Source organism: Hypomesus nipponensis, chromosome 12 (genome assembly GCF_054491055.1).
Source record: "Hypomesus nipponensis isolate SF chromosome 12, ASM5449105v1, whole genome shotgun sequence".
NCBI lineage: Eukaryota > Metazoa > Chordata > Actinopteri > Osmeriformes > Osmeridae > Hypomesus > Hypomesus nipponensis.
The window spans coordinates 11,075,098-11,145,024 of NC_140372.1; the positions used below are offsets into that span (position 1 = coordinate 11,075,098).

General features: G+C 49.8%; 3 protein-coding genes and 1 long non-coding RNA gene across 7 annotated transcripts; 2 read left to right on the plus strand and 2 right to left on the minus strand.

The window, feature by feature from the left end:
- Positions 1 to 22,107: 22,107 nt before the first annotated feature.
- On the minus strand, positions 22,108 to 25,514 carry LOC146261074 (uncharacterized). Its single transcript, XR_014724769.1, has 4 exons — positions 25,237 to 25,514; positions 24,735 to 25,052; positions 24,353 to 24,501; positions 22,108 to 22,413 (listed from the first exon to the last, which is right to left on the minus strand). It is a non-coding gene; the product is annotated as an uncharacterized LOC146261074 (long non-coding RNA).
- Positions 25,515 to 25,885: 371 nt separating this feature from the next.
- LOC146261075 (uncharacterized) lies at positions 25,886 to 27,978 on the plus strand. 2 transcript variants are annotated; one of them, XM_084668152.1, is made up of 5 exons: positions 25,886 to 26,042; positions 26,234 to 26,562; positions 26,753 to 27,019; positions 27,121 to 27,273; positions 27,461 to 27,978. In XM_084668152.1, the coding sequence occupies exons 2-5, from the start codon at positions 26,268 to 26,270 to the stop codon at positions 27,625 to 27,627; spliced, it is 882 nt and encodes a 293-aa protein (XP_084524278.1). In that variant the 5' UTR covers positions 25,886 to 26,042; positions 26,234 to 26,267; the 3' UTR covers positions 27,628 to 27,978. The 2 variants fall into 2 exon arrangements, with proteins under 2 accessions (XP_084524278.1, XP_084524279.1); XM_084668153.1 differs by having other exon boundaries at positions 27,121 to 27,295; positions 27,461 to 27,624.
- A 264-nt stretch (positions 27,979 to 28,242) lies between these two features.
- gart (phosphoribosylglycinamide formyltransferase) lies at positions 28,243 to 37,890 on the plus strand. The gene is made up of 22 exons (XM_084667936.1): positions 28,243 to 28,381; positions 29,579 to 29,728; positions 29,906 to 30,001; positions 30,193 to 30,367; positions 30,608 to 30,719; positions 31,150 to 31,218; positions 31,546 to 31,671; positions 31,791 to 31,878; positions 32,044 to 32,129; positions 32,201 to 32,369; positions 32,661 to 32,892; positions 33,623 to 33,717; positions 34,086 to 34,195; positions 34,384 to 34,582; positions 34,688 to 34,939; positions 35,100 to 35,252; positions 35,353 to 35,556; positions 35,787 to 35,945; positions 36,108 to 36,238; positions 36,363 to 36,504; positions 36,621 to 36,736; positions 37,134 to 37,890. Exons 2-22 carry the CDS (start codon positions 29,584 to 29,586, stop codon positions 37,329 to 37,331), a joined length of 3,057 nt encoding a protein of 1,018 aa, XP_084524062.1. The 5' UTR covers positions 28,243 to 28,381; positions 29,579 to 29,583; the 3' UTR covers positions 37,332 to 37,890.
- An 86-nt stretch (positions 37,891 to 37,976) lies between these two features.
- Positions 37,977 to 39,496, minus strand: hemk2 (HemK methyltransferase 2, ETF1 glutamine and histone H4 lysine). 3 transcript variants are annotated; one of them, XM_084667938.1, is made up of 7 exons: positions 39,429 to 39,496; positions 39,133 to 39,260; positions 38,958 to 39,044; positions 38,749 to 38,839; positions 38,591 to 38,674; positions 38,350 to 38,491; positions 37,977 to 38,254 (listed from the first exon to the last, which is right to left on the minus strand). In XM_084667938.1, exons 1-7 carry the CDS (start codon positions 39,462 to 39,464, stop codon positions 38,151 to 38,153), a joined length of 672 nt encoding a protein of 223 aa, XP_084524064.1. In that variant the 5' UTR covers positions 39,465 to 39,496; the 3' UTR covers positions 37,977 to 38,150. The 3 variants fall into 3 exon arrangements, with proteins under 3 accessions (XP_084524064.1, XP_084524065.1, XP_084524063.1); XM_084667939.1 differs by having other exon boundaries at positions 39,416 to 39,464; XM_084667937.1 differs by having other exon boundaries at positions 39,133 to 39,489.
- Between the last annotated feature and the right edge of the window lie 30,431 nt (positions 39,497 to 69,927).

Here is a 69,927-nt window from a genome sequence, read left to right on the forward strand (position 1 = left end):
ATCATGGCCTTTCAAAGGTTTGCTTTCACTCTGAGATGAATTCTCACCAGGTGACTTTTCTTCAAAGGTACCTTCCCTTCATTTAAAAGCAGACAACTTTCCTTACTGGCCATGGAGCGATGGTGTTTCTTACCTTTCTCCAGGCGTTCTGGGTTCCCGCCTTTTTCTCTCTCTCTCTCTCTCTCTCTCTCTCTCTCTCTCTCTCTCTCTCTCTCTCTCTCTCTCTCTCTCTCTCTCTGTCTCTCTCTCTCTCTCTCTCTCTCTCTCTCTCTCTCTCTCTCTCTCTCTCTCTCTCTCTCTCTCTCTCTGTCTCTATCTCTGTCTCTCTGTCTCTCTCTGTCAGTCTGTTAGAGACCAGCATCAAATACCTCTATCTGTGGGATGCAATTCACTGAAGAAGTCTTCGTATGCAGCTAACGCTGAGGTTGCACTTTCCTTCTGGTTGGTAAGAGATAGGGAGGCTGAGGGTATTGGCTTAGATCTGACTCAAGCAGGGAATCATCTCCTTTGCATAGCTTCCCTCACACCATGTTTGAACAGGGTTTGTTGTCTCCTATTGATGGTTTGGCATCGGTGGTGTCAGTGTCTCCTCCACGTATTCAGATGACTAAAGCCCCCTTATGGCCAAAATGTAACGAGGTGATCATCTGCATGAAAGCAAGACTTCACATGAGACAACATTGTTTTTGTTGCTATTCCTCAAATGTTGTTTTCGAGGCCTGAGAATGTGGCGAGGCATCTGCGCTGGATTTAGTTTTTGTTGGTTCCTGAAAAGAGGGCAAAAGCACCATTGCCCTTAACTATCATGGCGGAGCCATTATGTCTTCCTTTGTCCTCAGGCGGTGCCTCGATGAGCTCAGAGTCTCACACCCTAACCCTTCACTCCCACCCCCCCCCCCGTAGAACTTTACCAAGGCCTGTTACGGAGATGAAGAGCCGTTACCATGGCAACTGTGCAGGTGGGTTATGGCTGGTCGAAGTGAGTTTAACCTTGAGTAGCCTTCTTAAGGGTGAGGAGGAGTCGAGCTGGGAAACCGAGAGACTATCCATCTCTCTCTCACACAAACGTTACTCCTCCTCTTCCCCCTCTTCAAACTCAATGACTCAATCAATACATCTTTTCAAATAGAATTGCTTCTGAGCACAGCCCACCCGAAAGCAAAACAGCTAATATTGAAAATACAAAATACAAAGGGCGCTGCAGGAGAGCCTTTGAAGGTTTCTCCATGAGGTTCTCTGGAGAATTCTTGCAGAATATAGACTTTTTGTGTAGTTGAAATGGAAACGCTGGATCACAGGAGACCAAATTAATGATATTGCCTGACACAGATTGTGCTCGGACTTTATGCAAAACATCAGCAAAACCCTTTTACAAGATCAGTGCGTTACATTGTAACTTTGTCCTTTAATCTCGAAGCAGGTTTCTGGATGCCTTCCACCTGTATCTGCACAGTGCTGTGTGGACCCTTCCATAGATATGACGAGCCCTGTGGACATGCACGTTCAACCTGGAAACACGTCGCGCGGGTTTATCTCAAGAAAAACAGATGACCAAGGTGTAACAGAGGTGTAATAGCCGTTAGCGCAAATTTGCCACATTTAATTCTCATTTAGTCATATTGCCCGAGTTGACAGCAGTTGTATGGTGGGACTTTCCAATTGGATCACGTGAATCCACTGAACCGGTTTCTTTACTGAAAACCAATTCCGCCAAATCCTCCTTTATTGCTATCCATTCGGTTTTCATTATGGCTCGGTTGGGATTTTTACGACATGGAAGCAGTGGACTCCATTTTGTGGTGTAAAGCAGTCCCCTGTGCATCCTCTCTCATGTCTAAAGACAGCTAATCTCCCCTTCCTGGGAGGAGAGAGACAGTATTACTGAAGCCTCTCTCGGCCTGTGTTGCGATGGCGGGGCCAGAGAGAGACCCGTGTGGATGCTAAGCCGCTCTGTGTTCTATTAGCAAAAATGGCCGATCCTATTACAGGCGGTGGTAATCTGGCCAGGGCCAGACAGGGGCGTGAGGACACCCCCTCCACCCCCGGCAGAACCATCTTGACTGGGCCAGAGGCTGGTAAAGGACTGCTTAGGATCCATCCCCGGTCTGAAAAGTGCCTCGGACTACGACGGTCCACACCTTCGGTCCAGCTCTGACCTGACGATGAACGAGGGGGCGTGCCGCGTCCATCTGTGGTTTGGATTTTCTTTTCTTTTTTGGTTCCAGAAAAGGAAAACACGTCAGTAAGCTCTGTCCTGTCCCAGCCTGTTGCTTTCATTCAACCATTGAAGCCTATCAATTAGCCACGCACTAGGCCAGTCCGGGAAAGGTAGATGAATGCTCCAGACAAGCTCTTCCCAGATGTGTTCTGTGTTCTCTCCCGTGAACGACCAAAGCCGGAGCCGTGGACCTGTGTAACGCAGTGTGAAAGGCAGCCCCGCACCATCCTGCACCGCTATCAGCCTGATGGGCTCCCCCTCCAGACCAGAGTCCAAATGACACATGAAACAGGGAAGTGAAATGTGATGCAAATGAGATCCGATGTGGCCGCTTGAGCAGATCACTGTCATCGTCGGATGAAAGTCGGCGAATGAACAAGACAGCAGTGGATGGGATTGAATGTGAAGCTGAAAGAGGCGCGAAAAACCTTGCCGGATCTAGATTGTTTAGCCTCCTGTAAAACTCATATTAGTCAGCTCAACAAACTGGTTAATGAAATAGAGGTCCAATACACACATATCTGTAAACAGCACCACATGTAACTGCTGCCAGAGACCTGCCCATCACCACTAAAGGCACTGTGGTCCCAACCCGCTGCAGGGACTATTTCTGTCATGCTTGCATTGGAGACTGGAGATCACACTGGGGAGCTGAAACTAACTCTGTCTTGGCTTCACAGAACATGAATTAGGGAGATTTATTATTTCATTTACGCTGAATTAGATGAACAGTCTGTGGAATTCTGACATGTGACGTACCCCGAAAGAAACGCAGCATTCCAAATTGTTCACACTGTGATGACAACACCCACATGCACCCACCTACACGCACGTACAGTACTAACACACACACACACACATCTCTCTAAAAGCTCATGGCGCCATATCAAAGCCATAGAGACTAATGTGGAAGGTTTCGCTCCTTTGTTTGGGCGACGTGTGGAAAGGACTGATCCTTCAAGTCACAGCCACGGCCGCAGTGTGACGATCCAATATGATGGCAGACTGAGCCCCAGCCTTCCAGCCCTCTGGAAGCAGCTACCTATATATTGGCCTATGACACAGAGGGTAATGCGAAGCAGTCATACGCCATGATGCCTTTGACACCATAGCACTGCCACTCTATCAAATTAGCCGAGTCCATTAATCCAGATTAAACCCATGATAAGGAACAAAAGCCTCCTCGTCATTGTGTTACTGTAAAAGGCAATATCCCCTGTATTGGTTTTGAGCTCACTTTTCGAGGGCATGTGTTCGTTAGCGATAACGACGGTAGACAAAACCGCCCTGCGACAACCACAGGTCTGCCGCGGCGCCGGGTGCGCGGCGAGTGCCATGTGGGTCTGTTCGACACGATTCCTTTCACGGGGACAGGGGCGAACACAACGGCGCCCTCCGCCCATCCGCATTCACCGATCGCTGACACGTCAGTCAGAACGACTTGGTGTCCGCGGAGAGGGGCGTCGGGAGAACGCTTGAGAGGGAGGGGGAGAGAGAGGGAGAGGGGGAGGGAGGGAAATGACTGGAGAGAGAGGGAGGGAGAGAGAGGGCAGGGAGAAAGTACAGAGGAGAGAGGGGGAGGAAGAGGGGACGACGAGGGAGGGAGGAAGAGAGAGGTAGAGAAAGAACGGGAGAGAGAGGATGAGAGAGATGGAGACAGAGAAGGTGGGAGAGAGAGAGACATAGACAGAGACAGAGAGAGAGAGAGAGAGAGAGAGAGAGAGAGAGAGAGAGAGAGAGAGAAAGAGAGAGAGAGAGAGAGAGAGAGAGAGAGAGAGAGAGAGAGAGGGGGAGAGGGAGGGCTGAAGAGAGACAGAATGAGGGCTGGAAAGAGAGGGATGCCGAGGGCTGGAGAGACAGACAGCCAGAGGCAGAGAGATAGAGACCCAAATCCAGAAGGAAGACAGACGGCTATCACACAACAGGCCTCTCTCAGCGAGACGAGATGATGAGTATCGTGCACGGACGGGCGTCTGTTCGGTGTGGGTGAGAGATCGCTACCATGCAGCAGAGACCATGTGTAAACCCATCACCCACTGAAGGATGGGTGGCCAACCACACAGAACCCGAAATCCCAGGGTTTCACGCCTCACTTCCTGAAAGATGGCCGCCACAGCGGTAGAACGCCAGACTCAGGGTACGGTCAGGGGATAAATCCTTTTTAAAGGGGAGTTTGACTTTCACATTGTGGAGTTGTTGAACCACATCCTGTGCAACTGTAAATATATTCCTCAAAGCATTCTCATATGATGAGATTGAGGCTATGACATTCCTGATTTCCTTGAAATGTTTACAAAATGACAAAATCTCCCGCTTGCACTTCAGCGGGTCTGTTATCTGCGATTCGACTCCTAACCTTGTCGCAAAAGATTTCCGAGATGACACGGTGCTTCACTCAAACGCCTTCTGAGGAAATGGAGTCGTAGCCTTCGCCTTAATGGCAACCCAAATGTTCCTCCGGCTGTTTAGCGGAGCTGATCAAATTCACTCAAACCCCAATCAGAGGGTGAAGGTACGTGTGTGTGGGCCCCTCACAGCCACCTGTACATACGTATCCATGTGTTCCCCCAGGCTAATGAAGATCCAGATGTCCTGTAATGAAAGCGGACGGTGCTAATGAATGGTGCTGCAGGCAAGGCATCACAGTTGGCAGTGCCACATGTGCCAGTTTTGATCAGCCCGGCCAGGTCTATTGACTTTACTCTGAGGCATGCTGCAGAGGCCCCTCCGCTTGCCACAGTCCTTTCAGAGAGAGGCTCTTTCATTGAGCTGGAAGGCGGCAACGTGGGCTAGCGAAGGCCTGCCCGTGGGGAAGCTTTTCAGCTACCTCCACCCTGCTCAGGATTGGGAACACTGCCCAGCCCCTTGTAGATTAATGAGGAGTTATTTTACTGTGGAGGGAAACAGTCTCCCCACAGACAACCAAACACACTCACACACCCAAACACTCACACACCCACAAACACACCCACAAACACACTCACACACCCACAAACACACGCGCGCACACAGACAAACAAACCCACTGAATTACATTAACAAGCATGGATGCTAGCAGCCTACGCATAATGGGCACTGAAAACAGACAAACTGTTCACACAATAAAAAGCATGCACGCAGACACACACACTCCTTCAAACATAGCACACAGCACCTCCTGTTGGGAAAAGGCATACTGTAACTAATCCACCGCCCTCATAAGTATGTGCCCGGCCTCAGAACTGCATCTGTCGCTCTGACGTCCACTAGCCTGGCCTGCCATCGTCAGCCCTAATCCATCTGTGGTCTTCAGGGAAGCCTTGCTTGCCAGCTGGAACCTTCCTGAGCCCCAGCAGAAGCTACTGGAACACGAGCTCCAGCCAATATACAGTTGTCGCAAGTCTTTTTTTGGTTGTAATACATTAGTTTACACTTACACATTCTCTCATTGGTGGGTTGTTTCCCTGTCCTTTTCTCTCTCCCTTCACTGCAGTCTCTCGGGGCCGGTTAAGAGCGCATGTTGACGAATGTTTTCTCCGATGAATCGGATGTCTGGGCGACTGCTCTTTGATGTAGTTGGGTGAGCGGTGCTCCATGGAGAGAGGCTAACTTTAATCCCAGACACCAAAGGCAGAAAAGGCCCCCCCCCCCCCCCGACTTTGATCTCCCTCATGCGAGAATTCAGTAATTTTCCACCGCTATGCCACCGCGGTGGTAATATTGGATTTAAAGAAATCACTCTTATTTTCCTCCTGTCCACTCGTGTACGGCCCGGGGTGTTGTTGCGAGCCACCGGAGCGACCTCACACGGCAGACCCCTGGAGAGAGAGAGAGAGAGAGAGAGAGAGAGAGAGAGAGAGAGAGAGAGAGAGAGAGAGAGATAGGCAAACAGAGAGAGAGAGAGGTACACATCCGTAGGTGTCGAATCTCCTTTTTGCGCCATAAAGATGATAACTGAGAAGCGCACAGGGGCGTTTACTCACTGTGGGGGGTCATCAGACTGCGTGGGTTTACACGGTTTGACACTCAACACCTAGTTGTTGATACCAATTCCTTCTCAACATTGTTGTGAGCGTGTCTAAAGGTGTATTATCACTCCAAGGCAAGCCCTTGGATTACCCTGCACTAGATCCTTTCAGATCATTTGGTAATGTAATGAAAAAGCTCTTCACCGCCAGCTCTAAACATCTTCTTGCTCTTTCTCTGTTTGACGGTATACCGGCCATGTGATGTGTTGATTCACCAAAGTTTGCTTTGTGTTTACTGGAACTTTTCCATCAATCCCAGCAGCCTCTGGGCTTTAAGTGTCTCCAGTCTGCTGAAGGCTTGATTAGCTCTCTGGCAGCCCGGTCTGCCGGTAAGTACAGTCACAAGGACGAGGGAGCCGGCTGCTTCGCTGACTCCCCTCCGAAAGGAGAGGCCGCTCGCCTCGGCACCTCAAGGTAACCCCGCTGATGCACACGCTCATCCTTGAGCATCCCACGCTTCTATTATCGGATGCCTCGGCCCCTACGGCTGCGGCCTCGAGGCGGGACCCGCCTCGCGGACAGAGAGCCTTCACCAGTGCGGGCGTCCACTCGGACGCTCGGCTTGGTAAAGAGCCAAGGCTGCCACCTGCAGCTCCTGTGTCGGGTGATGACTTTTATCCCTCTCTCTCTGAAACGAATCGCTCCCGAATGCCCGAGGCTACCAGACACGCGTTACATCGCGAAGGCCGCCTCGGCCCCCAACCGCTGCTCACGGCGACGGTTGGCGAGGATCGTTTGAGACGCGACGGTCTGACCTAACCCCGCCGGGTGTTTGTGTGTATGTTTGTGACGGTCTCAACCCGCCGCGCGGGTGCATGTGTGTGTGTGTGTGTGTGTGACGGTCGGACCGAACCCGGCCTGAAGCGTGGAGCCGGGTTATCCTTCGGGAGAGAGCAGGTCTCCGGGTCAGGGCGTGGTCGTCCCTCACCAGGAGGGGTGGGGGGGTTAATAGGGTTTTGACACAGAGTCGACGTGCCGTGCTGCTCCTCTGGCTCCGGCTCCTGTAATGTTCCTGTTCGCGCTCGCTCACCGGGCGTGACGCCGTTTGTCAGCGGGGTCAAGGACGAGGCGTGGGGGCTGGGGGCTGGGGGGAGGGAACAGGAGGCGTTAAGATGGATGGGGGGGGGATTGAGAAGGGAAGGGGGATCGGTCGAGAGGAAGAGAGAGGAAAGGAGACGCGCGGAAAGGGAGAGAGGACAGGCGTGAACGAGGTCAGGAGAGAGGCGAAGGAGATTCATTTTCCTGCGCCGGAATCCGGATTAGAGCAGTCAGTAGGTGTTAAGGCTTTTTTTTAAAGGCTGCCACGCAACATTGACCTGAGATCTGTGTACCCAACAGAAAGCCTGTGGCGCTTTTAAACCAAACGGACAAATCTCCTCATTCCAGAGGAGAGATGGAGAAAAACACACGAGACGCTCCAAATATTTACCATACATCCCGAATCCTTAGTGATTGCAAATATATTGAACACTGCATCCGTTTGTGTCCCTGCTTTCCAGAACCATCTAATCTGAAGAGAACAGGTAACGAAACCTAAGCCCGACATGAGAAATCATTCTGGAACACACGACCCAAGAGGACAGGTAAGATCAGGTCAGATGCCCTCCAAGGTGGGTTGTGGGCAGGGAGGGAGGGAGGGAGACCCAGTGGGGTCCACCTCTCTGAGCAGGAAAGCCCATGGGCAGGGTCTCTCTGAGTTCAGGCAGCCTTTGTCTATTGTGATGTGATTCTCCACAGAAATGACACATGGCTGCCTTTCCCATTGGCTGCGCGTCCTAGACTCGCCGTCCCTGGTTGTTGATCATGTTGTCAATGGAACGTTTGTTTTGTTTCATCGGGACCCCCGGTGGATAGGACGGGCCACGCTTTGTGCACGGACAAACCAAAAGTGACAGCTTTTGAGATTGTTTTGGACTAAGTTGGGGGATAACATATCTGGTCTGTGTTTCAGTGGGCTGCGCACGTTCCCACCCTGCCTGGTAATTGTTGAGCTGCGCTGGTTCCTCGGAGCACCTTACTCTTCCTCATCCATCATAGCGGAGGGTTAGATCCAGGCCGCGCTCCGAAAGATGGATGAGTCCGCTTCCATAGTACCTTCTGAGACAGTAAGGTACAGTCCTGCTCTGTGGATTTTTTTTTTGCTAGACAAATATGGCTTACACACACACACACACACATGCGGGGTCACGCAGGCATGCACACACATGCACGCGTGTGGGAGCACGTATGACCACACACACAGGCACACAAACGGGAACTCTGCATGCACACGCACACAAGCACTAACGAGCTGACGCCAATCCCCCCCCCTACGCTGACACACACGCACACGTGGCGCGGAAACCTCTCAACCCTAACTCATTAGGCAAACAACTCCCTAAATTAAACATGTTTACTACAGATGTACAGTACATGTTGTGAATTTACACTCATTAAAACCCCCCTCGAGTCACAACGCTATTTCGAGCATAGAAATACGTACACGGCAAGCACAAGACAATCTATAGTAATTGAGCTTGTGTTTCGGGTTTCCCGTTCTCCAAATCCAGTCATTTGTCATGACTGGATTGAAGGGGAATAAGAGCCAATTGGTTTGTGTGCAGCAGGTGGTTGAGTTAATTTCCCTCTCTGTCAGTTGGAGAGAGGTCTCCTGCAGGGAGCAGAGCACAGCCTCTGACAGAAGTCAGCGAGGAGCGGCCGGATGCACCGTGTCGTCCCTCTCCCCCCCATACTAATCAGTCGTGCTTTTGCACTCGCATTGTTAGGATGAGCTGGCCCACGTCCCAAAGGAGCGTGCTCTCTTTCCCTTTCTCTCTCTCTCTCCCCCCGTTCTCTCCGTCGCCCTCTTTCTCTCTGTGACTCCGTCTCCTTGTCTCTCTCTCTCTCTCTCTCTCTCTCTCTCTCTCTCTCTCTCTCTCTCTCCGTGTCTCTGTCTCTCGTTCTTCTCTCTCTTTGCAGCCCGCCCGCCCACTCCCCAATTCCCTAATCTTTTCAATTATTTTCACCGCCAAATGTTCTCTTCCCCTCTCCTACTTTGACTCTGTGGCAGTACTCCATCTTGGCCCCTCTCTCCGCCCCCGTCTTTCTCGGGGATCCCTTGCTCTCTCTCTCTCCTTGGATCTGGATCTCTATGGATCCATCTCTCTCTTTCTTTCTCTCTCTCTCCCTCTTGCTCCATCTCTGGCGGCCCGTGATCGCCATCTTTCTCTCTCTCTCTCTCTCACCCACTCTCACTCACGGACTCCTCCTCTCCCTCGCCCTCCCTTCCTCGCTTTCAAAACCTTTTAATTCACATCCCTCCCCCCGCTCCTCTCCTCCTCTCCTCCTCCTCCTCTCTCCTGTTAGTGGAGGAGGCGGCGCTGATGTAAACACACAGAGAGTCCGACAGGTTCCTTTATGACCACCCTCCTCGGGGGCCCCACCCCCTTTTCGGCTTCCCGTCGCTCCCTGACGACAGCGGAAGCACACTTCACTCCCCATAAGGCTGCTGGCAGCCTGCCTGCCCACCAGTTCTCCTCCCACCGTCATGTCAATGGGAAGCCGGTGAGCGGTGATGAGAGTGCTGGGAGCGGGCGGGCCAGCCCTATCGTCCCCCTCTGTTGTGGAAGTAGAAGGGGATGCGCCTGCAAACGGCGGGGAGGCTCTGTGGAACCTGAGCACGTGACGGCGGGCCGGGAAGACGGGAATAAACAACACACGTCTGGTACTGGCCCGTCAGGCATACAGGGGTGCGAGGTGATGTGAAAGTGTCATTTGAGGATGTCTCCCCCCCCCCCACAACTCTGTCCCCTGGGATGGCAGGCGACTGTCAGAGCCGAGCTCGTCGCCCTGGAGTGTGTCTGCATTCCTCTGCAGGTGACAGCACAGATCCACCGCTCGTTATCCAATCTGTTACATCTCATTTCTGCCCATCTCCAGGGATGATGGGCATTCTTACCTTCTCTCTATTTCCGTTTCTCTGTTCGCGCGCGAGCCTGCTGTTTGTGTGCGCGCGTGTGTGCGCACGTGTGTGTTTGTGTGTTTGTGTCGCGGTGTGATGGTATGTCTGTGCTTGTTTGTTTGTTTGTGTGCGCGCGCGCGCGTGTGTGTGCGCGTGGGAATGCGTCTATGTGTGTTCATACGTGCAGGCGTGTGTACCCCGCGTGCGTGTGCGTTGCAAGCTTGTTTCAAACGGCGTCTGCACAATGACATTTTCTTTCATGCCAGAAGGTCTACGTTGGTGTTGATATTGTTGATTCGTTTGTAGCGCACGCCGGCTCTCTCCTTCCTGATTTCGAGCGACCTTTCTCTTCAAAGTGTACGTTCCGCGTCCTGATCAAAGTGTTCCGACCCCGTGCGCATGGCCTCCAACGCACACCCGTGTCACTTTCTCAACTTAGACAGACACGGGACCTTCAAAACTTCGCTCTATTCTTGGAATCTTCGCGAGGCGAAGACAATCGACGTGGACTTTGTTGGTGTCGATCTCGACAGCTGCACGGTGTAGTGTTGCCCCCGCGCTGGATTTTTGCTCTTATTTGATGTGTTAAGTCGGACCATGTTCCAAGCAGAGCACCAACGGATACATTAGTGCAGAGACGCGTTGATGCTCGCTGTCCGTGGTGCTGAACAGTCTTGCCTTGACGTCTAGCTATGCAAAACTGTGTGTGAACACCTGTTTGGAAATCCGGCTTCATTCCACAGCAAACACGAGACGAGGCAGTCTGAGAGGAGTAAGCCCAGTAAGGGTTTAACGGCACATCAACTAAACCAGACTGTCAACATGTCATCATCTCCAAAACACTGAGTTTGATCTCCAAAAATCTCATCACCGATCATCGTGATAAAAAAAACATTCTCTGTTTGGCTACTTGGTAGCATGGGGCCAGTTCCATTCCAGCCTGCGTCATTTCGCCATCTGGATTGTTTGCGGTGATTAAGGCTGTCTGTGGTCAATGTCAGGAGGTATAGATTTTCTCTGTAGGAATGGGCGACCCCATCACAGGAGGCGACGTGCCAGAGAGGCATCAGAGAGGCATTGTGTAAGCCTGAAGGAAGACACGGAGGATAGAGATGAGCTTGAAAGGTTGAGGTATTGAATCTGTATCCTGACAGATGAATGACCTTTCTTGCTCTTGTTGTTGGTGTGTGTGGGGGAGGGGGGGGGGAGAGAAGGGGAAAAGGTGGTGGTGGTGGGGGGGCACTGAGATGGATTCAGCCCACCCAAGTCCCTCTCACGCACACACACGCTCACACACACGCGTCTCATGCACGGGGGATTCAAGTCCTGTTCACGGCACACCACCGTGAGTGCTCTCCGATGATTTACTTTTGTTTAAAGACAAAACAAATCTGTGATTCATACACTACACACGTGGTATTCTTGCCATATATATATACCTATAAATATGTAGGATATATGTACACAGGATATATATATATATAAACAAATATAAATGATCCAAGGGGCTGAGTGATCATGAGAGGGCTAATGTGATGGGAATACCAATGACTTTTCTTTCATGATCTTCCCCTCACCTTGGTCTCTTTCTTTCAAAGAATGACGCTCTCTCTCTCTCTCTCTCTCTCTCTCTCTCTCTCTCTCTCTCTCTCTCTCTCTCTCTCTCTCTCTCTCCCCCCCCAGCCCTCCCCTGCCTCCTTCTCAGCCTCACAAGGTGAGACTCACAAATCACCTCTTCACATGTCGGCTTCTCCAGCCGACGAGAGGAGCCTGTGGAACGTGGAGGCGGGGGGGGGGGTCTGTGTGTGAGCACATCTCTGTCCCCCATCTCTTCTCACCGATGACATTTCTTTCGGCGGGGGGACTGGGAAAGGAATCTGTTTCCCGTGTGCGTTCCAGGTGTGTGGGTATTTGAGCGTGGAATAAGGGGTTCAGAGAGACGGCATGCATTGGGTTACAGTTGCAGTCTACATGGCCTTTTTTGTTTGCTGCTGTCGCCCAAGTGGTGAAGATCATGGAGTCAAAACGACGGCAGCTAAGTAACTCGGCTCTCCATTCGTCATTCTGCGCATTGACGGTTACAGAGGGAATGACGCCGGGCCTATCTGCGCTCCATTACTCCACCTGAGCAATGAGCCTTATTGGGCAGCTTCCATTGATTTCTCTTTAGTCATGCTTTGGGATGACTCATGGTGTCACACATCCAGCTCAATATATTCAAAGCCATCTGTCCAAAACTAGTCCCGGACTTATTCTTTTCAATAGAGGAGCTCCATTAAATGTGTTTTTTGGTCTAGAGCTCTCTGTCTGGGTCACAGTTTCAGAATTCTTCCGGTCGGATACTCTTGCAGGACGAAGGCACGTCCCTGATTGTTTATAAAGGAACACACCGAGGTGTCTGGTGTCCCTGGAACGACCCGACACCCTCACGGTGACCCGTTCCACTCTGCCTTCTCAGCTCTCGCTCTCCACTCACACCTCCACTGCTCTCAGTCTTGCCGGTTCACGGAAAGCAGAGGGGCCAAACGCGAAGGGAAGGTTAAAATACAGGGGGCAGGCAGATTGACAAATTGTCTCGCAGGGGAAAGAAGGGAAGACGGATCGAGGAGGAGAGAGCGGGTCAAAGGGGGTAAGGAGACGGGCGGGTGAGAAAGCAGGCCCTGTCTCCTCCTCCTCATCCCCCCTCCCGTCTGTGTCAGACTCGAGCCCTTCCTGTGACCTGGAATGATTTCACCTTCCCATGATCCTCTAGGCCCCTCCAGCTGCATCGCCCTGCTGATTCTTCTCGCCTGTCTCTTTCAACCCTTCTGTCTCTATCTTTCCCACACACACACACACACACACGCACACATGCACACAACCCCCCCAGCTCCCCTCTGTCCATCCTTGGCTCCCAGCCCAGCAGAGAGTTCTCACCTATCTCTGCCCTGCTGTTTTCACCCCAGTCCAGGATAAAGGACACAGAAAGAAAAAGACAAAAGTTGAACTTGTAAAGGCTATTTGTAGCAAGGGGACGAAATGTGTATTATAGAAGCCTGACATGTCAAAGGGGTTTCAGTATATCATTTCAAGTAATGCTTTCCACAGAGAAATCTATTATTTAAATATCTATTACTTTTGATGAATCTTCAAATGTAGATTACCCATTGGGATATTCAAAAGCTAAGTCATAACATAATAGGTAGGTAAATAACAACCTGAAGAATACAAATTTCATTCTTCCTGGCTATCATCTTGCATGACTGATGATGTTGTCATGGTTTCTTGAACCTTCCTTTTGTGGCGAGTATTTTCGGCGCCCCGCAACATCCGTAATTGCATTCCCCATCTGTCCAGACCGGGAACGCTCCATACATCATCATCATAGAAATTTCATTCATTCCCGCTGTGTTAAAAAAGGGCTGCATTCATAAGCAGCAGTAGAGAGATAATGCCATTGCATTGTTGGGACCAAACACTGGACAAGGTTAATCACTCAAACCCATTTGTTTTGAAATGTTTTGGGGTACAAAGGATCAGGGAGAGAGAGAAAGAGAGAGAGAGAGATTGAGAGAGAGAGAGAGATGGAAATCTCTTGTGTACTTTACCCTCAGCAGGGGGTGAAGGGAGTGGGAAGAATATGCTGCGTCTCTCTCCCCCTCTCTCTCTCTCTCTCTCTCTCTCTCTCTCTCTCTCTCTCTCTCTCTCTCCTCTCTCTCTCCTTCCCTTCATGTGTGTGTCCGCGTGCCCTTGGCATTTGGAAAGCACTTGCGTCACTAGAGACTGAACTCCAGAGCAGGGATCGCAGGGGAAGTAATTACCACAAGCTTTGAACAAGACAGTGTCAAAAGTTTCAAAAGCTGATTGAACAACAAAGCTTCTAATGTTCCGAACATGGATTGGTATCCTTGAGAGAATGTGTTATTGATGTGTTTAGGCATACTGTGCATTTACACAGACACACACACACACGCACACACACACACACACACACACACACACACAGACACACACAATATCAGACTAACACAGTACTAGCCCAGCACATAACTATCAGACTGGATGCTCACATGCTGCCTGCTATACCCTACAGGTGACAAAGCTACTCCAGGACAGGTTGGCACTAGCGAGAACATATAATCAAAGGGCTCCTGTGAATTGAAGGAAAAAAAAAAAGTCAATTGGAGATTGATCATAGACGGATGTACAGTCTGAGCCAAAATCAATAATAAAGAGTTTTATTTCCAAACAAGACGACCAGCTGTCCGGAGTGATGCATGGATTCAGCTCCTCCACGTCCATCAGACAGACAGGAAAGCTGATCTGCTTCTGCAGGACATAAACAAATAGCCGGAGAAAATATAATTTCTCATATTGATAATAACATCATGAGAAGGGTAAACAACAAATCCTCTCCAGGAGTCGGAATCCGTTTTCTCTCGCTGCCTTCCCCTGACGTTTCCTCCAGGATCCATTACAAGACAGATGACCTGAGGGATATTTTTACCTTGATTTTCCCAGGCAGGTTACTCTCATTTACAATAATGACTTGGCAACAGACCAAATGGGTAGGAACACACCAACTGGGATTCAAATAAAATGGAGGACAGAAGAATCAGAGACACAATGGCAAGTGCAGACACCGGCGATGTAAACCCAACCCACAAAACGCACCATAGCACCTTGAAGAACACCTCACTCGAATGATGTTGAGAATACAATGCCTTGCATTGGGATTGGGTACACTTCTGTTTGTCCATTTTTGGTGACTATTAAATAGTTAAATAGTATGTGTAATTCGAATTGGTGGCAGTGGGCTACTCTATGAGGGACATCACGTAAGTTGACGAGGCAGTCATACCTTTTTCATACAGCCTATTTCGAGCTACTGTGATAAGTGTGCTTCCACAGTCTCCTGAGTTGGAGTCTATTTAAATCATCTTTATAGAGCAGCGCCAACCTTTACCTACAGAAGGCTCCTATATCTGTCATCATCAAGAGATACCTCATTATTCAACTGTATCTTTATCAGACAAGAAAATGATTAAAGTATAAATGCAAATTTCCTGTCAAGGTTTTTTTTTGGGCCTCTCTCTCTCTCTTTCTTGCTCAATTTTGAACACGGAGCCAAAAGGCTTTTTGAAAGGCAATTTTCTCTGCATGTATAATATGATAAAATACAAAACTGGGAACATGAGGAAATGAAAAGGACTGAGCGTTGTGAAAACGATAGCATAACGTGATTACCTTGAGAATATTAAGCATAGCTTTATTTGATCATCTTTCATTTATGGCACATTAGAATGTAATGGAAGTCCTGCCATCTGTTGCCGTGAAGGGGGGGGGGGGGGGGCTTTGTTGGGGCTTAATGGGGGAAGGGACTTAAAACGAACAGAGGGTGAAGATAACGTTGATGGAAGCACACGGGATCAGCGGGAACCAATGTGTCTCACCACAGGAGCTAACACGCTACCTGGGTAATGGCTTCATGACGCCACGCTCCCAGACTTAGACAACACAGGCACGTTTGAAAGCACTGTGAGTTGGGGGTCAGGTCTCTCGTTGTGGTCTACGACCCCCCTCTCCCCCCCCCCGCTCTCTTTCCTCCTCTCTCTCTCTCTCTCTCTCTCTCTCCCTCTCTTTACTCCTCTATGCCTCGTTCCAGGGCGTTCTACCTTGCAATCCCTATCACCCCAGTCCATATCACATAAGCCCCTTATCCCTCATCCTAAAGCACCACCTCTGTGCTCCCTTTCTATTTCTATCTGTGCTCAGCTGTAATAGAGTTTGCTCACCCCCTCTCCCGACGGGCGGACTCATTCAGCGTTGTCTCCCAGCCAATCTCTCTTAGCCGTGTGTTTTCATACCGTCCCCCTGGTGGTAACGCCATGAGTCACAGGTCACAGCGGCAGCCGCTCGCCCCGCTCTCCCTCTCCCCCTCTCCCCCGCCAGACCCCAGCTGGTTATGGAGCGTGGGCCGCCTCGCGTCGGGACTGCCGCGAAGTCAACAACCTCTCTGGGCTCCGCGCGAGGGCAAATGACTATAGCGCTCTCCAGCTGAGTCTTCAATTACCCAGAGCGCGCCCGGCTCCTGAGCCGCCTTTTCTGCGGCGGCAGCACACGGCGCCTAGGCCAAAGAGCTGTCTAGTGATCGTGCGGCTGGCAACAACCACTGTGGAGTGGCTCACATCGAGACGATCCACGGGGTTCTTGTTAAATCCCGAACGCTTTGCCAGGCGAGAGGTTCGAAATGAGTCACGTTGCGGCCCTGTTTCTTGTTTATTTTACGCAAAATATCGTCATTTTCCTCTCTTAACTCCAGACGTGTTTGTGTCGCTATTAGAAAAGAGCAGATTAGTTGCTCTGCCTGTAAAGTAAGCCATGATATCTGTTAGTCGCCAGGCGTCATCACTGTTTAGAGCTGTGTTCAGAAGTCCGGAGTTCAACATCTCCTGGAGTACCCTCTGTTCTCACCAGTTTAGACTCCATTACAATCCATTCTTCAGGATCGCGTCCTTTGGAAACCAGCCAGTGAGTTTCCCCCTTTGCAGTGCCCTGTTTCCACACACACAGTCCCCTGGCATCAGACGCCTTATTCAATTCTATTAGCCGCTTCAGGATTAATAATAATGGTGCTTAATCTGAAACATGGCCAGTGCCCAGCCTTGTACCCCAAGCACTGCTGCATGAACGCTTCTCAACGCATCCCCCCCACCCCCATCGCCCCAGATGCCTCTGGCCCCCAGGTCTTCATTGTACAGTCGGCTTGCTTTATATCTGTGGAGAGAAAAAAAGGGCAAAATGGGAGAAGAAGAGAGGGGAGGTTCCTGCTGAGGTTCCAAATAAAACAATTTACACACGGCGAGGGACGTAGGCTCGATCCTTTTCGGAGCTGATTAAAAATGTGACCTCGCGCTGAGGGACAACTGGGACGAGTGTCATCCCCCTTATCCCCCTCCTTCATCCCTCTCCAGGGGCTCTCCCTACTCTCTCTCCATGTCTCTCTCCGTCTCTCTGCCTCCTTCTCTGTCTCTGTCTCTTTCCCTCTCTCTCTCTCTCTCTCTCTCTCTCTCTCTCTCGCTCTTTCCCTGTCTCTCTCTCTTTCCCCCCCTCTCCCTTTCGGGATCGACAGTCAGGAAGTGAGTCACAGATTTCTTTTTTTCAAAAGACGTTGGTGTCTTAAACAGTGGAACGCAAGGTAATGAGGTGAGGTCACGTGAGAGGCCGCGTGATGGCTGTCACATGACAAACCGTCTGAGAACCCCTTTGAAGGTATGGATTCTATAAAGTCAAGGGTTGCTTTTCCTGGAGCCAGTTCAATGGGAAATGAAACCCCCCCCAGAGCTGACGGATTCTGTTTCCTCCTCTTTGGTCTCTCTCACAACCTCCGACCAGATCGTTTGGAAAGCCAAACATGGAAACTCCGAGCGATTCCTTGTATTCCCTTAGCAACATGAAAGGTAGTTTAAATGTTGTTTTTATCAGCTGCCAAACACATTCTGCCATCGAGCATGAAGCTTGGTTTTCCCCTTCATTTGTCTCTCACAGATCAAAATATGACAGCCTGTGGTGTTTGAATCACTTACGTGAGTACCTATCTGGCCCTTAATATGCTCCTGTCTTTGTTGGCTAGATAACTAGGGGTGTAATAAATCTGCTTGTACAGAGGACTTCACTGGAGGTTCGAGGTTGACTTCTCCGCAGTCGGGGAACTGTGGTTTTCTCAATCTCTTGATCAAAGCGAATGCATGCATGAAAGTATACGGATACTGCTGTGGGCAAGATCACACCCGCACTCGTCATCTAAGCAGCTATCCACAAAAAATATGAACGAAATCAAGGTCGCCAACGTAACGTCTGACTGTGTTTGAGCTCTTGTGTGTGGGAATGACACTGTGTTCTTCCCCCCCCCGAAACCACAATAGTTTATTAAACACGATTCCCTTTTTCTTTTCCGCAGCAAAGCGTCAGCAGCGAGCACCATCAACCTCCAAGACGTGACCCAAGGCACTACATGATGGAGGCTGTTCCACCGTCCCTGGTTAGAATCATTGCTACAACCGGACACCATATTCCTTCTTTCCTCAAGGATCCTTCAGGTTCTCAGCATGGGCCGGAGACAAATGGACGCACAGGGTTCTGCACCATTAGCCGAGAGGAACATTTCCTCCAGGCCCTCCATTACTCTGGCATCCACTCCCCCACGAGGGGTGACTCTTCCCCCAAGCCGTTTGTCATACCTGTACCAGCGAGAAGCATTGCCCCTCAGACTGGAGCTCCTCCGCTGCCCTGCAGCAAAATGCATCACATGGACAGTTTACCTATAACCCTGCATCCTCGCGGAAAGAACCGGCCAACACGCTCCACTCTGAGATGGAAAACTGTGACAGCTCATGTCAGCACTGCAGCCTCGTGGACTAGGCTAGATTTCCGGAAGCACTTTGGGCCATTAGCATAGAAATGAGTTGTGGAGATGGACTCTGAAGACACACATATCACACACACACACACACACACACACAAACACTATCATCCTGTGACAGAGATTGTCTTTAAGGTCCAATCACTCTGATTCCGAAACAATAAACACTTAACAAGAAAGTCATTGGAAAGACACAATGACAAATAGATCATGGTGACACTACAACCTCGACCTATTTCCTGTTTACCAAAGAGCATGTACCAACAAGAGTTAAAGGTCTGGTCAATCATCAGGTAGGAAACAATCAGTGAGGTTCCATTTATGGACACCAAAAGAATTTCACGAGTTGAAGGGTTCCCGTTTATACACAGGCGCACAAGCAAAGACAGTACCAAAGACAGTCAGCCAGGGCCACAACGAGAACTTTCACCCACATCTTTCCTGTCCTGTTTCCTGTGTGTCTCCGGTGCCTCACAGCAGCGTGACAAACACCCCCGTGGCCCCCCCCCCCCAAACAGAGGGCCGTCTCATCCACTCACATGCAACGCTCTGTTTCAAACACCCGGGGTTTGATCTCCCCTCCATGCCACGCAGTTAGAGTGAGTGTGTGTGTGTGTGGGGGGAACCAGGGTTGCAGAAAATCTGCTAAATGTCAGAGGTTGACGGCTAAATTGGCACAGCGGTGTTGTGCGGCAGGAGCCGGGAAATGTAGCGAAGGAAAATGGCATTTGGTGTCAAAACCGGGAAGCAGTCATCTGTGGTGACAGCTACTGCTGTGGGAATCATGAGCTAATGCACGGGTGCCTGGCTGATGCAGGTGTTTGAAATGGCCGTCTATCTCCAGGACTCTCATTCACTCACATTCACTCTCACCACGTGCACACATGGAGGCTGAATCCAGATGCCAATTCTACATTTTTAGGCAAAATTGCAATGGGCTATTTACAGCAGACTGTAACTACCTTTAAAGCAGTGTTACGTGGAATCAATCAATTTGAGATCTGTTAGTTACCATAGGGTGGAGCATTTTTGTTTCTTCAATAAATACACATTTTTGTATTTTGTTAGTGCTGCTCGATAAAAATCTGTCAGCCTGAACAGCTTTCAGCATCAGAGTCAATAGAAATAAGTATATACGTTATTCCTCACTGAATGTACATTTCATCAGGGTAACTCTTCTTATATACAGTATCTTGTTTTTATTTGACGTTGTTTCGGTGTTAAACACACAGGGTGTCCTGTAAACCTTGGTCTGTACTGGTAAACAGATAAACATGTCAGATAAACTCTGTATGAGCTCATGAAACTGTCCGATAGCACTTAAAGCATTCAACTTTAGTGTACATGTAGACTAAAAGGAGGCCCTTTGGATTTGCTGATGTGAGAAAAATGAAGAGAGGACTAATTGTCACATACGTGATGAAAAGATATCATCGGAGAGAAATCCATAGCTGCTTATTTGTTTGAGCTGTTTATTGATTTTTTCGTTGACTCAATAACCCATTGAGAGACTGGTAATTACATGAGAGAGAGAAGAATGATCATGAACTGAATTGAAACACAACTTTAAGGTTGTCTACACTCCCGGTACCGAGTTAGAGTCATGTGTAATGCAGATTATGCGGATGCAGAGTGGTTGTGAACCAGTAGACCATTTTTGGATTCCCTTTAAATACCCTGATGCAGATTGCATTAAATGCAATTAAATACTCGAACTCAAAGAGGACATTCAAAGATTTAGTCACTGCAGAGGGCAGACTACTGCGGCTTTAAGGCTCCAGCTGTGTGTAGGCACGGTAAGTAATGCTGAGAACCAGATTTCTTCCTTCCCATCATCTGTTCCCGTTTTAGAGAGCTTCCAAATCCCTCTGCCTTTCTCTCCCAGTAGAATCACTCAATGCCTTTCAAAAACCAGATCATCGAGGGTGGCGCATGAAAACGCCTTATCATCTCCGGGCCGTTTCTGGGTAGCCTGTGATAGTGAATGAGAATTTTTATATCAATGGCACACGCTGAGATGGAGGGAGGAGAAGGAGGGGTTGCGGGGGGAGGGAGGGGGTCGTGGGAACAACCCGCGTGCGTGTTGAATTCCCCCTGGCGCGCTTTGGACGCGTGAGCCTCTCTGACTCGGAGTCGCCAAACGACAAAGGGGAACCTCATCATCTCAATACTAATGCGCCGTTGTGGGCATTTGAGAAAAAAAAAAAGTGTTACTCGATTTATTATGAGTCAGCTTACCTCAGAGGCAGTGGTTAATCCTGCCACTCCCTGCTGAGCAGCTGCTCACCGAGAGGTCATGCAGATAGTGTTTAAATAGACTCCGCTTCCGCCATTATTCAAAATGGATGTCCACGGGGGCTACGGGATTGTCAGATTTATTCTTTGCATACAAGGCAAGGCGGGTGAAGACAAATGTGGCCGACTGTGCCTCCTTTTCAGCTGAGGCAAGGTCTTCTAATGAACCAATGCTGTGGAATCATCCCGCTTTCGGGACATCCTGATCTTTGAATACACCATTTCCGCTCATTACCTACTCATCCGAGAGTTCTTTTTTTTTCGACCTGTGGTGACTGGATGGGTTCCAACCAAAATGGCTTCCGTCTGACACTCATGAAGGTATTGCCGACACTCCCCTTAGCTGTGCTTCCATTAAAACGCTCACACATGAACGGGGCGGTTAGCGCCCCGACTAGGAGGCCAGGCTTGTCAGACAGCCAGAGTCTCCTCCTGGTCCCTCTTCGGATCCTGGAGATCACACAGGTGTCAGGTCCCCCCTGCCCCCCTCTTCAACCCGTCTGACAGGCATGTGTTGGCGGTGTGCTTAGCAAAGTCATCCGTGGCCTCTGTCAGAATGCAGGCCTCCTTGTCGCACTTTGGAGGACACCGATACACCCTGGGAGAGGAATGATGCAAGCCTGTAGGGGTGGAGCTGCGTAGGGTAGGGATCAGGCACTGGTCTGCACGCTAATGTGGGACTACTTTATCCACGATGCTTTGCTGTAGACAGCACGGGTCTCCCTACCAGCATGGCTAAGATGTGTAGACCAGGACTGTATGAGTCTGGTGGGGGTTTGGGGACCATGTGGATATATATTTTTTTACAGCTTTAACAATGAAGACACGGCATCTTAGTGGTTTTGGGTGGAGCGATACTGACCTCTGCAGGATGAATAGTTCTCCCCATAATAAGAAATTGCATTTTACAAGGAAATCCCCTCAGGCTTTAACCTGCCTTGAGTCTGGAAACATTTTTGTGCGGTGTGACATACCTTTGACTTACTCTTAAAAAAAAAAACAGTTGCAATAGTATTACCCAACACCATTCTGAAACTACTGTGAATCTTTATCTATGCCTGCTCCCAGATGCACACCAAACTGTATAGTGTAGACTTTCTAAATACTTGAGGACTTATCAAATAGAGGTCACAGTTTCAGTAATTCAAGTACTGCTCATGGATATATAAGTAATTCATAAATCATATTGATATAAAACACATGATTTATTATGTCTTTTAAACCCCTTTAGGGATTACAGTTATAGTGTACAGATTGAACTAAATCACAGTTTGGAAATGCAATGTATATAAAAGAGAAATGAACATCACCGTGCATATTGATATTGAATTATGACAGTTATGTTATAAAAAAGATGATTTCTCAGGGATTTCACATCTTTCATGAAGATCAATATTTGTTTCTGTGTGAGTTTGTGTGTGTGTGCATGCATATGTGCGTGTGTGTGCATGCATGAGTGTGTGCAAATGTGTTTCAGGATCTAGACGTGATGACCAGCCATGTTGTCTTGGTTCTGGTCGGTTGGTTGGAGTGGCACAGGCTGCATCCTTATCTGCTCCGAGACCGGTTCATTCAAATAAACAACAAAGAGCAGCACAACTCAAAACAGGAGAGCAAACCTGATCAAAAGTTTTAATGGCCACTATCTCCTACTTGGGGAGATAGAGTACATGTAGTGTCCTGTGTGCTCTCACAGAAGGGTTGCATGAATCATACGAAAGATATGGTACTGACTTGACAATTCTTGTGCTATCAACACACAATTATTTCTACATAAACATTAGATCTGATTTGATGATTCGATTGAACTCACTGGTGGACAGTACTGTACTGTAACAGAGATAAATGAACCCTATCATAAACTCCTCAAAAAGTTTAGAAACGTTACTTCTGTCATTTATTCCTCCCCTTCAATAATACCAAATGGTATTGTATTTTATATCGTTGGAAAGCCTGATTAGTCACCTTTACAACGAGGTACAACTTGTAAGGATCGTGCATTCGTGGAATGAGCAACACAGCTAACCGTGTGGGTAGCGGCCCAAATAAATGTGCCAAAATCCCCTGCAATATTCTTCTGTTGGTATTCACTCTCGTTTTGAGTTGCTTGGTAGATTGGATAATTGCACTCTCCCATAGAACATATACATTTATGCATTTAGCAGACGCTTTATTCCAAAGCGACTTCCAACCGAGAACTTTACAAAAGAGCATAGGTCACTGATCATAACAACAAGGTAGTCCCAAACACTACAAGCAGCCAAAACATGAAGCATACATTGTGAAATACTAAACAAGTGCCAAAGGGAAGACCCATAAGAGCATGCAGTTATACAAGGTACAAATGAAAACAACATGAACCCCAAAAAGTGCAAGACTGTACCTGTAGAAGAACAATCAACAGTAAAATATTTCACAGCAAGTACAAGAGTTCAAGAGTTAACTTTGTTATAACTGACCTACAAGAGCAACAAGTCTCTCAATAAGAGTCGTTGTGATCCTGGAGGAAACTAACATCAGGTCCAATCAAGCAAGCATTCCTAAGTGCCGTTGTACTCCCGGAACAAGTGCGTCTTGAGCCTTTTCATGAAGGTGGGAGACAGTCAGTGTCCCTGATGGAGGTGGGGAGCTGGTTCCACCATTGGGGGGCCAGACAGGAGAAGAGTTTGTGTTGGGACCGGGCGGTCTTGAGCGGTGGGACCACCAGGCAGTTGTCTGAAGGAGACCGTAGGTGACGGGTGGGGGTGTAAGGCTGCAGGAGAGACTTGATGTAGTCGGGTGCAGTCCCGTTCACTGCTCGGAAGGTCAGTACCAGGGTCTTGAATCTGATGCGAGCCGTGATGGGTAGCCAGTGGAGGGAGATGAGGAGCAGGGTAACATGGGAGCATCTGGGTAGATTGTAGACCAGGCGGGCCGCTGCGTTCTGAATCCTCTGAAGAGGGCGGGTTGCACATGCTGGGAGACCAGCGAGCAGCAAGTCGCAGTAGTCCAACTTGGAGAGGACCAGTGCTTGGACTAGCAGCTGGGTGCAGTGCTCAGACAGGTATATCCTGATCTTTCGGATGTTATAGAGGGTGAATCTACACGACCGGGAGACTGCAGCAATGTGGGCCGTGAGGGAGAGCTCGTCATCCATGGTAACCCCAAGGTTCCTGGCAGAGGATGAAGGGGTCACCGTTGCAGATCCCAGGGTGATTGACAGATCGTGGGTAGTAATAAGGAAAAAACAACACATATTGGCAATTTTTACACATTATTCATTTTACACTGTCAGGGACCTCAGTAGCACGGTTAGCTGTGTTGCTCATTCCACGAATGCACGATCCTCACAAGTTGTACCTCGTTGTAAAGGTGACTAATCAGGCTTTCCACAATATAAAATACAATACCAATTGGTATTATTAAAGGGGAGGAATAATCGACCGAAATCACGTTTCCGAACTTTTTTTGAGGAGTTTATAATTAAAATTGTTTGTCAAATATGCTTTTACCATTTGCTGGTGGTGACACCTCCTTCGTGTTAACAGTAATACCATTGCCAATCCTAGCAGAGTGGCCATGGCACCAACAACAGGACCAATGATGGGCGCTGCTTCAGGAGGAAGCGTCTTCTGATTATTATTACTGGTGACTGCTGAGGCTAGAAACCACATACAGTCCTGTGACTATTAATGTTCCCATCAAATCCTAATCAAGGGTGGTCCCTTAACACAAATAGCTCGAAACTAGGTTCAACGGTCTCCCACTTTGGCAACAAAAACAGTTTTATGAATGTTGCGAAATGTTAAGAGTGTAGTTTAAAGGCTTCTCATCATTATATATTTGATTAGGGTGTTTTCAAGAGAGAGAGATAAGCTTTTAATCAGAACTTACCAGGAGACAGAACCTTGAGACCAAATTCAGGGCTGATCATGTAATCTGCCTCAGTACGTTTGTAATATAATTTGTATTTTCCTTCATCTGAAAGCAATATGTTAGTTATGACCAGGGAGCAATTTTGTTTATGCTTTTCCAGAAACATCTGAGTCCTGTCATTGCAATGGGGATCAGGAAATGCTTTGGATCCGAAGTTATAGACAACAGTTCCATCCCTCTGCCAGACAGAGATGTATGGTTGTTCACTTGGAGAGCAGGACACATTGAAGAGCACTGATTCACCAATGTAGGCAGTCATAGTTGTGGTCAGACATTCTGTGGGTGTACATTAAAATCACATTAAATGAAATAAATGTTATCCGAGCACTAAAACCTAGTCTACAGGAATCTAGTCATGTCACCCCTGAAAGCATTCAACACCCTTGTGTGGACACACGGTTGAGATAAAACCAATTATATTTATAGAATTTTAGCTTTCATAATCAAGTTAAGGACTTACCAGCTGGAGACACCGAGAGACACAACAGGCTTGTCCAAAAGACAGTGCTTTTGGAAAGCATGAGAGGTGTAAAGTCAAAATAACACATTCGTTAAAAGTGAATGGATTTTCTCCACTAAAACATTACGGTAAAAATGTTGCCTAATTTAAAAAAAATCAATAAATCTGTCGACTCCACCCGAAACTAGTTGTAGGTGACCATCGTGTTGGAAGATAAAAAATTGTCTTCAAATTGACGTACTCGAAAGCTTTCTCCTGCTCAACTGCAAAAATGAAAGTTACACGGCAGAAAGTTATTAGTGTTGCTGAAACGTCACGCGGATATACGGTTGGTCGTAAAACGTTCAGTTCACGTTGTCAGTTCTGATTAGACATTAATCAAAACATGTTTAATTAATCTGAGATCTTGATCACTGTAATGGATATGTAAAATCATACTATTATCACATTAAACATTTTCGAGTGTGTTTCTTATACCTTTCATCTGTCTTTCACTTTTAAAGAGAAGTGATGAAAAATCTCAATGCTTTTAGTCTTATCATTGAAACTTGGTAGATTATTTTGCTGTAACTACCCCTTTAAATGCTGTGTATGTTGTGTTTCTATTGGCTGCAGAGCCAATTTCCCTCGTCCAATCGAATATGGTGTGCATTACAACCGGAATTATCGTCTGTTCGTTCACTGTGAGCTATAAATAAATATATTTTCATGTTTCCAACAGTGTCGCAACAGTGTTAACATGTAGAACATTGGACGAACTAAAGAAAGCAAATTAGCTAACACGTTAATGCGTGCAAGTATTCACGGTGAGTGTCAGTACGCCATGCTAATAACAAACGTGACTGTTTATTTCCAACCCACCGCCCGTCTGAATTACTCTCATAGTAAATAGCCAGACCGACATGCACCCTCACAGGTCTCACTGTAGCAAATATCTGTCACAACCCTTTTAATTACGAACTTAAAGTGTGCCTGTTTTGCCAACTGTCTGTCTCAGTACTCTACATGACTGGGTTCTGACCTGCCAATAAATGGAAGACGCGCTAGCTCGTAGAGAGTGTGGAGACGCTGGTGTGTCCCCGTCTCCGGGTAGACATGAGGAGGGAAACGAGGAGATGGGGGCCATGTTGTGGTCAGTCCAGGAGGCTGTTGAGAGGCAGACCCTGCAGATCGGAGCGTCGGCATGCGGAGCCACTGCTGTGGTAGATGTGCTACAGGCCCTGGGCTGCACTGTGCCGCCTGAGACAGCTGACCGGTGTGTGAGGACGTGTCTGAGAAGGAACGAGGCCCCGCTGCCAGACTACCTGCACTCCAGGAGCCAAGCGGGTACTGCCTCTATCAACTTCTCTGCACACACACACACACACACACCCACTACAAACTCACTCACACACTCTGGATATTGAATTGACACAGGAGGAGGTTTGTGTGTGTGTGTGCGCCCCTTGTGTTAGTGCATTCAAATCGGACTTTAGCGTAGGCCGTAGACGCATCCATTTCTTCACATCCGTCCCAGGGGCTACGCATTCCCAGCTGATCGAGGGGGCAGAGGAAGCCAGCGGAGGCTGTGTCATGGGTAGGTTCTACCACCTCCACCCCCGCCGGAGGGTGAGGCTCGTGCCCTGGCTGGCACAGTGGATCCGCAGGGGAGCTGTCCCTGTGGCCACCATGAACATGCAGAAGGCCGTGCCTGAGGGGGAAGAGATCCCAGACGCCTGGCATCACCAGCTCATATTTGGGGTTGGACCCAATGCTGTCTACATGACCAATCCATTAGATGTGGGTGAGTCCATGTCCGTACGCGTCCTCGCTCTGTCGTTACTCACTGCCGTTTCCCGATGCAGTTTTTCTTTGCTTGAAGCCCGCTTCCGTGTTCTCTGTTAGTGAGTGAGAGGGAGGTGCATCAGCGAATCTGCAGTGAATCGGTGTTGCTGATTCGTCGGGAGGACGTCATGCAGAGACTGACAGCTGACACCCTCCTGTCCAGCATATCAGAAGGCCAGTGTGACCCACGCTGGAGAACGATGGACGTGGAGGGTGAGATTTTGTGCAGCGGCAGGTGCTTCCATTGGTACAGATTGTTCTGTGTAGCCTTGGGCCATTTTGAGTTTGTTTGTTTGTTTGTGTGTGTTACATTACCAGTATATCTCATAGTCAAACAGACAGTCACAGTGTCTTTGGCGTACAAGTGCATTGTCACCTGCCACATTTCCTTCCACCGTAGGCCAGGTGAAGCAGATGACCTGTGAGGAAGACCACTGTGACACTCAGCCCAGGATGACCCACGTCAGCATCCCTGCAGCGTACAGCTCAGGGGTCACCTTGTTCGCCCTCCGAAGTTCCGCCCTTGGACAGGAGCTTCTCCACACCCCCGATCTCCCTTTGTTGTGACTGGAAAGCCGTTCCACCTAAGGCACTTGAAGATTAGACGCAGCTGTTTTAGTGTGTGGTCTGTTTTAAAGCGTTTGTTTTCAAGCGGGCCACGTTTCCAATCATCCTTGTGGTGCAGTCTGCGCTACTGTGGCTTCTGACTGCTGTCATGTTAGCTAAATGATGATGGCATCATTGCAATGATGATCAACTAGCTGGAATACTGTAGGTACTGTATACACTGTAACCAGAGTACGATTATCAGTTGTCAATATGACAGTGGTCTGTTGTAGAAACACCTTTTTATGTGGTTTTTAATAAAAGAACATTGTTTTATGGATTTAAATAAAATACCACGTGTGCTTTCATAAACCTTCTAATTAGTATTTCAATGAAAAGTCCAGTAAAACACCAACATTAAATTTGTCTTGGCTACACTTTCATTACAATTTCATAAATCTAACGGGTAATGTTATCTAACATCTCATTAAGTATTTGCATTAGTTATGGGTCATTGCCATGGGTATGGCATGCATGGGTTCTTAATTTGGCAAACTAGGCAGATGAGATATGTGGCGCAAAGTTCGGGCCGCCCGACGAAACAAATCGAAGTGCCCTAATTCAGATGAGTTCCACGTGGTTTTGGGAGTTGAGACCAGGGATCTTGTGAAGATAGATAGTACAGTCTCCCCCAGCTGTGGATGAAGGAAACATCTGTACAGGGCCTGACAACATTCAACTTTGTGACTTCATTTTGTTACATTAACAGCCACAGGTAAGTTTGGAATACTTGTATTAAGTTTTGTTTTTAAGCAACTGCATTTCCCCAAGAATATCAGTTCAGAAGGTTGTAGCTATCGAGCGTGCATCAAGTTGGCTAGCCTCAAGTGAACTTCAATTCAAGTTGTGTGCATGAGAATGATAACTATTTCTCCATAAGTAACATTGTTAACATGGGTTATTCTTAGCTAACCATTCCCGCATCTTAATTAAATTCGCAACAACGTTTTTTTGTATAGTTGGCTCCGTGAACATTTCCCCAAATTCGACTTTTAGCCATCTGAATACTGACAGCTCGCATAGCAACAGTTGACTAATTAATTTAGCCAGTTAGCTATGTAGCTTCATAATAAATCATTAGTGCCCAAGAAACCGCGGCTTTTAGTTTATACATAATCTAGCGTGACTGTTAAGGTTTAGTCCGAATTGGGTTTCCTTATCCCGTCACATGTCAAGTGAGTGATTCTAATCACAGCAAAAGGTTCTGGTAATTAGAAACCACGCGTATCGTTCTTCAGATGCATTCCTCCGCATTATCGATCTGCGTTTGTCTATTCTTTTGTATTGATGAGGCCAGCGCGATTCTGCTGAAGCAGCTTGACTTTTTAGTCATTAATCATAGATAGCCACTAATCCAGTTTTTGGTTTCCACCTATCTTCATTTTGGTGTTCTAGGGGAAAAGCCGATAAAGTCAGTCTTTCTACATCTGGTCAAATCAATCAAACAGTCCCCCAGACACATTTTGTCCTTGTTTCCCATACATGTTAATACATAGCAGTCGTACCTCACAATTGTTTTATGCTAATTTAACACCTTTGACTAAGACCACTATGGCCTTGCAACAATGACAACTAATTGGCGACCATGTTTTTTGTATGGGTGGACAAGTTCCTAATGTGACATTTATATGACCAGATAGGCCTAATTTAAGTGCAAGCTGGGCTCAGTGGCTCTGGTAAAGGTCACCAATTCTTCACAACTAAGCAGACTCCCTGCACCACTGTGGAAACTGTGTAGGTCACATTTTCCATGCAATTAAATTGCTTCCTTATGAATAATTAATTCAAGTAATTTAAAAGCCATTTCATCCCGTCTCTATATTACATTTGGGCCTGGAGGGCCTTGTCTGTGTGAGATGTGTTGTTGGGGTGGAGTGCGTCTGATTGGTGCCTCCTCCTGACCCTCACACAGTTGCCATGGCGGAGCGGGTGTTGGTGATAGGCAGTGGTGGGCGGGAGCATGCCCTGGCGTGGAAACTGGCTCAGTCCCCACACATCCAGCAGGTGCTGGTGGCTCCGGGGAACGCAGGCACCGCCAACAGTGGGAAGATCTCCAACTCGGGTGAGTGAGCACTCTCATACGGACCCTCCAATTGACATGAGCACAGAATTGTTGCATGACTCATTTCTCTCTCCCCCCCCCCCCCCCTCTCTCTCTCTCTCTCTCTCTTTCTCCCCCTCTCTTTCTCTCCCTCCCCCTCTCTGTCTTTCTCTCTCTTTGACTTCCTCTCGACTCCAGAGGTGTCTGTGAGCAACCACTCCATTCTGGCCCAGTTCTGTAAGGATCATAATGTTGGCTTGGTAGTGGTCGGACCCGAGGTGCCCTTGGCTGCAGGTTGGTGCTTGTTTTCTCCATCCTTCTATTTCCATTATTCAGTGGTCTTATTCAAGTTTGGAAAAAAACTGTTGCCGAACCAACAGCAATTTTAATTATGGTAAACCTATCTGCTTGTATTTCGCTCTCTCTCTACATCACTCTCTCTCTACCTCGCTCTCCTCCCCTCCTTCCCTCCCTCCCTCCCTCAGGTGTAGTGGATGACCTGGTGGCTGCGGGGGTTCCTTGTTTCGGCCCCTCTGCGCGGGCTGCCCAGCTAGAGGCCAGTAAGAGTTTCTCCAAGGCCTTCATGGACCGCCACAACATCCCCACAGCCCGCTGGAGCTCCTTCTCAGACGCCCAGGAGGCATGCAGCTACATCCGCCAGTCAGTACCACAATGGGGGGCGGGGGCTTCCACGTGAAAAGCTTTGGGGGTAGAGGACTTTAATTGTGGTGGTTGTGGTAAAAAAAAAGTTGTTTTGTTTTGCAGTTGAAAGGTTTTGAGAATGCTTCTGCCCATTTTCCCTCTCTGAAAAATGATTTCAATTAATATTATGGATTTAAACTCTGTATTAAAACTGCTGCCAGCCATGCCCTTTGACCCCCCACCTGTCATGTGCCCCAGGGCCACTTTCCCAGCTCTGGTTGTGAAGGCCAGTGGCCTGGCTGCAGGGAAGGGGGTCATCGTGGCCCGAGACCAGGACGAGGCCTGCCGAGCCGTGCTGGAAATCATGAAGGTACGGACCTCTCTCTCTCCATCTCTCGCTCTCTCTCCCTCCATCTCTCTTTTCGACAGGAACTGTAACACTCTCATCCTCTCCCCTTATTGTATTCATTTAGAGGAGATGGAAGATAGGATGGCCATCTCTCACTGGCGCAGTCACTTTTCCCCCCTCGTTTGTCATTTTGGAAGAGGGTCTGAAATGGGCTTGTGTCTTCCTCTGTGCCCCTAAACTGTTTCGAAGACTCCAGTTTGTCTCCTCCAAAGCAGACTGTCACCAGAATGACATCTGACTGCTCGTCACACGTCGCCTTCATAACGAACACGTTCAGCTCGGGGAAAGTCGCTCCGTGGGGAATTTGGGAGAGAGAGAACTTGTCAGCTCCCCGACTCAACAAATCAATCTCCAGTTTGAAGATAGTGTGCGTGTGTGTTCTATTTGGCAGGATAAAGCGTTTGGCGCGGCTGGGGAAACTGTGGTGGTGGAGGAGCTTCTGGAGGGGGAGGAAGTGTCTGTGAGTCATTCTACATTCTCTCAACCATTCACTGTCTCTCACCTGCTCTCACTCTCTCTAGCTCTCTCTAATCCCCCTCTTTCTTCCCTCTCGCCTCCCCCTTTCCCGTCAAGTGCACTTGCAGGAAGGAAATATTCCTTCCTTCTACAAATGACATCTCTTTACCTCTCATCGGCTGCTAGCGAGGGCCATTAGAATGATCCCTTTCAGCTCAGAACGTGGGGACGTTCCGAGGATCAAAACAATCCGCACACATGCTTTCGTAAGTTCCGTTCCAACACGGCGTGTCACAGAGGGCTAATGTGTTGATGTGGTCGGCTCCTGCAGTGCCTCTGCTTCAGCGACGGCACCACCGTGTCACCCATGCCCCCGGCCCAGGACCACAAGCGACTGCAGGACGGCGACCAGGGGCCGAACACAGGGGGCATGGGGGCCTACTGCCCCACCCCTCAGGTACACATCGCTCTGTGTTCCTCCTCCACAGATCACTTCCCCTCGTGACAGGGCCGCTGGCTCGCGTCCCGCTAAACGCAGGCTGTGTGTCTGGGTCCGTCTGCCCCTTCCTCCTCCAGGTGTCTGAGGAGATGCTGCTGGAGATCAGGGAAGCTGTCCTGCAGAGGACTGTGGACGGGATGAAGGAGGAGGGCGCCCCCTATGTGGGTAAGTGAGGGCGAACCGACCCCACACACACACACACACACTCACACACACACACACACACAGATGGGGTGATGCAGTTGCTCCTTCCTCTCTCTTGTCTCTGTACTTCATGGATGCCTTGTCTGGTGCTCTCTCTCGCAATCTCTCTCTGTCTCTCTCTCTCAGGTGTGCTGTATGCAGGCCTGATGCTAACCAAGCAGGGCCCAAAGGTTCTGGAGTACAACTGTCGCTTTGGAGACCCCGAATGTCAGGTCCGTGAACTCTGTGTGTGTGTGTGTGTGTTCTTGTACCCGGAGGTCCTAAGTCTCCCATGTGGTGGCAGGTCCTGATGCCGCTGCTGAAGAGCGACCTGTACGAGGTGCTCCAGAGCACCCTGCAGGGCCGCCTGGCCTCCAGCGCCCCCCTTTGGCAGGAGGACAGCTCGGCGGTCACCGTGGTCATGGCCAGCGCGGGATACCCGGGCTCCTACAAGACAGGCGTTGAGATCACTGGTATGGGGCCGACCAACCTCCGTCACGAGCCCCTCACCCAGGCTACTAGCGAGCTGCCAGCCCATAAGGGTATCCCTCTCAGCCCCAAAGAAGTCCGGTTCCATCCTGCAATGCTGCGCAGGGTGGACACCGTGTCATGGGTTTGAGTCCCACGCGCCCCCTGCCAATTTTAAATGCGCTGTTTGTACGTCAATTTGGATAAAAGCCTGTGCTCTGAGTAAATATAAAGGTACTGTTGCCAAGATGGCTGCCTGTCGTCCTCCCACACGGCCGTCTGTGTGTGTGTCGCAGGCCTGTCTCAGCTGGAGGAGCTGGGCGTGCAGCTGTTCCACGCCGGCACCGCCCTCCGCCACGGCCTCCTGGTGTCCAGCGGGGGCCGCGTCCTGACTGTCACCGCCGTGCGCTCGTCCCTGGAGACGGCCCTGCACGCGGCCAATCAGGGCGTGGCTGCCGTGGGGTTCGCCGGCGCCGTCTATCGCCGTGACATCGGCCACAGAGCCATCGGCCACCTGGCCCGACACAGGTGCGTGTGAACGCAGGCCGGACACAGAGAAGGGCATGGAAACACTCGACGTCATGTTACGGAGAGCCTGCCTCGAGTGAGCTGGCTGTGCTTATCATTTCTAAGTACGGTTTAAAGGTTAACCCAAGGTCAATGCTAGTTAGTCACGAGGTCTGTTGGACATTCATGTGCTTTGTGGTGTCTCGATTCAGTAGTGACAGTCTAAAACGGTTTCTTTATATACTATTATTATAATTAGACCTATACGCTGTCCTTATTGGTCCAGAGAAATGCATAGTCCGCAAAACCGTTTGCAGACTCGTGGAAGTTCGCAGAGGCCTGCAAACGGTTTTTAGGGACCTAGCAGCAAGCGGTTGCCTTGGAGATGGTGACAACATGGCGTCTGCTTTTTAGTTTTTCTGCCAGATTAGTGTTGTAGTATATAAGAAACCAAATATGGGCTTTGGATTTGTTAAAAACGTTTTAACAAATCTCTGCTTACAAAGGCGTTTGCAGACCTGTCAAAGTTCATATTTCCAGTGTAGCAATGAGTTTTCTAATAAAGAACATTTTAACATATTCCTGCTTTACCATTGTCTTGATTGAAGTTTTGTGAACATACTTGTGAATACATACGGGAGTATTCTTTTATGTTGAGTGCTTACATTCCAAAGTAATCCAAGATAACTGGTCTGTTCATATCAACACTGATTGGCAGTTGTTGACCTTTGACCTGTACTGTCTCCACCAGAGGACTGACCTATAAGGAAAGCGGAGTGGACATTGCCGCAGGCAACAGGCTAGTGGACCTGATCAAACCCATGGCCAAGGCCACCTCTCGCTCAGGTAACTTCCTGTGAGGGAAGACATCTTTGTCTATTTAGCTGAATCATTCCTCTCTAGTGGACTGTCAGCGAAATCCCTCGGTTGGGGAGAGCAAAATTGGGTTATTTGTCTTGTCCACTTATCTTGGTTTCAAGGTAATTGGGTTACTGGCTGGAGATTTATTGTAGAGGCAGACATTTTCAAGTGTCCATAGAAACTATTGGAGACTAGGAACAGAGGAAGTCCTGATTCGATTTCTGTAGACACACCAAAACATTGACGCATAGTGAGAATATGTACACCAACAGTATTTACAGTCTGTGGGCTGAAATGAATATCATTGAATTCCCGGGTGCTCAGACGTCGCGGTTTCTCCTCCTGTCCACCAGGGTGCAACGCTGAGCTGGGGGGCTTTGCGGGGCTGTTTGACCTGAAGGCGGCAGGCTTCTCTGACCCCATCCTGGTGTCCGGGACGGACGGCGTGGGGACCAAGCTCAAGGTGAGGAGAACATGCCTGGATGGATAGATACATAGATGGATGGATTCGGACACGTGAGCACATGGAAAAATAGATACTGCACAAAGGCGTATAGGTGTATAGATACATGGATGGATAAGTGAGAGGAGGACGAACTGGCGAGGGGAGGAAGTCACGTGGCTGCGTCCTCTCTCTCTCCCCCTCCGTAGCTCGCCCAGGCGTGCGAGCAGCACGGCACCTTGGGCCAGGACCTGGTGGCCATGTGTGTGAACGACGTGCTGGCCCAGGGGGCCGAGCCGCTCTTCTTCCTGGACTACTTCTCCTGCGGGCGCCTGGACGTGGCCGTGGCCTCCTCCGTCATCCGAGGCATCGCCGGGGCATGCGAGACGGCGGGCTGCGCCCTGCTGGGTGAGCCACGCCCGCGGACGGGGGGGTCCTCCGCTCCTGACACGTGGGGTCGATAACTGGCTGTGTGCCAACATCGGACTGAACTGATCGTGTGTGTGTGCCCAGGCGGAGAGACGGCAGAGATGCCGGGCGCCTACGGCCCGGGGGAGTACGACCTGGCGGGGTTCTGCGTGGGCGCCGTGGAGCGGGCCTCCCTGCTGCCCAGGCTGGGGGACATCTGCGAGGGGGACCTGCTGCTGGGGGTGGCCTCCTCTGGGGTGCACAGCAACGGCTTCAGCCTGGTCCGCAAGGTCCTGGAGCGGGCCGGCCTGGACCACCGCTCCCCTGCTCCCTTTGGGAAGGCCGGAGAGACCATGGGTGAGGAACCGGGGGGGATTTCATGACCTCCTGCTTGGTTGTAGTTGAAGGAAGATCAATGGTTTTGTTATTATTAGTCTACCGAGGTTGCTGTAATTCCCAACCGTTTATCCCAAACCGAACCCTCTTCTCTGATTGGACGTTTGGTGTTAATTGACAGGCGACGTGCTCCTCACGCCCACGAAGATCTACAGCCGGCTGCTCCTGCCAATCCTGCGCAGCGGGGTTGTCAAGGCCTACGCCCACATCACCGGGGGCGGGCTGCTGGAGAACATCCCCCGAGTCCTGCCTCAGGGGCTGGCCGTCGACCTCGGTGAGGAACACGCGTGTGTGGGTTGAGATGGTTCTCCTTCACCACAACGGAACTGTCATCCACAATTGATATATTTCCTGTGTGTGTGTTTTCTGTTCAGATGCGTCTCGCTGGAACATCCCCCCCGTGTTCTCCTGGCTCCACAAGGAGGGGGGTCTGAGCGAGGAGGAGATGGGCCGCACCTTCAACTGTGGCCTGGGTGCCGTGCTGGTGGTGTCCCCCCCAGACGCCCAGAGGGTCCTGCGCCAGCTGCAGGCCCAGGAGGAGGCCTGGATCGTGGGCTCGCTCTCCCACAAGCAGCCCGGTGAGACCAGGAACACGGCGGGCTCTCACGCACTGGACCAAGACGAGTTTATAATCGTATAAGATTTTGGGGGGGTTGTTTTCGCTTCAAATGACCGCTCGTGTCCCCCGCCTGGTGTGGGTAGCGCTGCATGTGAACTGGTGTCGGGGTGTTTCTCGTGTCCCCCGCCTGGTGTGGGTAGCGCTGCATGTGAACTGGTGTCGGGGTGTTTCTCGTGTCCCCGTGTGAAGGAGCGGAGACGGTGGTGGTTCGAAACCTGGCGCCCAGCCTGCGCGTGCCCGGAGCCCAGCCCTGCGGAGACCTGGGGGGGCGGCTGAACGGGGCGGCCCACGGCGACAGCGGCGCCCCCCGCAGGAGGACCAGAGTCGGGGTCCTCATCTCCGGCACAGGTCTGTGGACGCGCGCGCGTTTCTCCTTGTTTCAATTTCGACCTTCCCTCGGCTTGCGTTTCGACGCGCCTGCGTCTCGCCGTGTCCCAGGCCAGAGCAGTGACGACTTGGTCCGGCGAGTGTTCTCACCCCTGGTCTCTGTGTGTCCGCTTGGCTCCCCAGGCACCAACCTGCAGGCCCTGATGGAGCAGGCCCGGCGTCCCTCCAGCTCGGCTGAGATCGTGGTGGTCGTCTCCAACAGGCCCGGGGTCCCGGGTCTGAAGAGGGCCTCTCTGGCCGCCATCCAAACCCGGGTAGGTGGTCTCTCCTCCCGGACGGACGCTGCCCCGGGCTTCACCCCCTCCAGGGCCAGGCGCCTCGGCGTCTCCTCCCCGGTCTGGTCTGGGCTGAAACGTTTTGGTTTGTGCCGCGGGTCAGGTGGTGGATCATAAGCTGTACGGCAGCCGGGCGGAGTTTGACGGCACCATCGACCGGGTGCTGGAGGAGTTTGGGGTGGAGGTGGTGTGTCTGGCCGGCTTCATGAGGATCCTCACGGGAACCTTCGTCAAGAAATGGAACGGTGGGACTGTTTGAAGCGGGCCTTCCTCACGCCATTTCTCCCACATTAACTGCAGATATGTTATAGTTGTGTGTGTGTGTGTGTGTGTTTGTTTTGTGTCTCTTTTTTTCATGCAGGTAAACTGCTGAACATCCACCCCTCCCTGCTGCCCTCCTTCAAGGGGGTGAATGCTCAGAAGCAGGCATTGCAGGCCGGGGCGCGGGTCACTGGCTGCACCGTCCACTTTGTGGCTGTAAGTACAGACCCCATCACGACATGGAAACATCCACTTGATATCTCCATAGAAGCCCTGTGGTATACTAGCCTTACTCATTTAGTGTGGATGGGCAACAATGTTAGTCTACATTGCCAATCCAGGGCTTGGGGCCTAAGATGCAAAACTGCTTTATCAGATTTGACAGGACAGCCAAAACAAATGTTGCCCAAAGCCCCCTTTTAAGTGTTAAGCCTTTCTGTTATCTTGTCTTTTAATAACAACTTATGGGTCATCATTTAGTTGTGTCCTATTGGCACTGGCACTGACTATTTGAGACAGAATACCCATTTTTCACCCAACATGGCCCTAGGACCAAGTCCTCGAAATACTATGAGTTGTTATTCTGTGTGTGTGCGTGTGTGTGTGTGTGCAGGAGGAGGTCGACGCCGGGGCCATCATCGTGCAGGAGGCGGTGCCCGTCCTGGTGAGTGACACCGAGGAGAGCCTATCAGACCGCATCCGGGAGGCGGAGCACCGGGCCTTCCCTGCAGCCCTGGAGCTGGTGGCTGGAGGGGTGGTGAGGCTGGGGGAGGACGGCCGCATCGCCTGGAGCGCAGCCCCCCTGGGCTAGACCAGAACACCCCCTACCCTCCCCAGCCTACAGACCACTAGCCTGAATACCAGCTGAGCCATTAGAACCAGTGGTTCTGGTCCGACCAGTTCCAAGATGAATCTGCACAGCATGCGAATGGCTTTAGAATTTGATGGAATGTTTTGCTTGTATGTAGTTGTGCCAAGGCTGCCTCAAAAGGATGACCACAACAATTTAACGATGCCGTACCTGTCAGTGTTTACAAGGTGGCTTCAACAGCTTTGCAAATCCAAAGCGGTTAGTCTGCCCACCTGGGACCAAACATGATTATTTTCTTCAAGCTGTTTTCCCTTATATAGATATACACAAATCCCATTTGGAGTATTGTTATAAAACGTCATACAAATTGTTGTACAAATCGATACATTCCAGCTGCAACTGCAATTTTGCTGTGCTGTGCTCGTAAGAATAACATTGTAGTCGTAATGGTTGGTTTTTGTGGATTGGGTCTCTGCCTGTTTACACTGGAACACTAAATAGCTATGTGGAAATGTGACGTTTGTGTCCTTGCATTAAAACTTGCACTGTTAACTTAAAATAGTCAATTTGTTTTATAAAATGTAATTCTCACAAGGGCATTACTCAACAAAAACAATGTGGAAAAGAGATTAAGCATACAGTAAATCTGTTTGAACACGTTTAGTTTGTTTACCCATGGCAGTGCAAGATAACCTTGGGAGTCATGGACACTGACAGACTTCTAAATTCTGAACACATCATTCACTGGTCCAGCCCGCCACACTGTTATCCTGTTGTGGCTGGGTTTGAAGGTGCGGGGTGTGGAGCCCATAACCAAGGTCACGTATGGAAGTGTAGCACAGAGAGGCTTTCTCTCCCAGCTCTTCTAGACAGACAGGACGCCCCCTGCAGGCCAGCCTCTGCCAGCACACTGATGATTTCCTCTAGGGGCAGAGAGGGCAGTTGTGACTACAATCACTCGACAGAAACCACCAGACGATGGAATCACGCTGTATGAATACGTTCAAGTAAAACGTACCTGGGTTGTTCTCTGCCACAGTGACGAGGTAAAATAGACCCTTTTTGGATAGAAGCTGAGGAACGAGGGGGAAAACCCTGTCCATAACCTCCCTGCCCCGGTCACCACCAGCCCAGGCAGCCTCAATGCCCCGGCTACCAACCTGCAACACGGATGGCATCGTCAAACAGATTTTCTATGAAAGCACTCTTGTGTCAAATCTCCTGGACACCAGCACTGTGTGACCCGCTAGTTGGCCTACCTCCTCAGGGGGTGTAACTACATAGGGAGGGTTGAACAATAGAATGTCAACTTTTCCACTCAGCCTTGGCAAGAGAGTTTCCACCTGGAAGAGATGCACTTGATGTCAAGGTGTGAGTTTGTACTGGGTGAGTGTGAGAGAGAGAGAGATAGTCTTACCAAGTCAGTGATTACAGGCTGTAGACAGACTTTGTTACAGAGGGAGGTTTCCATGGTGCACTGGGCTGCTGCAGGGTTCACATCAGTACAACTGTCCACAAGATACACATTGGTCACTTCCACACTCGTGCTAAACCCATAATAAAGATTTGTTGCTCGACAAAGTCCAAGCTAATCGTTGCTTCTAGACATGCGCACACATAACTCACATGTATAGAGACGCAGGTCCGATTACCGATGCCAGGAAGGCAGACACCACCCCTGAGCCGCTGCCTATCTCCAGACAAACAGTGGGGCTTTGAGACATACAGTTAAAATGAATTAGTTTTTTATGTCTGATTTTGTTCATGAGTAAGACATTTTGCATTCAAGGGTGGGTCTCACCTCATCTGTTTCAGCTTCTCTGCGTCTTGCTCCAAAGCATCAATGAGCAGAAATGAGTCCTCTGCTGGCTCGTAGACATCGATGAAGGGACCTCGTCCCGCATGAGAATATAAGGGTGTCGGATACATCTGGAAATAACGGAACCCCATACACTAAGGGCTGTAACATCTAAACACGTTATTTGCTAATCTTGTAGCCTTAAGAAAATATGCAAACATGTATATTTCTAGTTTTTCCACTATCTGTAACGAAAATGCAACAACTTGACGTAAGGTTCATGTACATTAGACAAATACCCGCAACAGACTGGCAGGTATGTTGACAAAATCCATACACGCACATGGGGATGTGTAAATTGCACTTCCGCGTCACGTTGCTGCGAGATGTTTTGTGGGATTTGTAGTTCATGTTCTAAAAAATAAATATGATCGGTTCAGTCCAGACCCTGTCAAGTACCCAGGAAGAACTCAACATAGGTCTCACACCTGCAATATCTAATAGACCTAGTTCTACCCTAAATTACAGTTTATTTTCTTTAAACATTTCAATCTTATCTGATTTACAATGATCTAACCCGGCCTGCAGCTGGAGCAGCTACACAACATTGAAACAGTTACAGTGCATAGGAGGACATAGTAAAATGACAGCCAGTACAGTTGTTTGACACCGAACCAGTCGCAGTGTCCCTGTCCCCTCAATCTGCACTGTGACTCGGTAGCCTCTGTCATAACCCAGAATTTGCGGTTTTACTTTTTAACAATGTCTGAATTATAGACAAGACAGGGACCCATAAAAGCATGGCAGTAAAACCATTTATTTTGCACGCACCGAGAGATAAGGCAAACAAACTTGTTTTTCATTTCGAGACTCCCGGGTCCCCAAAACAGTTTAGGATTTATGGGACCACACACCCCTAGATCTGAATCTGTGGAGCAGGCTTTTCTTTGGCCCAGTTTAAAAGCAGCAGACATTCTGCCCGGCCATAGACCAGTAGACAGTGTTGTGATGCTTACGTCTCCATAGCGCCTTACTGTGACACCCAATTAAACCTCAATCGTAAAATGTATCTTGTGTCATGTTTCATTGGTTTGTTTGCTGCCCGTTTGGTTGACTATTTTGCCTCCTAACAAGGCTTGGGCATCACTCATAAACTGGCATACCTCAAATACAGACAACACAAATTTGTATGAAACTTTAATTGCAGCTTTTAATGCTTTTTCTTGGGACTTCATCAATGTGTAAATATTGATGATGCTGTTATTGGGCGAGTATCAGCTGCCACTTGGGGGCAGCGTTCATCTTTCAAAAACCCATCTACTGTGAGCTACCTTTCACAGTACCTTACCCTGTCTGCAGTCTCTGTGTATTATGTACTGTATATGTGTGATTTGAATGCCACAACTTTGAGGCCACATGGTCTACCTACCTTGTCAAGTAACAAAGGTAGGCCATTACAATGACACATTGTACTGGCCTATGAAATATAAGATGTTCTACAGTGTGTCAGAAGAGCCAAAGTAACATAAACGGAGTGTACCAAATGCAGCCATGTTTGTAGGGGAGGTATTTGGCCATTCTGCCCATTGTATATTGTTATATTTCTCTATGGTTCATTTACGTATTTTACCGACACAGTAAATGAGTGATCCGAGAGTGAGAGAAGTACCTTGGCATGCTTTGTTTTTCTTCCAATCGGATGGCATCCCACCACTCTCTCGTCAGAATGTGTTGATATACTGTCCCATATCCAATGCAGTTTGACATTTGAGCCCAACACCATGCTGATAAATAAAACAAGATAGTTACTGACTGGATTACTACTGTACAGAATGTCTGAGTAGATGGGTGAAAATAAGCCCTAAGCCTGCAGAATGTTCCGTTCCTTTTCCCCCTTCTCTCCATCATCCTTCTGCACAGTCTGAAGCCTGGAGACCAGGCCGCTGACTGACACCTTTATGAGTAAAGATTAGCAGGATTTAGACAACCGGCACTGTTCTGCTCCTTCTGCTCTCGGCCAAGGACCCGAGAAGGTATCTCGCTGCAGTCGCCGGCTTTGTTGTTGAGGACAGTCTGCTGTGACATGTGGGGTAACAACACGTTCAGTTCTCCACTCTCTCTGAACTGAAGGTTTTGTGACTTTGGGAAAAGCTGTTTAGATGGTGCAAGTATGCAGCACTTAGTCGGTTGACGACATCGAAGGACTTCACTCTCTTCACCACTCGAAGGACTTCCCGAAATGGCATTTCGTTTCGGCTCGTCAGAAGGGGGATTTGGGGTATTTTCCAACCGCCTGGAGGGCTTTCTGCTTTAATGGAACGGAAGACACAGATGACTCCTGGACTCCAACCTGTGTCGCATAAGAGCCTCACGTTTATGGTGGAAGGGAGGTCAAAGTTATTGTGGAAATAGCAGTTTAGCTCCCCCCTCTCTATAGGGCTCTGACACACATGACTGGTGCTCTGCTGAGGTACTGGGGTGACTTGGGGAGCTCCTGTCAGCCCACGTGATGGTGTCTGGCCATGTTGGTTCCTATGCAGGAGATATGCTGCGCTATCCTCATAGAAGTCTGCCTCGAAAAGAGGACAGGCCGCCGAAAGCCTCGCCATTTTTGTGAGCCATGTTTGTGAGCGCCGCATCGGAAACATTCAAATCGTTTTCTCCCACTTGCTTCTTTTAGTGCATGGATGCACAGGCCTTTTTTCCGGATTGCACCACAGTTCAAACAGACTGAACTGGCAGGAGGAAAGGGTAGGAGCGCTTTTATTCTGATAGAATGACCGCTTCGACCCTCAACAGAGGGATGGTTTGTATTGCCGACAATTATGGGCATCTGATTAGCTTAGTGGCTCCATCCCCAATGGTCCGCGCGGAGCAAGGAAAGCGAAAATGTGATGTATTCAGGAATGGATGCGAGAGATATCAAGATTTATAGGACAGAGTCAGGATTTATCACCCCCTTTTCTTTACTCTGCACCAGTCAAAACACTGTCAAGAGAGGGAGTGAGGACAAGCGCGAGATAGGAGGAAATAGGGGTTGAGCGAGGTGATCAAACAGATTTGAGTGTTCAACTAGGATATTTATCACCCCCTTTGGACACACTGCTAGCATAAAAGAGCAGCGTGTCTGCCACGCACGAGGCCAGTTAAGTGTGTGTGTGCGTGTGTGTGTGAGTGTGTGTGAGTGTGTATGTGTTCGCAAGCTAGCACGGGACCTGTATTTTGCACATACTGGGATGAACAGCTGCAGCTTGTTAAAGTCAGTCTTGCATTATACTGAAGATGTGGAAGAGAGAAGCGAGGGATGAGGAGAGGAAGAGAGGAGAAAGTGGAAGCACAGGAAGAGCAGGAGAAAAGAGGGGGGGGGGAGAGAAATGAGGAGGCACACTGAGAGGTGGAAAGGAGGAGAGAGCCGCAGAGAGAGTGCGGGCGGCCAAGGGAAGGGGGGAGGGGAGGGGTGAGGGGGTGTGTTCACATAAACAGCAGATTTGGCCTACATTCAATACATAGGATTTGGCCTACATTCAACAAAGGCTCCAAAAAAACAAAAACAAGAACTCATAAAAACAAGTTTCACTCCTACTCGTGTGTAGGAGTGGGCCCTCGGGCCTGTTTGAAGGTAATTCTCAGGCTCACATGTAGGCCTCACGTTGGCCTCACGTGAGTGTGTATATGTGTGTGTGTGTGTGTGTGTGTCTGCACCGTAGCCAGAGGTAATAGGTCACCCGCAGCAGGTCTTTTCTCCATTATCACCTCACACCTCCACACTTCCCTCAGGTCTTCCATAATCCAGCCCAGCTTCTGGCCCAGGGCCCCAACAGACCCTCACATGAGGACCTTAGGATATCATGACTGATTTGTTGCTGGAAGTCAGTTTAAATGTGCACACCAGAACCAATTCATCCATTCATTCATGAAACCATTCGAGTAAGGGGTCCACAAGGCAATGACGTGAGCGACGAGTTTATGGACCCATTATGTGTCGCACTTTTTTTCACAAGCTGTTTTTTCACAAGCAATTTTTTTGGGTCAGTGACAGGCCCAGCAATGATCTGTCAGTGTCACACAACGTAAACACAGTTCCTGTCACAGAGTGGGATTTGCTCTATGTGTTTTAGACAGTGTTTTTTGGGTGCATTTGTGGTTGGGGAGAGACTCTCCCTGGGGAAATGTGCTGGATCAGGAGGACAGGGTTGGGCTGGTGGGGTGAGAGTGTGCGTGTGGGGAAGGGAGGGGGGTCTCTCCCAAGGCCCTGGCCTTTTCCCAACCCTATAATGCAGCAGCTTAACCAAATCCAAGCAACCAAAATGGCATTTAGAACTCTGACCCTTCCCAGACAGCAAAATGTGTGTGTGGCGTGTGTGAGAGAGACAGAGAGACAGACAGAGAGAGAGAGAGGGAGAGAGAGAGAGAGAGAGAGAGAGACAGAGAGAGAGAGAGGGAGAGAGAGAGAGAGAGAGTGTGTGTCTACAAGGTAGCCCAGAGGTAGTAGGTGACCCACAGCAGGTCTTTTCTCCATTATCACCTCACTCCCCCACTCCTCCCTCGGGTCTTCTTTAATCCAGCCCAGCCACTGGAGCAGGGTCCACAACAGGCAGGCCCAGGCCCAGGGAGCTTAGATTCCCAGTTCCCCAGTGTGTCTGACAGATGGACTGAAGCCTCTATCCTCAGTAAGGGCTACCGTGACCACACATGATCAAGAGGGGGGGTGGAGCCACACTCCAATGTTCCCACAGAGGTCAGAAGTGGTTCCGCTGGGGTTGAGAATGTGCTGTGCCCTGATGCATCGCTGAATCAGGTCGGATCGTTCTGTTCCCTGCACCCTCTCCTCCTCCTCTCTGCTGCCAGTGCCCACTCCAGGACCCTTCCAAAAACATCTAACCATTTTTAAAGCTTTTAGACTCTGGCAAGGCTCTCGCTCTCTTTCTCTTTCTCTTTCTCTTTCTCTCTCTCTCTCTCTCTCTCTCTCTCTCTCTCTCTCTCTCTCTGTCTTTCTCTCTTTCCTCCTTTGTGAAGTCAGTCTATTGTATGTCTGGTTAGGAGTTCCTGACATGGTTTGTGTGTAGACTCTCAGCTTTAATGGCCGCTGGTAACAGCATTAGTCTCCAAGAACAGGATCCTCCTTAGACAGGAAGCAGACAACAGGTTGGACACGCGACCCGTCTAGCCATGACCACAATGAAGACTCAAATACTCCCTATTATAGTGATTCATAAGATAAGATAAGACTTGATCAATCCCATAGGGAAGTGATGTTTACCAGGATTTTTGACACGGCATTAAATATGCTGCTTTCTCTCTTTATGCTGTAGATGAGGGAATGTCACATTCTTTTTCAGACTTTTTAGGTCAATACCTACATTGGGATTACTTTGGTGCGGAATTAAAGATGTGATAATATAAGCTCAAGGAAAGGCATGTTTCAGTGATGTTTCGTGTTAAATAATGTATTGCCCCATAAACAGTTTAGATGTTGTGGAGGGGATGTCGCAAATGGAGTACATGTGCAAGAGTAGTCACCATGAGTCACTGTAATCACACCATACAGTGAAGGTTTCACACACGTGTTAGACAGGGTTTTTTTTGTTTTGTGGAAGTCATTATGGCAAAAGCTCAGTAAAAAAACGGACTCGCAAGGGTAATTTAGGGCTAAGGAAAGGAAATGGAGGGGAAATGGTGCCTAAAACACATGCACACATCCACACAGGCTCTAAGGGTATATAGGCTGAATACAGCGTGGTATTGCCAATGTGAAATAAAATGTTATCGTCATGGGATGGTCCAATAAAAAACACTGTGTACTCTTAAAGTTCAACCATAATCAAGTCTACCTACAACGGCGATGAGCCAGGGCAGAGCTCAAATATAGAGGATTAGCTGAGGTGGCCAATGGTTTAAATCACCAAATACTGCGTGTCAACACACGCACACGCACACAGGAGATGCATTTTATTGGATGAAGCAACTCGAGGCAGGTTTTACAGCGTGTTTTGCCGAGTCAGGCTTTTCCTCTGTGGTGTGTTGTTGTGGTCTGTCGTCCTGTTGATTTGGGTTCCAGCCTGGTCCGGGACCTGTAGCGAGACTCCCGAGGCACAACATGTGCAGGCCAAATGTGGCCCCAATGAACGAGGAGCAGGGCGCTAAAGCAGAAAGCTGCACTCCACCACAGCTTAGCTACATCTCGTTAAAAAAATCCTGAGGAAAAGGAGTGAGGAATAACTCGCTACTCCCTCCCTCCCCCCGCCCTCCCCCCCGCCCTCCCCTGCCTCCCACCCCCCCCCCCACCCCCCCAACTTCCCCCAGCCCAGCACAGCCACCGACCTCAGCTCCAGCGGGCAAGGAGCTAGCAGGGATGCAGGAGGTTGCCTGTGTCGTCTTGCGCAAAGACTTGCCAGTTCTCACAGCTCGCTAATCTGATTCACACACGAAACGCGCGTGTAAATTTGCGCCGCCAAACCGTAGTCCGCCTAATGAACATACGCCTCACGCACAGCCATTCCTTTCACCGGATAAAAATGTCCGACGGGCTGGGCCTGCTCTTTTCTCTGGAGCGTGAATGCACACTGGCAGCCACACAGCCCCTGGCTACCTGTCCTGTCCCTATGACGTACCGCATCAGGCCATTGGCAGCGGGGATCGTCTATTTGGGGCTGGCCTCTCAGGGTGAGGAACACGCCGGTGACTTTCCACCCCCGAACGAGCCGGGTCAGCAGCGGGAGGAGCCCCCCACCCCCCCGCTGTGCGACGTCAGCCCGACCAAAGCAAACACGGGCGAGCCGTCGGGCGGGAACTGCGGGAGAGAGAGGGAGGCCTTTGGTGCTGCTCTGTGACTCCAGTGTGACCGCCCCAGTGCCCAGAATAGCACTGGCTCTCCCAGTATAAAGAGCCCATTCACACACTGTCACACACTCCTCTCCATCACCTTCTACTGTACACACACACACACACACACACACAGTAGGCAGGTCTTTTTCCACTATTTGCATACAACAGCAAGGTTGGTCTGTGGATATGGGATGACTTGTCGAAAAGTTTGGTGCCAGACCTCGGATGGATGTCATGATTGATGACATTGTCACCTGACAAACCTCAGGCTTCTTTGAGTGTCTGGGTGCACGTGCCTGTGTGTGTGTGTGTGTGTGCGTGTGTGTGCGCTCACTTTGTGAATGTGCATATCATGGTGTGCCTGGTTGCACGTGCTCCGCTCGTGTTTGTGTGTGTATGTCCCGCGATGATCAATGACTCTCTAGTCTGAAAGCACGCCGTGGTTCCACAATCCCACTGCAATTAGGCCTCTATCCCACTCTGGGGAGCTGGAGCGAGGCCTTCCAGGGCCAACAAAAAACACAATGAGTCAATTGTGAGGCTGGGCCGGTATGAGGGCCTTGAAACGAGGCCAAAGTGATCATTTTGTCGGCAAGGGTAAGAGTGTTCTTTTTTTTGAAGAGTACCTATTTGCCTTCCCGAAGGGTTGGGATTGTGCGTTGTGGCCGCGGTGGGTTGGGAGTGATTCGCTGCGCTTGGAGACAGAGTCTCTCCACCACCTCCTCTCTTCCTGGGCTTACTCCATTCCACACAATTGCACATGCTGACAGGCGTGTGTTTTGCTTGAGCGGGTGGGGAGTGTGGCTTGGTCTGTCCGTCTGTCAGTGGTAGAGAGCTTTGTACGTGTGTGTGTGTGTGTTTGTGGGAAGGGGTGTCCTGTATGTAGGCCTGTCTCATGTCGGGGTCTGTCTGGTGTAGCTGTGGGTTTGACAGGAAGCGTTGTCTCATGAGTTCTCTGGATCCGAAAAGGCCTTGGAGCCTCCAGAAGCTTGTCACAGAACTTAGAATGGTGGTTTGCGCCCAAAACTCTGAAGCTGCGCAAGACATGCTCAGACCTCAAAAATGGTCTGATGCAAAGATGGGTCCACAACCCAGGGACATCTGTTGAATAGATAGGCCCACAGCACGGCGCTTCTAAGTCTATCGTAGATAGACTAGATAGAAAATGTAGGCTGTGTGTGATTTCGATTTTACAGTTTCGACACACAGTCGTTTTCGAATCGACAGCCCTCTGTTCTGATGGACCCAGAGCAAATGTGTCGTGCTCGTCAAAAAACGTCGGCTTTAGATACTGACCCATCTAAACATGATGCCCAGCCTTGTGATCTAGTGATGATCCTCATGATCAGTGATCACACACTAACCACCCCTCAGCACACGCTGGGCCTTTCATGACCACTGGCCATGCCTGACCACACAGAGACCATCCCATGATCAGTGATCACACATGAACCATCCCTGACCAGACAGTGACCATCCCCTGACCAGGGGTCACACACTAGCCCTCCCATGACCACTAACCACTCCTGACCACACGCTGGGCCTCCCATGACCAGTGACCACACACTAACCACCCCGAACCAGTGACCACACATTGACCATCCCTGGCCACACGTTGACCGCACAAGGATCCTGCTCTAAATACACACTTCCAGCCTCCATAGGATCAAGCGAAGGCTGACTCAGCCTCCCCAGACCCCATACTTGGTGGGCCTGGGGGCCACTGGTCCCTGCAGAGCACAGGGGGTTTCTCAGAGGAAAGGGGTTGTGGAGGGTCGGGGTAACGTGTGTTCATCCTGTTGGTCCTCCGCCAGGTGGGTCAGGAGTGAGGCAGCAGCCACACACTGCCATAACTGGAAACGGAGAGAAGAGGAGAGAGAGAGAGAGAGAGAGAGAGAGAGAGAGAGAGAGAGAGAGAGAGAGAGAGAGAGGGAGAGAGAGAGAGAGAGAGAGAGAGAGAGAGAGAGAGAGGGAGAGAGAGAGAGAGAGAGAGAGGGAGAGAGAGAGGGAGAGAGAGAGGGAGAGAGAGAGAGAGAGAGAGAGAGAGAGAGAGAGGGAGAGGGAGAGGGAGAGGGAGAGAGGGAGAGAGAGAGAGAGAGAGGGAGAGGGAGAGGGAGAGAGGGAGAGAGAGGGAGAGGTGGGGGAGAGGGAGAGAGAGAGAGAGAGAGAGAGAGAGAGAGAGAGAGAGAGAGAGAGAGAGAGACAGAGAGAGAGAGAGAGAGAGAGAGAGAGAGAGAGAGAGAGAGAGAGAGAGAGAGAGAGAGAGAGAGAGAGAGAGAGAGGAGAGTTAGGTCACTGGGGCTGTGCTAATGTGCCTCTCCGCTACGCTGGATGGATGGCTGTGAAAGGAGGACGATAAGGGGGGGCGGAGGAGGGTGGGGTGGTGGGGTGGTCTCGTCTGTGTTTATTTTCCCCCTTCCCGTGGGGAAGCCTTTCAGCTTGTCGGGGAAATCTGGTCACGTTTTAGAGAAAGAAGGGGAAAAAAAGAAACAAGGCCACGGTATGAAAACAATTGTAAAACGCTGAGGCGGACATTTTTCGGAAACTGGAAATATCTGCAATGTACGGTTATAGGAGGGGGTATACTGTGTGTGCACGTGTGTGTGTGTGTGCGTTGGTGTGTGATAACCACTAGCAGACGTGGTCCAGATGGACCGCACTGAGGACCATCTGGACACCTACGTCTCGGCTCCAGAGATGGCCACAGGCCAAGTCCAGGTGATGTGCCCCGGCTCACCCTGCCCTCCTTCTCATATTTGCTTTCATTCCACCCTCCTCCCCCGGAGCACTTGCCACTCCTAATCCCGGATCAATACTCTGAAGTTTGGCTGCAGGATATCTTGGATGAGGTCCCCTCAGAGCCCTGGGGTTTGGATGTGACTCGGATAATCTAGTGGCTGCTGTATGTGCTCTCCAAATCACCTTAGCATGTTAGCTTACTGGGCTGATCCCCGGGCTTAGCGTTGCATTCTTCTACCACACAGCTCCACCCACGCACCAAGGAGCTGAGATCTGAACCGAGGTAGATGCGACCGGGTCAAAGAGTTCCCATAAACATTATGCGCCTCACGGCTCTAAGATGACTCTGACCTAATTCATTGGAAGCTGTCAGTCAGGGAAGGTGGAGGAACTAGGGCGCTTTTTGCAACCCCAAACTCAACTCAAACTCTCCATAGAAACAACGTTTCATGTTAAGAAGTCAGTCGTTGCAAGTTTCAGGCTATTCAAGTCTCAAGTTTCTTTGCCACTTGTAAGGACATGACCGGTACATTGGAGTTCATTGGTCCTGGTCCTCTGGACAGTTTCCCAGTGGCTCATCTAGTGATCAACTCTCTGTGATGAAAAAGTCCTAATCTTTTGGGAGCTACCATTCTTATCAACTTTATCCAAATGAGGAATTGAATAATCCTGAATAATAAAATAACCTAACAACTAAGAATAACTTAAACTGAGAGGAACAACTATCTGCATGTGTACATACCACCTATGTTTACATCCAACCAACATTAAAAAAAAAAACATCTGCAAACTGTACTGGAAACACTCTGCATACACTGCACGTTTCAACGATTTAGCTGTTTCTTAAAATAATCTGTGTTTGCATTTGAACAGTAGCTGGATTCTTGTTGGATGAAAACAGAAATGCTGTCTTCCCCTTCTGTGGTCACGTCTACTCTTGTGTGACCAATTTGCTTTTTTAACCTGTGAGGATGTCCAAAAGGATATCTAAATCCCAATTCCTCAGTGTTATTCCAGTCGGCCCTGGAGAATCTGGCGAAGTCGTTGCCAGCCCTTGGACACAGTGTGGATGGTTTGGCCAGGTTGAATGAATCCAGGTTAGTTTCAGTAATACAGCACTAACCCCCAATCTCATAGCGATACTGAGCCAATCGTGCCCACACAGCTCTTCCTGGAATAGCTACTGGGAGTTTCAATCACTGTCTGAGTGTGTGTGTGTGTGTGTCAGCTGTTTGTGTGTCTGATATCGTGCGCGTGGTTGTCTGAAAGCGTGTCTGCGCGCGTGCGTGTAATAGCATGCGTGTGTGTGTGTGTATCTATAGCGTGCGCGCGCGTGTGTGTATTGCCTTTTCGTGACTGCGGAGAGGGGCGGTTCTGTGGCGGGTTGAGCAGGAGCACCAGTGAGCTCCAGAAGGGATGGCACTGATATCTCACTGCGCCATGGGGCCTGGTGCCTCGTGCCCCAGCCTGTGGTCTGGAGCTGGCACGACTGGGGCAGCACGCCGCAGAGACAGCCCAGAAACACAGGGCCGCCGCCAGCACGCGCCATGCCAACGCCTGCCACCGCAACTGCCGCGAGTGACCCTCGGCAAAAGCCTACACCCCCACACACACACACGTATCGGTTCAGACCTGTCTGCAGCGGATGAGGCAGGGTTTGCAGTTGCACACATTCAGACCCTTTTCTATGTGCTTTCACAAGATTTATTGTTTACCTTTTACTTCGGCAAGGCACTGGGCTCACCCGGGGCAAGATGGCGCAACGTGTTGCTGAAACTCGACCCGATGTTTGACTCGTCTGACGTCCACAGATAAAATGTGGTGGTAACATGACGGCGTGTGAGGGAACTGAACTGTGACAGGGATTTTCCCCGAGTCCGGTAAACACCCCTGCCCCAGGAAAACGCACCGTGAAGCAAAGATGGAAAAGCTTTCGAGAGTAACAGGAAGAAAAAAAAATGGACCTTTTCGAAAACAAGACCATTTGAAAACAGTTATGAGTCAAATGGTGCAGTCCCCTGTCTTCCATCTCGAGCTGTTTGACAGTTGTTTTCTTCCCCCTTTTCGTAGCGTTGACCATCACTCCTCACAGGACTAGTCCTCGGTGTCTGTCTGAGGCTGTGGGTACAGAGGGGGGTTCGAGGGTTCTAGTGAAGAGGTTCTCGAGGTTACAAGGGTCATTTAGTCTGGCTCCACACGGGAGCCGAGGACTTCAACCATCCAACTACCCAAACATCATTCACAATACTTTGTCTCATTACAACATCCACTCCCACGACGCCAGTCAACGGTTTGAGCTGGAACTGAAATAGCGGCCATTCTTCCGTGAAATGTTGAGTATATCTCGTTGCCACATCCATTCATTAGATTATCTGATAGAAATAAAAATAAACTTGCACTAATAAGCATAGCTATGCATGCTGAGTGATCTCAGATATGGATTTGTGCCTGTTGCCACAGTACATGTACAGTGTAGGTAAACAAGAGACCTAAATGTTCAGAGTCTGCTGTAATGTGCATGTTTGTGTGCATAGTGTGTAGCGTTGGGGGGGGGGTCAGAGAGTGGAGAGGAGGCTGGACTGGGCTGTATCCTGGATGCATGGGCGCACCAGGGACCCCACACTGGCTAACCAGGAGCACATGGCCTGTGGAACCAGAGCCCTCTCACTTTCCCAAAACATAATTAAACATAATAGAATTCCTGACCAAGTTTTTTTTCTTTTCTCTCTCTCTCTCTCTCTCTCTCTCTCTCTCTCTCTCTCTCTCTCTCTCTCTCTCTCTCTCTCTCTCTCTCTCTCTCTCTCTCTCTCTCTCTCTCTCTCTCTCTCTCTCTCTCTCTCTCTCTCTCTCTCTCTGTCTCTCGGCTAGGGCCGACTAGGGGCCACGCCTCAGACGGGGCTTCTTTGAGGATTAAACACCGCTGCAACCCCCCCCCCCCCCCCACCTCACCCACAGACCTCCGCCCCACCCCGCCTCGAACTGCGAACATGGCGGGGCCAGAGTCCAGAGTCGCCCCCCCCCCGCGCCGCCCGCCTGTTCCCTGCCCTCGTCTCCTCACGTCCCCCCATCCTCGCGAGACCGGAGCGCCTGTCGGCCCCTCAGGTCGCCGCCCGTTGGCGTGGCCATATTTGTTCCAGCGCTTGGCCCGTTGTGTCCGCGGGGGCGATCCTCGGGACCCCCTCTCACGGCCCCTTCTTCTTTGTCACGTGGAGAGCCGAATGTGCGGTCAGCTCACCTGGAAGACTGTGGATGTTGATATAACTACGCTCACACACACACACTCATATTTTCCTGTTCAGGAAGTACATCATCCCTGATTGGCAGTGTTTTACTCTTTGCGAGAATTTGGGGATTTTTTTGGGGGGGGGTTAGGCCTCACCCACCCTCGTGTTAGGTAAAAGTCTGTCTATTTTACAGCCTTTGAGTCAATGTCTGGTTCTGTTTTATGCTGGACATCTAGAGAAACTGTTAATCAGGCAGAAAGAGGGGATTTTCAAATCTGAATCAGTCTTACCTGTCATCTCCCGCCCACTCACTCCTCATCCTCCCACCCACAGCACAACACACAACATACTGTAGCAACACACACACACACACACACATCACAGAGCACACTCACACCAACCACACACATACAGCCACGCGCTTTTGGATTTTACAGGTTGTTTTTGCCCGGTCATTTTCCCAGGGTGGTCAGGAAAATGAACCTGTCACTCCCCAGACGGGCGCTAAAGCCGTTAGCATCGTAAGTCACCGTGGATAAGGGCCTTCTGCTAAGCCAATTAGCCCCTCGCTGCACTGTGAAAACCAGGCGGCTGTTTCAGCTCAGGAGAAACTTTCCTGGCTGGGCTGAGGGAGGGGAATTTTTGACCCAATATGATTGTTTTTAAAAAGGGGTGATTAAGGACTGCAACACAATCCCCTGAAAACATTTGCACATCTAAATAACAGATCGGCTTTCTTTACAGATCCATTTTTATGACATACTTTGAAATACCAGGTTGGGTATTGCGTGTGAAATGACCACATCATTCCACACAGACAGGGCAACTGCCATATGAAGTTGTTAAATATTTTGAGCCGGGCACTGGAGCCTTTATAGGTATGTCAACTTCATGCCAGAGTGGTCAAATCTTGTAGTAACCAACTCTCGCTTGACAGGGTTCCAAATCTGGTCAGACACTGAAGTTAATAAGCAAGCGGGACTGTTATCTCTGCCAGAATACTTTCAGGTCAATGAATGTGCGTGAAAGTGAAAAACATCTTGAGTCGTGGCTGATCCAGCCCCTGCTCACACACCCTCCGTTGCCGCATATGGAGCCATGCTACCAAGTGTGTTGTTCACCACGTTTTCAGTGTGATATTCAAAGCACGGCGCAGAGCCCTGTGACTTTTGTCTCTCTCTCGTTCTACTTTTGCCTCTCTCTCTTTTCTCTCTCGGTACTCCATCTCCTTTTTCACCTTGGTCTGTCTGTCACTGAATTTCTCTCTTTCTGTTTCTATCTGTTCTCTCTCTCTCTCTCTCTCCGCTCTCTCTCTCTCTCTCTCTCTCTCTCTCTCTCTCTCTCTCTCTCTCTCTCTCTCTCTCTCTCTCTCTCTCTCTCTCTATGTCTCTCTTGCTCTCTCTGTCTCTCTTTTTTTCTGTCTCATAGCCCTGTTAGGAGGATATGTTCAGTTCCTTGCTCTCTACCAGACTGGAGGTATTCTTGTCTATCCATCTATCTCTGTGAGAGATCTCCTGGCCTGCTCTGACGTAAAGTTCCAAATATGATTGTGCCCGTGTATTATTTGACGGACATATTCTCTGTAACGCTAGCTGTAGTTTAGCCACAATTTTTCCACCTTCTCCCTCTGTCTGCTGGGACCTGGGCTGTGCTCCTTTCTAGGTGAAAGTGGGACTCCTGCTTCATCCATCATGTGTGCGATACCCTCCCTCCCTCCCCTCCCCTTTCCTCCCTCCCCTCACCATTCACCATGCCCCACCCCTCTCTTCTGGGACCTCCCCACCTGAGCTCAGACCCTCCGTCTCCAACACAACAACCAGCCAGACCCAGCATGGATTCGGCCTGTATGTCCAATAGCTCCATAAAGATCCAAATAAATCACAACCCCCCCCCCCCCTCCCTCCCCTGCCATCCCCTGTCCACCCCCTCCTCCTCCTCCTCTGTCTCCTCAACAGCCAGGTCTGTTTATCTGGGGGCCTCTTTCCTCCCTGACCGCAAGGCAAGGTGCTACTCTGAGCACGTGCAAACCCTACACGCACACACACACATGCACACCCTGTTTTGATCGCTCTATGGAAAATACAAAGCAGATAATGAACCATGGCTGGGTAGTCTCTTGGGACTGACCCGTGTCTTAGTCGACGACGTGTAAACACAGGCTGGTGCTCGGAGAGACTCTTCCTGCTCTGGCTCCTTCTCTCACAAGCTGACCGTGCTGCTTCTGGGTGCCTGTCTGTGGGCTGAACTGTAGCTTGGGGGTCCTGTTCCTAGCTGAGGGGTTGGGCGTTCATTTTACATTTACATGTATTCATTTAGCAAACACTTTTATCCAAAGCGACTTCTAAGAAAGAGCTTTACAAAGTGAGGGTCACTGATAATAACAGCACTATAGCCCCAAAAACATTGCGAGTTGCCAAAACATGAAGCACATATTGTGAACAACCAAAATAAGTGTTAAAGGCAAGGGAAGAACCATAAGAGCATGTAGTCAAGCAAGTTACAATTAAACAACATTAACTGCTATAAGTGCAAACAATATATCACAGCATGTACAAAATTGTAAAAATTTAACTCAATTACCACAAACCACAAGAGCAACGAGTCTCTAAGCAAGATTCATTGTGATCCTTGAGGAAACTAACATTGGGTCAAGTAAACCATTCCTAAGTACCGTTGTACTCCCGAAACAAGTGTGTCTTGAGCCTTTTCTTGAAGGTGGAGAGACAGTCAGTGTCCCTGATGGAGGTGGGGAGTCGATTCCACCACTGGGGGGCCAGACAGGAGTAGAGTTTGTGTTGGAACCAGACGGTCTTGAGCGGTGGGACCACCAGGCGGTTGTCTGAAGAAGACCGTAGGTGACGGGTGGGGGTGTAAGGCTGCAGGAGAGACTTGATGTCGTTGGGTGCAATAATGTTTAAAGTTTAAAAGTATTTTCACATTTCATGATTTCAATGCTCAAATAATTTGTTTGTTTATTTAGCAGACCCTTTCATCCAAAACGGCGTACAGTGAAGGGGTTCAAACCTGCAACCTCTTGGTCTGCCATGAACACGACAACCGACCTGTACTGCACCCACCCCTTGTTCTTCAGAGTCAAACGTTCATCTTGGATGTACTATTAGATGTAACGTAGAGGTCTGATGTCGCATGACCTTTTATAATGTTTGCTCTGTTGTCAGATGTATGTCAAGTTTGTCTGACAATGTCATGAAATGAAATTGGGACAAAATGACCATTGAGGAAGTGTGTCACACACCTTCTGCAGATGACTGGGGCAGTAGTCTGGCATGTGGGGCAGGGATCCGCACAGCTCTGGCACCTTAATAGGCCACTCAGGGGTGTTAAAGATGCCCAGAGTCATGGACGCACCCTGGGCCATCCGGTCTGGCTCGGGACCTCTTTCAGAGACCAGAGACCCCCCCCCTTCCACCCTCCCTCCCACCCACACACACCCATCCTACCCCCCAACCCCCAACCCCCGACCCCAAATCTCTGCCGCTGATCTGTCGGAGGGCCCTACCCTGGACAGATGAAAGCCAGCTACCGGTAAGTAGACCATAAAGCCGCAGGAAGGAAAAGGCTTTGGCTCCGACGCCAAAATATAACCCCCCCTCCCTATCCTCTCCTCCACTTCCTCCTCCAGCCCTATGAGTACACACACACACACACAGCCTCCATCCTCTGTGTCTTTACGCACCACCTCTCGTCAAAACGGGTCAGGAAGCAGTTAGGAGGTGGGGCCCCCTGTGGCAGGTGAGTAGGTTGCAGGGAGATGGGAGCCAGGGAGATGAGAGGGCTCTTCAGTGGGGGTGGAGGGGTGGAGGAGTGAGGGGGTGGGGGCAGTTTTTTGGGCTCGGCCCACTTCCAGGGAAGAACCTGACGCATTTTGATCAAGTCATCCTGAAATGACAGGAAGGGAAGAGGGTGGGGTGGGGGGGGGGGTTGAACGGAGGGGGGTTGTGGGGTGGGGGGACAAAGTCCTCCGACAGCTGCTCCTCTCATCGGAAACCTGAGGGATGAAACCTTTCCTCCACTCTCTCTCTCTCTCTCTCTCTCTCTCTCTCTCTCTCTCTCTCTCTCTCTCTCTCTCTCAGTCTTTCTCTGAATACCACCTCTTCCTCCTCTTTGTCAACGGTCCGTTCCTAAGCCAGAACTCCTCAACCCAGCCAGAACCGCAGTGTACCAGCGAACAGGGCTCAGGAGCAGTAGGGCTCAGGAGAGGCAGGGCTCAGGAGAGGCAGGGCTCAGGAGAGGCAGGGCTCAAGAGAGGCAGGGCTCAGGAGAGGCAGGGCTCAGGAGCAGTAGGGCTCAGGAGAGGCAGGGCTCAGAAGAGGCAGGGCTCAGGAGAGGCAGGGCTCAGAAGCAGTAGGGCTCAGGAGAGGCAGGGCTCAGGAGAGGGTCTCCGGGGCAGAGCCGCGCTTGTATTTCACTCTGTGAGAAGGCAGCAGCACATTGACCGTGATCACAGTTGCATTAGCTGTCAAGGTCGGGCTGATTGGAATCCCTGTCGCTGTGGGACTTTTGTGGGAGAATTGAGTTACGTCCCTCCTGAGACCCCGCAGCCCCCCGAACCCCCCGTCCCCACCATCGCTCTGTTTGGATTCTGCTACCAGAGCCCTCAGATGGGACATGTACAAGGTTCAATATCAAATCTAACAGTACCATGTAGGCGGACAATTTCTTTTCCATTTCTTCTCGGCTCTTTGCGATGTGTGTTACCCGATGAAAGCGCTCCCTCCTGAAAAGATGAACTTGTTGTAGTTGCTCTCCCCCCGTTGGCGCTGCACTTCCTGGACGAAGTGAGCATTTCCAGTAGGGTGCTGGCTGCCGGCTGCCCCCAAACAGGTCCGGGGGAGGACTGTAACTCTGGCTGTGCACCCCTGCCAGGAAGCACACAGCTGACGTGTGGGCCTGTCAACACCCGGGCTGAGGCTGAAGAGGCCTGCTTCTGTGCCCCAGGTCAGGCCAGCAGAGGAGGGGCTTGATCCCACCAGAAAGAGAGCATCGATTTAACGTTTCATGACTGCCCACCCTTCTCAGGGTTCTTTGAATCGATGGTCGTGGACTGGGTGTTTAATTGTCGTTAAAGTCACCCGTGTTCCCCTGGTCACAGGTTGAATCCGAGGGCAGCAATACATCATATCATGAAACGTGTTCTTGTCACAGTGGAGACTAATCGAGGTTAGCTTTCAGAGCCCCATTGTTTAGTTATGGTGCTGTTAAGCCACATGTGGAGACAATTTGGGTAATCTCCACGTCTCCCTAGCTGTGGTCCATTATCTCGATTTACAAGAGGAACCAACATCAGGTAACATGATTCTTGTTCATGCAGACTCCAACACAGAAGTTGCACTTAGCAGGATTGGGAAACTCTGTCTGTGAGTGGGTCATTGAGCAAGCTGGGGCCATGCTCTCAGTCTTTGAAACTGCTCAGTGCTGTTTTCCTTATCAAGTGTGAATAACCTGACAGCTCTCTGAATAAAAGCTTGGCTACAGGTTATTTTGAGATTAAACAGTAGCTTAAAGATAACCACAAATGTTTTTGCAATAGTTTAGCGTGTGATCATTTCGTTTTTAGAGTGACAATCCAATATTTAGATAATATTTCACACCAGTGAATGCACACTCCCTCCCGAAAAGTTATCTGCATCCCAGTCTGGAATAGAATATCCAGAATATAGCTGGCTGTAGGAGGAGGTCTCTTTCTGTTTCCAAGCCTCTGACACGCACACTGACAGCATTGATCTGCTGGAGTGAAGTCTGGCCCAAAGGGGATCTGACCTCTGTGTAAACTCTCAGTAACTCCTGCTGCTGCTAGCCAGAACTGATTCAGAGGCTAGACGGGCCTTCAACACCCACAGTGAGAACTGCTCTGCTCCATGTTCAAACGTGCGGGACACAGGGCCTGTGTGGACTGCCGTCTCCTCAGAGCCTCACTTCCTGACTACGCTTCCCACAGTCGTTGGGGTGAAGCAGGGATGACATCAGCTGTTCCTTGGTACTTCCCCCAATTGAGGTTGCAGTGAGGAAGGAAATCTGATGTGTGTGAGGATGTCATTAAAAATCATGAGAGAACAACTGAACAACTATTACTTCTCTGAGTGGATGTTATCTCATACGACAATTTCAACACGGGGCTGGGTGACTAAGGCGTTTTTTTTCTCATCCTTCGTTTTCCATGTAAGAACGTAAATGATTTTAGCCACCTGGGAGGGTAAAGGCCGTGAAAAGCCTTGCAGATGTGATGTGGCAGGTCCCAGCCCGCCCGTGACCACAGCCTTGATGAGGAAAGGGTGTGTGGAGGGAGGGATACAGGAAGTGAAACCTTGGGTAGGAACAGACAGGAAATGCATCACAATGGCAGATTTGTCGGCAGGATAGTGCGGCGCGGCACAGTGATTCAGCACATCACCTTGGTGAGGGTGGCTGCTTGGGCGATCGAGCAACAGTCTTTCCAGAACTCGCCGATCAGTCGGATATTGCTGTTGCCAGTCTTTCATTAAAACGAGAACATGAGCACAGTAGATTTCCTAATCTCTCTAATCATTTCCCCCTTCAGAGTGACCATATAATGCTTCTGAGACAACTTCTACCAAGGGTTCTTGAGCTTCAAAGCAATCCCCAAGGGCCTCTAGGTTGTTCATGCTGGTCTGGAGAGCTGAGCTGAGCTCTTGCTGAAAGATGATCTTTTTGATCTGGAGATTTGGTTAGTTGAGGAAATTAACCTGCTGAAGAACTGCCTTGATCTCTTGTTCTCCCTGTGACCTGTCACGAAGTACAGCGGAATACGAGAGTCCTGTGTCAGCGCCGGAGATAAGGTCACCCCTGACCTTTGCGTCACATGTGTTTCCTGGACCTATTGAAAGCATGCTTCGTGCGCACAACAATGCGGTACATTTTAGTATCGTGGAGATCGCTAGAGTCAGCGGGTTTCGTTCTTTGCGGCGTCATCTCGACAGCGTAATAAAGCGTTCCTTCACTGCGCGGCGAACACCTTCCAGTGGGTGAAAACACACAGATGGACACAGCCGATTGGGTTATGAGGAGGACATTTTGTATATTAACATCGCCAGAGTCCACAGATCTCCATTTCGAACTGATGTGACCTTAAACAAGAAGGTAGAGGGATATTCTTACTGAGATCCTAAGATAGAGAGATGATGGAGGAGTGAAGAAAGAGGTTGAGACAGAGGGAAAGGGAGTCGTGGAGGTCAGGGTGACCCCCGGGGAGGCGTGGGCAAGGTTTATTTGTTTTTTTGTTAGGTGGTGGTGGTGGGGGTTTGAGGAGTCAATAGACCCATAGATCTCTCGCCCCAGCGCGCTAAGGGGTCAGGCTGGGACCTGGATGTGTCTGGGCCAGGGTCACGGAGAGATTGACTGGGCCACTGGTCAGTAGGTGAAAAGCCTGCATGGGTCTCAAGGTCACTCAACAGACTAAACTGCTGCATGCACACACACACACACACACACACACACACACACTCTCGCTGCACGATGAGGTTAACCATTCCGAGCTGGCCTGAAAAACAGATGTGTGTGTAAACGCGGGAGCACTCTCCAACAGCAAAATAGGCCTCATCATTCAAAGTAAGATTGACAGGTTGGCTTTTCAAACACACACAAACACACACACACAGCTCTTGGAGAGTTTGTCCGACACGGGATTCAGCCAGTTCATCATCCAGTCTCAACTCTGCCCTGGCAGGCAGATAAATCCATCTTCATCAGAGAGCAGTTCTGTGGAGGTTGACACGAGCAGAAAATCACAAGACCAGAGCAGATTGGCTGGGCCGTGATTCGGCTGCCTCGAATGACTCAACAAAATATGTTCCGTTCTCTTCCAAGTCTGAGCGTCGAGTTCGTGTGATCCGTTCCGTTAGTGTCTTACTCGAGCCAAACGGTTCAGACTCTGATGCATGGCAAGTGGCTGTTTAACTCAACACACAATTAAGTCGAGGATTGTGTGAGGTGAACTTCACAGCACCGACAAGAAGACACCTTTTTTTTCTGCCCTTCCACATCACATGGGCTTTGAGATTCAAGTGGTGCAGAACGTTCTTTGTGGGACCAGATCTTTTTCTCTGCAAGATGGGAGCTTTATTGCCACACACGCACACACACACACGTCCTGTACTGTACACACACAGGCCCTAAAGCGAGGTGATTAACCTAGCCCCCCGAGTCACACGGAGAAGTGAGTGTAATTCCTGGACTGCACCTTGGCCACCGACACCCAAACACGGTTGCGTCACGCCTGCGACTTTGTTGACATTGGTGGGTGATGCACAGCCAAGCTAAAACACAGCTGAGCCCCCCCCCCCCCCCAAAAAAAAGTGGGTCAGCTGGCATGTTGCCACAGCCATGGACGCCATTAGCGACATCCACCAACCGCCTGCCTGTTTGAGGTGAATCGACGCGGCCGTGGCCCCACAGAGGAGCTCCTGTCTGGGGGGAGAGGAAGGGGAACAGAGCCTCCTTGATAGAGGAAAGCTAACGTTAGCGTCAAGCGAATTGCGGAAAACTCTGTTGTCGTAAGGCCAACTCTGCCCCGTGTACACTGTATCGACCCCAAAGGAACTTATTCCTCAACCGGGTCGCCCTCAGGATCCTGTTGGAGAGCTGACCACAGCGCAGCCCCCGTGGTAGACATGTATGGGTGAGCCCCACCACGGAGCTCGCCGAGGAGGCTCCCGTTGCAGTCTCTTGTCGTTCAGGTCTGCTGGGCTCGTCAGGGGGAGAGGGGGCGGCCAGGGTTTCCTGGAGGAAGGAAGTCAGATCCACGTAGGGCCCCCTGACTCAGCATGATGTCCATGCTCTCTGGAGAGCCTAACTCACTCACACACACACACACACACACACACTCTCATATAGAGGCCAACTGTAAGATCCCACTCTTTCGCGCCCAGTTCCACCTGATCAACACGTTCACAACCCCTGTATGTATGCTTGTGTGGGTGTGCACGTGTGGTAGTTGGTGTGTGTGTGTGTGTGTGTCCTCAGGGGAATGGACTGTAACAAGGAGGAGGGGGGATTGTGCAGTTGTAAATTCATCAGAAGGTGGGCGGCATTGGGTCCAGAAGAGACCGTCATCTGCGTCCTGTTTCCACTGTCTTATGATTCTAACAGAACCCAAACCTACATGGAGGAATGTAGGTTACTGGGCTGATTACAGTCACCGGTTGAATTGATCTATTTTATATTACATTAAATGACCTTGATGACTAATGCACATGTCGGAAACATACGTACCACTGTAAGCTTTTTTTTTGTTTGGACAATTTTGCCAGAAAGTGTTAAAATTGTTTTGTGTCAACACCAGGAGGACAAGTGGTCACCCTGGTGCCAACAAAAGGGATTCAAACTCATATTAAACACTGAGAAAGAAGATCTTGTACTATCCTTTAGACATCAGCCAGTGTTCTGGTAGAGCCAGTGGTCGATTTTTAACTGTGGCTGAAGTGTTCATTGACTGGCCTGACCCTGACAGAGAAAGTCCTTCTGTGAAAATGGCCCTCAGAAAGGTTCTCATCCCACAGACGCCCACGGCTTGGCCAGGAGACATACATGGCTGAGTATCAGCAAGTACTTTACCATGAAGCTACTGGTCAGAAGAGTTGGGGAAGGATGTCCATTTTGTCTTTCACTAACACAATTTTAAATTCAAGATATGCAATTGTATGAGAGAACGGACTAGATCTTGATTTGTGTGAAAGTGACCCTTGTGTGACCTTGAATTATTTACTAACCGGGTGTTTGTCATGAGCTATGGTCAAGTTGTTGTTAAATTGCAGCATGATTGACCCAGTCTAGGAAAACCCTAACAGCTTAATCCCCTAACCATTCTTTTGCTAATGTTTACCCCACCATTAACCTCAACTTAACCTCAAAATGAAGCTTGACTTTTCAAGTTTGCTGACCCACATCCTATAGACTGAGTCTATCTCTTTGTGGTGCTGTTGACCCAAGTCACCACCTGTTACAGTTTCCCAGAAGTCTGTGCACACCAACCTACCCAATCCAGCCAGCCCGGGGTATAAGGCACACACACTCAGACCTGGGATATTGCGGGCATGTGTGGCCTTGCCCAACGAGAAGAGTTCAAAGCCATGTGTTACCTATTATGTTGTCCAGCCCTGCTCCTCTAAGTATGAGCGAAAGTGGATGCATTGAAAAAGATTGACTTAAGTACTAATACACGGAAGCATGAGAGAAAACAATGGTTGTGCTCGCCGAAGGCTTGAGCAGAAGTTGGTAGCATAAGTATGCCCACCTTGTATTGTTACCTTTCAGACTCATGCTAATCCATCAATTGCATACACGGACGTGTGTGTCTGGTTACCCAGTGGATCTGTAAAATACCACGGTGTAGGCCATAATATTATTTACTGTCCAAAAATTTGAGAATTAAAAAAGTGAAAACATAAGCTGTGAATCACCTTCTGTGAGGGACGCAGCTGTGCACAATCAAGTCATAGGTCACACGACAATGACGAAAGAAGTCCCCGGTCTTCCTAACAGTGATAGACTTCACAGACGGTGTCATGCTGTCCAAGTTTAAATGAGCTCTCAGTGTTTCAGCCCACTCTGAGCTCATGTCCATATGTCAGGGACTGGGACGTGATGTTGCATATGCTGCCGAGCTTGTTTAATTAGTCCGTCTCAGTAGCTAACCATCGTCTGGTGGTCGCTTTGTCGCGGTTCTTCCAGCCCCAAAGTGGTCCACATGCAACACAGAGCTGTGATTTCCTCACCCACATTGTTAGTGCAGTATGGCTGGTCCTCAGAACCCCAGAACTATAAAGTTCAGTGCGAAAGTTGGAGAGCCGTAAACAGTTTGATGTTCGGTGCTTTGATGGGCTTCCTCGACTTTATGAGATGCAGACATTAGAGACATTTTCTCCTCGATTGGAGGGTCATGAGGACCTTCTGAGGACAGTGGCAGGTCGGTGGGACGTCGTGAAAGCTCCTCTAGGGGGCAGCATGGGACCGTGAGTCTCTGGTGTTGGATGTCGGCCTCACCTAACAAGGCCTGTAGGTTTCAGGTTACAGGAGGGGACATGCAGCCTTCTCCTGCTAGCAGAGCCGAGCAGAGTAGAGCAGAGCAGAGCTGGGCAGAGTAGGCCAGACCAGGCTCTGACTAGTCTGTCAAAGCCAGGTCCGAGCAGCTTGATGGAATATTCAGCGAATCCAAATGAATCAAATCAGGCATAATCCTCCTCAAAGTCAACATTCAAATGCTCCGATTAGTCTCCCGTTGAAGCACTCCACATCATATATAGTTTGTTACAGTTGTAGATGTTCATTCTGTAAGCCTCAAATGAATATAGAAATATTTACTGGGAGTTTTTTGTTGTTGTTGCCAGATCATCATTTTCCTACAGCCAACCGATATCGCATACCAAGCGTGGCTTTCCTTTCCAGGTTCCCTGAGCTCTCGACCGTGCACCCCTCATACAACTCGTCGCGTGGCTGTCTCGTTGGACGTCCGTCAACAATTTTTCCAGTGTATCCGTCAGCAGGTGAACACGGTTTCAGTGTTTATCTGTGCTCTTCCTCTTGGACGCCGACAGAGAGTCCTTTGGCAGCAGGTGGGAGAAGGCAGAGCAAGGCATGGTCACTGGAAAACGCTGGCTCCTGGATGCCTGGACCAGGAGCGTGCCAGGACCAGCCCTCGCTGACGTGCATCGCTGCGTCTCCTCGCCAGACTCCAAACTGTGTGTCGTGCTAAATCTAGATGCTATCTTCATGTGCCTTTGCGGTATTGAATCATGGAAGATTTCTCCCAAATTTGGATCTGTCACATATCTTGCAGTATGTGGAGAATCTTATCTGCATCAAACTGCAACAAACACATGAGGGAAGATTTTTTGATCGAAATAACGATCCTTTGCAATCCAATGAAGGCCTAACTTACATTATTGTACAGCAGATTAGAATATGCATGGCCCCAGTTGAAATATTTAGGGCATGCTTCAGAATCGTAGGCACGGATTAGATGAAATATTTCAATACAAGCCGCAGATTGGTCCACCGAGCTCTCGAAATTGACGTTGGGTCAAGGTTCAAGAAGGTAGAAGTTAATGAGAGCAGACCAAAGGTCAGAGGTTCCGATGTAACGGTTGGCTTCTTACATCGGAGCCCAGCTGTGATGTTTCGCTTTCTGCTGGCCAGGCATGGCGCTTGAAGAATGCAGAAGTAGAGGGAGCAAAAGGGAAGAGGGCGAACAAAGTGGAGGGGAAAGGAAAAGAGGAGAGGAGAGGCCTATGGTCTGTCCACACACACACACACACACACACCCCGAGCCTCTTCCGAGAAATGGTCAGGGAGAGAGGGGGGTGGGGGGTGGGGGGAGGGGAGAGGAGGGGAAGGAGAGAGAGGGGAGCTGGGTTGAGACATGGAGAATGTCAAGATAGGAAGACTGGGGTTCGGTCTGACTGCAGAGGGGTCACAATTCAAGCTGTCTCAGACGTAAAGACACGGGTGCTATAGGAAATAAAAACAATAGTGGCTACCGTTTGACAGTAAAGTCTCACCTTCACAGAAGCTCGGCCATTCTCTTGCGAGATCCTTTCAAATGAATCTCCTTCCTACAAGAGGAGGCTAAAGGTCAGAATTATTTACACAGCCATGGAATACCCTCTACGCTACATCAATGATTAATGTTTGTTTCAAATCAAAGCACTTCATAAACATTTTCATTACATTTACATGTATGCATTTAGCAGACACTTTTATCCAAAGTGATTTTTTTTATATTATTTTTGTTTACATTTTTTAGTCATTTAGCAGATGCTCTTATCCAGAGCGACTTACAGTAAGTACAGGGACATTCCCCCCGAGGCAAGTAGGGTGAAGTGCCTTGCCCAAGGACACAAAGTAATTTGGCATGGCCAGGAATCAAACTTGCAACCTTTAGATTACTAGCCCGATTCCCTAACCGCTCAGCCACCTGACTCCCTAAAGAGAGCTTTACAAAAGTGCATAGGTCACCGATCATAACAACGAGATAGCCCCAAACATTGCGGGTAACCAAAACATGAAGCATACATTGTGAAAACTAAATAAGTCCCAAAGGGATGAACCATCAGAGCATGTAGTTAAACAAGATACAATTAAACAACATGAACCTCGAAAAAGTGTAAGGGTGTAACTGCGGAAAAAAACAAACAACAAAAATACACAGCAAGCACAATAGTTTTAATTCAGTTACAACGAACCAACAAGTCTCTCAATGAGAGTCATTGTGATTCTTTCATTTCATAAACTCCTAAAATGCTTCCATTGGGAACCTCAAAAGTCCTTACTCCGACGTGGAACCTAACTGGTCTCCAAACATGCTGTGCTGGCCCATCTGGCTGGCTATCCAATGTTTGACACACATACGGCTGTTTATTTGTCTTGTGTCAATGGTGGTCCAAATGTGTCGATCTATTCGAGTGAGGTGGATTTGGTGACAGCTGAATTAGGAGAGATGAATTAGGAGATACCAGGGTGCTTTTGGCAGTATATTGATATTCAAGAATGTGTGTTTTTCCATGTCAGCTTGGGGACACAACAGTGTCCCCCCCCCCCCCCCAAAAAAAAAAAAAAAACTGCACCTGGTTCAGCACTGCAAAAACACCTCAACCAAACTGTGCTGATGTAGTCAAGATTCCAAGGAGCCTTTCAATTGGGAAGTTCCACAAACCGGGAGGGCAGCACAAGATCCTAGAGGGGCGCCCGTACTCTTCTTGAGCCCTGTCGCAGTTGTTCCAGTCACACAACACCGGCGAGAACTCATGGAAAACCTATCGCCTTTCCCAATCCCATCCCTAATCCCCCTCGCAGTCGCTTCGAAGCCCTTTAGCTCCGCTGACAGCGGTGGGCCGGGCAGGTTTGTCATTAAGATGAAAGCTTCCCGTCTCACCTGGTTGCACAGCTGTCTGCAGGGAGGAGAGGCCCTGATTACAGAGCCGGAGCGGGCTTCTCTACAGCGGTGGCGTGGACCAACACGCTCCCATAGGAAGCGGGAGGTGGGACCCAGATGAGAGGGCTTGTTGTTGTCGTCGTCGCGGGGCCTCTCCCGGGGAACAGGTGTTGCTCGACTTGGCTTTGAGGCGGGGGGGGGAAAGCGGCGTGGTCGCTCGGGGGGGTCAGGGCGGCCTGAGGCGTGAGCCTTTGACCTTTGAGGGGCCCCGACCCTCTGGATCTTACGTAAACGGCCGCGCGAGATGGGAGTGGTCGTCTGAGAGGAGGGGTGGAGAGCGACCGTGACCTTTACTGATTGACCAAGACCCTTGAGCAGACACCAGGCTAAGCCAATGAACACGTTTTGATGTGAGGAACATCCATCCGGCTCCTAGTTCTTAAGTTGGAGTGCTTTTGACCAGGGACAAGCATAATGACAACTACCTACTAGTGCAATTAAATCTGAAGAAAAAAAATCCATAGGGTAGTTAATGATATGGCATAGAACAGAGGACATAATAGGATCACAACAGCATTACATTACTCCTCAAACACAACCTTTACAGAACACACGTGCCTGTAGAAAATAACCTGGCTTAACCACTGCTACTGCAGCAGGGACACTGCAGGAAGGCCAGCAGTGAGTGTGGATGGCAGGAGCTCAGCTGTGTTTACACCCCGAGAGGCCAGCAGGCTGTTCTCCACCATTACTGCCGCCATGTTTGGTTTGGGCGAAGGAAGGGGTCATGCTCCAACACGGACCCACACGGGCTAACGCAACCCGGGGGTGGAACAATGAAAGGAGCTTGGGAGTCCTGAGAAAGAAAGAGAGAGAGAGAGAGAGAGGGAGAGGGAGAGGGAGAGGGAGAGAGAGAGAGAGAGAGAGAGAGAGAGAGAGAGAGAGAGAGAGAGAGCAAAGAAGTCGGTTTCATAGCAGGACAGCAGCCAGAAAAACAAAATGACACTTTGGGATGTCAGTGGAGAGGTGGAGGGGTGGTGGGGTTGATGGAAGACATAGGGTTGGACCCGACTCGGGTTCGGGGACTAAGGGGTTTCTGAGGCCCTGCCTCTGACGTGGGAGGGGACTGGGGAGAAGAGGGTCCCCATGGGGCCTTGGGGAATTCCTCCTGACGTCAAAGCACTTTGGGGGCGCGCAAACAGAGTGTTTTCATACCAGCTCTCTGGTCTTGGGTTACGGTAAAGAGAGGGAAATTGTAACCACAGGAAAAGAGGAGGGGAGCCCTCGAAACCCTCCTCTGCTCTACCTCATGGCCTTGCTTGCACCCCACTCCTCTGTCAGGTCTGTCTGTCTGTCCGTTTGTCTGTCCGTCTGTCCGTCTGTCCCTGTCTGAGCCTGTGTTAGGTGCTGTGTGCAGTCATGGCTCCAGCTGTTTTCTCAGAGGAGATGAAGAAGTCAGGGAGGCTGGACCCACAGACAGCGTGAACCCCTACCCAGCTGTTAAACCGTCTCCTTCTGAATAGACACACACACACACACATCCTCATGTCCACATTTGAAAGCAGCACTTGGTTTACAGAAACAACTATTTCATTGCTAGCTCCTCAATTGCTTATATATGTATGTGTGTGTGTGTGTGCGCGCGCGTGTGTGTGTTTTACGGCTTCCGCAGAACACAGGGCTCATCCCTTTGATTATAGCTACTAGCACAAACCGACTATAAAGATGGTATTATGTTTTAAGAGACCCAGAGCATGTGAGAGCCCGGGCCCCTTAGAAGTTCACCGAGGGCTGGAACCACCAATCGCGCCGCTCTAACCTTTCAGCCCCGAGTTCCACAAATGAGGCTTGCACGCCAGCGTGTCATTTGCAACAAAGCGCAGTCCAATCGTTGTCATTAAGGGAGGGGGCGGGGGCGGGGGGGGGGGGGGACACTGGCTGTTGTCTCTGTCCCTTTGTCCTGCCGTCAAGTGAGCCACCAAGAGCCCCTCTGACATCTGGAGAAACAAGTAGAGCGGGAGACCCCGTCTGGGCTCGCCACGACGGCTGCTTGTTTTCCCTCGGCCCGCCTTTCACGGACGCTCGTTTCAATTTAGAGCCCCGCCGTTTATTTTACAGCACTCTGGGAGGAATGTGCAGGGGGTACGCAGAAAAACAGCCATTGACTTTTGTCAAAAGAAAAAAATGGTACCTCTTACCCAATTGTGTGTGCGTACGTGTGTGTGTGTGTGGGCGGTGACAAAGGTAATTTCGCAGAAGGCAGCACGTTGAATTCGTCTGTGAAATGTCTGGGGCCGGGGGAGTAAAGGGTTGGACGAGGTGATGTGAAAGGTGCGTGAGGGGGGTGGAGGTTGAGCGGTTGGAGGAGAAGGGGGGGGGGGGGCATAATGGCAGAAAGGTAAATGCGCGGGCCAAAGCAAACACAGAGTTTTACAATGGACCCCCTCACAAGGTGCTGGCGAGGCAGAGTAACCGCCTCTCAGGAAGTACCTCTCGGATGTCATGGGGGTTAATTGTGTTTTGGTGTTATCTTAGAAACAGGACCCCCCCCCCCTCCCTCACCGCCCCCCCCCCCTCACACACACACACACACACTCACACACCATCCATCAGACTGGTGCTGGTGGTGACCAGCTGGAGAAACAAAACAATACCGCGTTTGAAATGATGAGCGGACACACACGCACAAAAAGTACTTGTAAACAAAACACGGACACGCTGCGGCCAAAGCACAAGCTGTGGAAATGAAGACCACGCCTTAATGCACTCGTCTCGTACATACTCCTCTATCATCCATTTTTCATCCATGCAGACCCCAAGTTCATCATCACTGTATTCGCCAGTCCCATATGCACTCAGCAGCAAATCCATTATAGAGTACATTGCCCTGATGATGGTCTCCGTGCGAGTGTGTGTGTGCATGCATTTCCCTGTACATTTGTGTGTGTACCTGTATGTGGGTGTGTGTGCCTGTATTTGTGTGTGTGTGGATGCCCGTGTGTGTGTGTGTGTGTGTGTGTGTGTGGCGTGTGAAGACAACCTGGCCCTGCAGGGGGAAATTGCTGCTCTGGCACCTTGCATTCCTGGAGGGGGTGTAGAGTGGTTCATGGGCCCATCGTGGCTTTCACCATCGGAAGCTTACTCTCAAAAATGACTTGTGTGGATTCTATAGCGTGTGGAAGGAACATTTTGCAGATCAGGAGAACATTATGTTGAGACAGCAAATAAATTAAGAAGTTATGTCACAACACAGGCAAAGGAGCATGGAAAAAGTGTTTGTACAAGAATGAAACCACATCCTTTTAAGGTCACCTTCTTGGAGACCCTTTGGATACATTAATGATAGTGTAGAGACTGTGTGTGTGTGTGCGTGTGTGTGTGTGTGTGTGTGTGTAGAGCAGACATTGTATGGTAGGAAAAAGTATTAATTAAAGGAACATTTCTGAGTAGAGAAATCCTCCTCTGGAACTGGTTGTTGGCTACTGTCTTGGTCTTAGAAAGCAAGCCTCCATCCTGAAGCATGACTTGCTCCTTTCCACACACACACTACACTCTCTCTCTCTCTCTCTCTCTCTCTCTCTCTCTCTCTCTCTCTCTCTCTCTCTCTCTCTCTCTCTCTCTCCTCTCTGTTTTGTCACTCTCTCTTTACTTATTTTATCTCATTTTCTATCTCACCCTTTTCTATCTCACCCTCATTTTCTATTTCTCCCTTTCTTTCTCTTCCTCTCACATTCCCCTTTCTCCGTCTTTCCAGTTCTCTCTCTCTTTCTCCCTCTCTCGGTCTCTCTATCTGCCTTCCCTCTCAAGTTCTCTCTCCATCATCCTCCCAATATATCCAGCTCTCTCCTCCCCCCCCTCCCTTCCTCCCTCCCTCCCCGAGGCGGAGTGATTTAGGAGCGCAGGTCGGTGGGCCCCGGGCGTTTTTCACTCCTTGCGGCCGTCCGCGCCGCCGCTCTCGACCGCGAGAGATCATCACCGCCCCGCTCGGCTCGTTCATCATCCACAGTGCGATTACGTAACCCTGTGTGCACACGCACAGCTGCATTCTGGCAGGGCCGTCGCGGCGGGCGTACCGCAGCGCAGACGGAGCTTGACCGGGAGGCG

Coding starts and splice junctions, on each gene's coding strand:
- gart (XM_084667936.1), top strand. CDS start 29,584: ATGGCGGAGCGGGTGTTGGTGATAGGCAGTGGTGGGCGGGAGCATGCC. Junction 30,720..31,149: donor CCGTGCTGGAAATCATGAAG/GTACGGACCTCT, acceptor TCTATTTGGCAG/GATAAAGCGTTTGGCGCGGC. Junction 35,253..35,352: donor GGGGCTGGCCGTCGACCTCG/GTGAGGAACACG, acceptor TTTTCTGTTCAG/ATGCGTCTCGCTGGAACATC.
- hemk2 (XM_084667938.1), bottom strand. CDS start 39,464: ATGGATTTTGTCAACATACCTGCCAGTCTGTTGCGG. Junction 38,675..38,748: donor AGCCTGTAATCACTGACTTG/GTAAGACTATCT, acceptor CATCTCTTCCAG/GTGGAAACTCTCTTGCCAAG. Junction 38,492..38,590: donor TAGTTACACCCCCTGAGGAG/GTAGGCCAACTA, acceptor TCCGTGTTGCAG/GTTGGTAGCCGGGGCATTGA.
- LOC146261075 (XM_084668152.1), top strand. CDS start 26,268: ATGGAAGACGCGCTAGCTCGTAGAGAGTGTGGAGACGCTGGTGTGTCC. Junction 26,563..26,752: donor GCACTCCAGGAGCCAAGCGG/GTACTGCCTCTA, acceptor CATCCGTCCCAG/GGGCTACGCATTCCCAGCTG. Junction 27,274..27,460: donor GAGAACGATGGACGTGGAGG/GTGAGATTTTGT, acceptor CTTCCACCGTAG/GCCAGGTGAAGCAGATGACC.